General features: G+C 34.3%; 1 protein-coding gene across 1 annotated transcript; it reads left to right on the top strand.

The window, feature by feature from the left end:
* The first annotated feature begins 33,605 nt into the window (after positions 1-33,605).
* Positions 33,606-54,441, top strand: LOC129220519 (autotransporter adhesin BpaC-like). Its single transcript, XM_054854946.1, has 2 exons — positions 33,606-33,745; positions 53,405-54,441. Exons 1-2 carry the CDS (start codon positions 33,685-33,687, stop codon positions 54,229-54,231), a joined length of 888 nt encoding a protein of 295 aa, XP_054710921.1. The 5' UTR covers positions 33,606-33,684; the 3' UTR covers positions 54,232-54,441.
* Positions 54,442-64,342: the final 9,901 nt, after the last annotated feature.

The raw sequence follows: 64,342 nt of genomic DNA on the forward strand, positions 1-64,342 counted from the left end.
CCACATTTTTACAACGATATAGATGTTTTTAAACATCAAAAATTGAAAAAGAAACTGTTTCTATTATTACGCTTAAAAATAATCAGTTGATAGTACAGTTGGCTCTCTGTTTAACGACTTTCAAGGGACCACAAAAAATCGCCCTTAAGGAAAAAGCGTCCTTAAATAGAATGCTTTTAACACTATAGTGGACTATCTGGGACCGTAAAAAGCCGTCTTAAAATGGAGAATGTCGTTAAATAGAGCGTCGTTAAACAGAGAGCCAACTGTATTTTCATTATTTTTGAGTGCATAAGAACCTGTGTAATCTAACATAATTTGCACTGTGTAATGGACGAATACAATGATTTTATTATTGTGAATAATTTCCACGGCTACCAAAAATCACTTTATTTCATTTAATATTTATTCATTTTTTTTTTTGCTTTTTCAAGAGATGAAGTTGTTCAAAGTTGCATTGTCTAGTCATAATACAGTTTCCTGATTGTTTTCTTGGTTTTCTTTTAATCACTTGGCAAATGCAGTACATCCCATTCGGGCTTGAGCACTACCCTTAAAACTCTTCCCTCAAGCGTTGATCCAGATGGAGGGTTAGGGAGTCATGATCCATCTTGAATCGTGAAGAAAACTTAAAAATCGAATTTGGTGACTATAATATCAAGAAAATGCCAGAGGAGAGCCTTAGGCTAACTATAATTAGACTTATTACACCTTATAATAACATAATTAAACATATTTGGATCGGAACCCCTTTTTGAATTTGTTTACGCCTTACTTTTTGGTGTAGCCATATTTTAATGATGACTCCCTCCAAAACCAAAATCAGTTACTGGATCCGCCTTTGACACTTTGATTCAAGCATTGCAAACATCTCTTACATTTTAAGCCGAAGTGGAACGAAGCTTTTACTCTTCGTATATTCTTGCAGAATGAACGTTTGAAACTTTAGATTTTAATTATTCAAAATTTGAAACCGATATAAATTTGTAAGATGCTCTTACATAAGAATTAGTAGCTCATGCAATACCAGTACCAGTCGAAATAAATCAATCCTTCGTCAGAAAAGAAGATCTTGTTTTAGAATTTTTTTATGAAATATTTATAATACCAATTGATGGTGTTTCCTGAATTTCTCCTTCTTCGGCAGGTTTCACGTCTGTTTCTTCAAGTGGCAAAGGCAAAGGTTCCGGTTTGTGCTCTAAAAATGAGATAAAATTTTAGAACAAGACCGAAAGTTGTCTAAAATTTTAGACAAGAGACAAATTTTAGAAAAAAAAATATATTAAGGCTTTCACGTCCTGCGCGAAATGTAAAAATTAATTTTCCATATTTATAGGTCGTGATCCATCCCAAATTTTGCTGACTAACGTCTTGCATGAAATGACATTTTCAAAGCTCAATATTATGTACTGTGAAAAACTTGCGATATATTGCCGATCAAAAACCAGGGGGATTTTGGGAATACAGGAAAGCATAGCTCTTATTTCAAAAGCTGATTGCGTTGAAGAGTTATCGCTTAGTGGCAACATAATGGCACATCTCGAAATAAAAAATTAAAAAATAAATAAAATTTAAAAAAACAATTTGAATTTTGTGTTTTTTATGTTTTTCATTTTTGTTCTTGAATTCAAATTGTGTTTTCCCCAATGGCGATAGGACCCTACTTGTTAGGTTACTTGTTTCTACAAAAGGCTCTTATCGCAATCATAATTGCGAAAAATAATTTGAGTTTTACACAGAGCTGCGGAGTCGGAAGGAAAATGGCCGACTCCGACCCCGACTCCGGATTTTTTTAAATTATTTTTTATTGTATTTTTTCAACTCCCTCTCTCCCTTCAGGAAAAGGGGGAAAACCTCTAAACAGAGATTGAAATATTAATTCATTTTTATAACAATTTCGAATTTTGTTTTTTATTGTAAACCCAAGACGCATATAAGTTAAAAATTCAATTTAAAAATCAAATTTTCCAATAGTTACGAGTTAAAAAGTGAGATGACTTAAAAATTCCTTTTAAAAAAATTTGAAAAGGATTATCTGTAATTCCCTTTTAATGTTTAACAAATAGATATTGATCAAGTCGTGTGCTTTCCATTTTTGAAAGCTGTAACTTGAGAGCAAAAAAACTTTTTTTCAAAGTCCAAGTTCTTGAGAGGGAGTAATTTGCCCCGGGTGACACTCATCTAGTAGATGACACCCAAAGTTAATTTCAGAGTTTATAAAAAATATAAATACTTTAATTCTGAACATTTTCGCGAATATATTTTAAAGTATATTTCATCAATAAAATTTCAGGCACATATACGTCAGGAGCTAATTTTACACAAAATGCGGCGGTATACAAATTTGTACGAATAGCTTTTATTATACATATATTTCTTCTTCGCTAAATTTTTAATTTAAATTTTATTGGCTGCTTTAGAATTAACCTTAATATGAAGATTTTAAGATTAACTGCAATTATTGAGTGTTGTAATCAAAAAATCATTTCCACTTATTTTGTTCCATATTTTTTAGTGAGAACCAAGCTTATAGAAATGGTCTTAATAAAGAAAAAAACATTAGACTATTTCATCGGATCTTTTGGATTTCATCGGATCGTGATTTCGCGCCAGAACTTCTTTGAATTGGCCGATCACCCTTAAACGTTTCAACCTTAGCTACGGGCCTCGACTTACTAATTTGTTACGTTTCTTTTACTATTTTATAACTGAGATCGAACAAAATACTATATTTCTATTTTTATTTGAAAGTGATTACTTGAAAATGTTAGGCAACAAAACCGTTTGCTGACAGTTGCTATTAGTTAAGTTAAAAAGCTAGCAAACTAGTGGACGGCTACAGTAAGTTCAGTAAGCACTCAAGCTAGCTGATTGCCATAATGGCAGTTATTTTCTCATTAGTATCTTTTTACACATGTAATCGAACCAACTGGTAGTCAGTTTTAAAAAAATGCAAGTAGAGTCTGAAAAGGAAAGAAAAAAAGAAGCCCGGAGTCGGCGTCGGCATGTTTTCTCACAACTCCGACTTCGACTCCTTTACCCCAAAATCAGTCTGACTCCGACTCTTCGACTCTGACTCCGACTCCGACTCCACAGCCCTGGAAGCCAATATTCAAACTAATGACAGAGGATGGATACCTGACGCTATATTCCAGATGCTGGATGCTAGGTATTGCGTTCTAGATGTGTTTTTGTCTAAAGATTATTGTGTAAAAACGAGAGGTCGAGAACAAATAAAGTTGATTCCGGAGGACATGGAAGAGGACGAAACACCAGCCCGCGGAGGCCGCCAGAGCAAAAAAGATAGGATATCAACTATGGTTAAGTGAGAACAATAAGCAACTCATGGCTGCTTAAAAAAAAAAAAAAAAAAAAAAAGCATGGGAGAAAATTAAGAGTTTATGCAATATGTGCGACTTTTTACCGATTTACTCTTAAATGCTGCAATCCGCGTAAAGCATGTATGGTGGAGGCGTATGTCAATACGGGACAGATGTGAACATTATATGTTTTACTGTGATAAAATGAAGCGAATTTCTCGCAAAACTCTCCAGTGATGGCAACCAGTTCTACCTTGTCGCAAAACATTTACAGCAATATGTGCTATTATGTGCAATAAGGCTATTTATTATGAACCACAGAAGCAATTAGGCCATTATGTGCTTCTGTGGTGACAATTTCTTTGTTTTAGCAGCTGTTGTATGCTGTAGTTTCATTACCGTCTTCTTCACGTGAAAACACATTTACGTAAACTGACTACTAAGCGACAATTTACTATTGGAAGTCGATGTATATATAAACATCCAAGTAAATTTTTGTCAATGCTTAAATTTTTTAATTGAACCAAAAACTCTTTAATTTTGCAATTTTTTTCTAACGTAGCACCACTTGTCCCACTTGTGAGCATAACATCTATGGCACATTCGAACAGTTTCTATATTCTCACCATAATGACGCGTTACTCGATCATTGGCTATTATATATATGAGGATTGTTACTAAATGGTTGTCAAGAATGTAGTGCAATAGAACAGTTACAAGAATTCAAAAGACACAAAGTACTTTAAATTAATTAAAAACTTAAGTTTGAAATTGTTTTAAATACATTACCATACCCTGTATGAAGCTTAAAAGCAATATACTTTAAGAATAATCTTTACATAATACAATATTCTTCGTATTTATATAGTCTTCAGTTATGCAGTTATCAGAACATGATGCGAAACTAATTTGAACGTAAGCGTGGTTATTTATTACAGATATTTTTATATTTTTTATTAAAGCATTATTGTGCAATTTAAACTGACAAAGCATAGGTTATAAAACATTCAATGTTTCCTTCAATATCCTCCAGTCTCCAAGAGATTTTCTAGTAGCATGCAGATTTTCTTTTTTTTCAAGCAATTACGATTGCTTATTGTTTTCATATGACCGTAGCTGATGTTCCTTTGATTTTATTTTTGCTAACAATACAAACGTCTCTGGTCCACAGGCCCACACTCGTATTGTTATGTTATTTTCTTCTTCTTCACACACTTTGAGATCTTTGTTACACCCTACTCAAGTGGCTTTACCTCTATTTCTCCAAACTAACCATTCCAGAAAAACTGTTACCAAAACAAAAAACAAACAATTAAGTGAACAATTTAAAAAGACTACATTTTTAACTACATTTAAAACTACATTTAAAAAGCAGAGCGAAACCCATAACCGAACACAGAAACTATAACCGCACTTATATATAAACCGACCCTATTGTTATGTTGCGTTTTTTATGCTTTTCTATGTCATGATTGTTATGGGAGCCATTTGTAAAAGCAAGAAACCCAAAGAATAAGGTCCTAGATCGCAATTCATGAATGGGAAAAACATAATTTGATTTTAAGATGTAAAAATTCAATTTTTTGTTTCAATGTCGGCCACAATATATTTTTCATCATTTACAAAATAGACTGTTTTAACTTGATTTGTGCATCAAAGACACAAAAGGAGGAACAAGCTTTGTCGAATTCGGCTAGTAGTAAATTTAAAAATCCTACAAAAAGCGATATGAGCACTGCATCAATAACCACCATGGCTTCTACCTCTGTAAAAGAGTAATACAGTAGACCCTCTTTTTACACGGGGGTTACGTTCCAAGCAAGTGCCACGTAAATCGAAACCGCGTAAATGAAAACTTAATAGAAGTGCAAAAATAGGGGTTAGGTTCCATAGATGAAAAAAAAAAGTACTCCATTCTAGTGATGACTAATTTTATAATTAGTCATCACTTTTTTATTTTTATTTTATTATCTTAGTCATCACAACATACATAAAGGTAACAAAAATTATTTTTGTGTTTATAAAAAGTAGCTGGTTATAATAGTATTTTGGCAGCCATTAAGAATTTTTCTCTGAAGTTTTTTCCAGAGCATTAATGCATCTATGATCACTTGCGTCATTTCCATGATAGAATCTTCATTTCCTAGCAAATCAGAAAGATAATTTGCTATTGTCAACGAATCGCTCAAAATTTTCAATGTTCACGTTTTTGGTATTGTGTCCTCCTTTGTCACTCTTAAAAGCTCTTCTTCCAGTGAGCTCTGAATTGTGTGAGTTTAATAAATTTACTTCTGGGAAGAGTTCAGTAAAACCAATCGCAAAAATATCTCTTATGTCCCAGTAATCTGCAATCTCAGGAGTTTGGATTTTGAAAGAGGGGAAAATTTTAACTGTTTGCATTGCCGCATCCACGTAAAACCGAAACTCATCCGCGTAGAATAAAATACAGGTGTCAAATCTTAAACCGCGTAAAATAAACCCGCGTAAAACGAGTGTCTACATTCATTCGAACTACTAATCTAATAGTTACTTACCCACTATGAGTTTCGGCAATTCGAATTCCCCGGGTAGGCAAGGCCACGGGGCATCAAGAAATTCGTGTTCAACTATTTTTTCCGCGCTCAACCTGTCGTCCGGACAAAGACACAGCAATTTGCTGAGGTAATCGAAACAAGCGCTAAATTCTTTTTCTTTGAACAGGTAAGTCTGAAAGGTGTTTTCCAAAAGATAGTCCAAATATTCCTTATGCAGCAGCACCTAATACAGAAACAGATTTGGCAAAGATTTACAATGCTGAGCAAAACATCTTGCATTTTAATTGCGTAATTAAACAGGCCCATCCTCTTTTTGAACAAAATTCATCAAAGCGTGGGTGTGTTGATATGGGTTGTCTTAAATTTCTCATTGCCGTTAATGCAGAATCATCGCCAACATGTTAACTGAGAGTTACCCCATGCTATTTTTTTTTACATATTAAAACTGTAAATTGTTTGATCAATTATTTTATTCCTATTATTTTAAAGTTAATTAAAATATTAAGTTATTCATTCAAAGATAATTTTTTACTTTTTAGTTCATATTGCTACAAAAGCGTGTCTTTTTATTTATTTTTTCTTTAGTTTTATGCTATTAAATGGAGGATTTGACCCGGATTTGTTCAATTGTACTTATGTAACGCTTAAATAATTCGATGAAGTGATAAATTTAATTAACGAATTTGATTTAACTTACCATAGAATATCAACGCAACTCTTTATAATGTGCAAAATGTGTATATGTTAGTGGGGGGGGGATAAGTTTTAATATTGTACGTTTCTGCTTCAGGATATTTGAATTAAATGAGAAGTGGTGAAGAAGCTCAGAAAATAAACACGCCTGACCGCTGGAGAAAACTTTTTTTTCTCTAGCTGTGGCAAATCTAACCTTGCAGCATTGTGAAGTCTATGCAGATTCTAATCGTAGCATTACGGCGCTGCCAGGTTAAATTTGCTGTATCTGCAGCAACACCACTCTAGTGTGGTGCCTCTTCCTTTTTGGATTTGCATATAAGAAAGTTACTGTTGCCAATAAATGAAAGGAAACACTTTTTAACATTATTAAAATGTTTTAAAAAATAATAGTAAAATTACGAATTGAGTCAGTGAGAAGTAAAAGGATGTGATTCTGCTTTTGTAAATTTATCCTCTGTTGTGTTTTAAACTTAATATTTTTCTATTATTATTTACAATATTTATATTTCTTTGTAATTTAGCTTATATATCATCTGCGCCATCTATTTTCTTTTGTAATGGCAACGAAAAGAAAAAAAATGAGATAGAACAGTTGAAAAACTTTTTGTAAATAAAAAGTGAAGAGTTTGATTTATTTGCTGAAATGCAGAAATACATTTATGTATTAAACTCCTAAGAAGTGAAAAGGAAGAAACGGGATGTAAGTGCACTTTTTTAAGTTTAGAGTAAAACGCTTGTAAAGTTCAAACCCTTGGTAGGTTTAGGTTTTCATTTATTTTATTTTATTTTTTCTAATTCATGCTGTATAGCAGCGTCCATTAGTACCATCTCTTTCCTCAAAGTAGATGAGATTTTCTTCTAGTATTTGTATAGTCTATGATCAAATTTTTAATTTTAATACTTACGCCCCTTTGTCTCTGTGTCAATTGTACATTTACTGGGGCGTGTTCATTCTCTGGGTAGTCCACTTAAACCTCAAAACCTCCACAAGAATGATGAGCTCAAAAATATCTATTTGAAGCATATTTTTGCTTGTAGTTACATTACATTTGCTTACATTACGATAATCACTAATACATACGTCTTACTTTCTGCAAAAACGGCCATACATCATGGTGCCACATGGATAGATAAGAACTTTTGTTTCCAGTGAGTTTCAGGTCGGTGAGCAAATCCAGTGCCAGAATGCCATACTGCCACATGTCGGCTTTATCGCCGCCAAATTTGTTTGCATCCGCAATAACCTTTGGCGGTAAACCATGGCACCAGTCTGTAAATTCTGGTGGCTCGTAGAGCTCCAGAAAGTGAAATCCTTGAGGTACCTTGGTTAGAGTGGAAATTATTAGAAGATCGGTAAGAACTGGAATTTTTCATGAAAAATAGCAACATTTTAGAATTACTAAAACCAAATTAGAAACTACATGGGTTTACTTAAATCATGTAGAGTTTGGCTCCAATAAGATGAAGTCTGACCTTGAGCTAGTACCTTTTTTTGGGGAGGGGGGGGAATTCAGTGAAATAGGTAAGTGTTATTGACTCGGATTTGAATTGGCGTACCTTAGCGATTCTTTTTCGAATATGACGTAACTCAATTCAACTTTAATAACCCTTCCCTACTATTTCAGCTAACTTCCCCAAAAAGAAGTAAATACTGTCAAGGTCAGGCCATTAATTTGTAATATTGTTTTTTTCTTGTAGTTTTTATTTATTTTTTTACACATGAGGCAGTGAGAAGCAAAGGTATGCAAGTGGCAAAATTAAAAATTTGGAGATAACCTGTACAAATGGTAGGTAAACCACTTCTCTGGTCTTTTGATAAGAGCTGGTACTAGTAGCCCTGGTAGATGCTGTAATACAGCATGATTTAGAACAAATTTTCAATAAAAATCTACCTATTACCTTATCTTTAAACACGTTTTACTCAAAACTAGAAAATGTTTGCTTCTCACTGCTTCACATGTTTAATTTTTTCCTGTATGTAACACATATCAACGTCCGCATGTTTGTTTGTGTGTTTGTTTGCTCATTTATCTGTTTAAAATGCCGTGATGAACTTATAGCGTGTTGCGCTTACAGTTATGAAATTTGGCACAAAATTAGTTCGAATCGAGGAAGTGTGCTGCTGAATGTGCACTTTTTTTTAATGCATGCGTTCGCTTCCATTCAGATTCCAGAAAATGCCATATAAATACAAACGTCATCCAGGACGGCGAAATTAAGCTGACTGCAGTCAAGAGCACCTTTTAAGCTGTTTGGACGGTGTTAAGTCTGTCGAAATCGACTCATCAGCAAAAAACGAAATGGGAAAAACGCATAGGGAATTAGAAAAGAGAAGAAAAGCTAAATATAAAACTCCGAAGAAGAAAATCCCCTGAAAAAACTAGGAACGCTCGTCATCGGATGAAGAGATGGATTACAATCTCAGTTCATCAGGTCTCAACGACATGGTTTTTACTACGGAAGGCGAAGAGGAACTGGACGTTGTTGGTGGTTCCGAAGAAATCTACACAGTTGCATCTACTTCTTACTATGCCAGTAATCCCATAAAAGAAAACCTTTAGACCAAGTTGTGAAATTTCCTCCAGTAAAATGAAATAGTCTCAGGTTTCATGGGATAGCTGCTGGTGGGAGAGAAGAAGGAGCTGTTGTTGAGGACATGGAACGTAATAGCAAGTTTTGGAAATGGCCAACAATAAAGGAGTCCTTACTCTACTAGTAGTTCTATATTAATAAAATCAACTAGCCTCCAGAACTAAAGAAAAAAAAAAGGACTGTTTTCCGTCGGCAATGAGTGAAACAATAACTAGACGTACACACAACAATTAAAAAAAAAAAAATTACTTCTCTTTTCCCTTAAAAAAGTATGTGTGGCTCAAACTTAGATTTTCTTAGGAATCCAAGTTGTTTCTGCCCCTAGTTTCTTATACATTGATTTTGAATAGTTAAAACCAACTTGGGTCAAAGTATCAAAAACGCAAAAGGGAACATTGGTCCAAATGAAAAATAATAATAAAAAATAGAGAAAAAAAACTTTAAAAAGAAAGATAAATGTTCTAAAAAGAGTAGTCTAGATGTCTTAAATGGTTACCGCAGCTTAAAAATATGAAAAACTACAAAATTATTGAGAAAAGATTTTTGAAAAAAATCTCCAAAAAGTGGGCCAAAGTAGCCCGTATTCACGGTGTCAAAGATTGTATTTAAATGAATAGAGCAAGCGAATGCTAAACAGTGATTGGGAAACGATTTCTATCTTTTCTTTTAAAAAAAGGAATTAAATAACTTTTTCTTATCATGTTCTTTTCATACAAATAAACCTTTTAAACTTTGAGCTAAACATGCACCTAAAAGTGTACCACCTGTTCACAACTGCTCTTTGTTGAAGGACAAAAATATCACCCGAAAATGGTACACCCATTTGACACGTCTTGCTGAACTTGTAGCATACAACAGGCCTCATACTTAACAGCCTCTACGAAACGAAATTTTCTGAATAATACATTAGTTTCAGTTACTTCAAATCAATTTCATAATGAGAATTGTTTGTCTATTTGTCATCTTCCGATTCCGATTCCGAGTCACAACTGACTACAACTGTATTTATGTCGAGGACTGCATACTAAGTACCTTGCCTCCATTATTTTTTATACCGATAGATGGCAGCACCATCACCGGATCGAACAGTTAATGAAAATTTAGAACTAGTCCAGGAGCTAATAGCTACCTGGTGCTAGCACCCCCAGAGGTATCGTTTCACTTGGAGGACATTGAGACCACGAGCATATTTAACGTCGCCCAGTCCCCCTTAATGACGACGGTGGATCTTCGACCATCGAGGTTCGAACTCAGGACCCTCCGGCCCCGAATCCGACACTCTACCGATCGGGCTACCACAGCCCTATTTGTCATCTTAAAAAATAAATTAGAAATTAGACCTGTAAGTTTAAAACTGCTCAATTAAGTGAAAAGTTTGCTACGATAGCAAAGGCTGAATGAGGAATGTAACACGTATTTGATAACAAAAAGCTCAAGATGTTTGCCAGGCTATTCATCTTTTGTGGTAAGTTAATGACATTTTTTAGCAGATAATAAAGTTTTGCTAATTTGGCAGTTGTCATTATATCATCTAGAGTTAACTTTCAGCAACCATATTTGACAATTCACCTCGTCGAAGAATTAAATCTCACCTCATCGATATTGGAAAGCAGACTAAAATCACCGAGACAAGCAAATCCATCTTCTTTCAGAAAAACATTGTCCAGTTTCAGATCAAGATGGCAAAGGTGTTGCGAATGCAGATAGTTGAGGGCAAATGCAACATCACGTAGCCATATTCGACATAAACCAAAGCTGAGCTCTTCTTCGTAAAACCGAGGTTCAGTAACACACCTGAAGCAAGAAAAGTGAAATCCAAATTTGAGTTCTTCAACATTTGTATTTCATTTAAGTTTCCTACTATAATGGCCTAGTGGCCAGGACAGTGTTTCCCAGCCAGTGATCCGTGAACTGGTACCGGTCCAAGAGTTACAAGCCTAGTACTTCTGTAAAACTTTGTGTCTGAAGAGCAGCCCCCTAATTGTCTCGAAACAGTTTCATATTTTAACATTAGGGTGAATCAAATGAAAATGGAATCGTCGTCGTAACTTGATGTATGTATGTGAGGGTAATAAACTAGCAGAATGTGAAAGAAGTGAAATCCTGTTGAAGAATGGACTCGCCCTTAGTAAGAGTGCGCAACCTTGTGCCTTGAACTGGCAATAGGTGAGTAGTACCATCCAACAGGCAATCAATCTGCATCAGATTTACGACTAAAGACGCCATTTGTTTTTACGGATGACCTGATCACCTCTGATGCAACCAAAGCATCCGTGATGACGAGGTGAAGTAGACCAGGTCGTAGATCATCTTCCAACAATTCCCGTCTCCTACAGAAAAGCTACTCTAAGTTCTGTAGAGGAATCACTTAAAGTGAGGATTCTCCGCACATTGTTTTCATTCACCGATGCACTTCACTGACTTCAACATCTTCTGTCGCTAAAAAACAAATGCCCTTCTTTTGTAGCAAACTGATTGCTTGTCAAACGATACTCCTGGTCGACTGCCAGTTCATCAAATAAATTTGACAATGTTTGCTAGTGCTTATCAACGATAGTCTATTTCTCAAAACGGTTTCTCTTCTTTCAACTCTCGCTTTAATTTTACACCAAGTTTTGTTATTCCCACATATGTAGACCTAAAAGAAATCAGTCGCCACTTTGGCGACTAAATAAAATACTCAACTGGCGACTTTTAAAAAACCCTATTGGTCAAACATATATATTACTTCATTGATTTTTTATTGGCGAATCTTTTCTGTTTTGTCGCATTTGGCATGTGATGTAAAAACGATCACAACTTCTCACATGGTATCCACATTGTCTACGGATAAAACAATCATACGTGCAGATAATTTTTTTTAAACATAAAAATTGATTTTTTAAGCACCATTTTTCTATTTTTTATAAATACCCATATGTGTATCTTTGCAGTTAGATGCCATTGTTGGCACGATTCTGATTTATTAAGAAAGTTCTAAAGAATCTTAGAAAATATAGCCAAAGCTAATGCAGAACTGCAAGCAAACATCTAGCCCCTTATTTGCCTGAACTTTTTGCAAAACTCTAGTATCTGGAGACAATCTTTCGCTTTCTTTTGGTGCTTAATCAATCCGGACGGACAATAATGGATCTGAAAATGAAACACTTAGTAAACCGACTGATTATATTTTACCACTATTGAAATATTGTTCACAGCAGTGAAGAGTTTGCATTCATGCAACTTGTAACAATTCAGGAAACTTTTCCGAAAAGATACCTGAATTTCACAGGAAACTTATCGAAACCCGCGAAATCGCGGATTGTTGCCCGGAAATAATCTGAGATTTTTCGAAATTTTCACATATTGCTATAATTAAACTTTGCGTGTTTTACTGAAGTTTCGCTAATGTTTATTAATTGAGGCAGTGACAAACAAAGGGATGTAAGTGAACTTTTAAAAGTTCCTCAAAAAAGCGTTTTAAGTTCAGATAGTTAGGTAGGATTTTATCGATTTTTTTTTAGAAATCACGCTGTATAGCAACACCCACTAGAGCTATAAGTACCATATCTTGCCCAAAAACAGAGGAGATGTTCCCCTATTATTTGTACCGATTAGGTTCAAAAATTTAATTTTGGCATTTACATTCCTTGCCCCGCACTTCCTCAATGGAAAATTTATTTAAAAGTCTCCCTCACAGCTCACTGTATAGCATACAACTATGTGCACCAATTTTTTTAATACTGCAGAGCAGGGTTCGTTGATTCAAATCAGCTTGATTTAAATCGTGATTTAAATCATGATTTAAATCAAGTGATTTTTTTAAAAAAATGTCATTGATTTGAATCAATTGATTTGAATTAAATGATTTTTTTAACAAAATCATTAATTAGAATCATTTGATTTTACTTTTAGAAATTAATTTTGCATTTTTAGAATGTATTGCTCTAAATTTAACTACACTACATTATACTATCTTAACTTCAACAGGCAAAACTACATAGATCCCTCTTTCTGTATGTGTAACAGATTTTCACTCCATTGCTTTTACTCCAAAATTACAGTTTAGAACAAAATAAAAATTTGGAGTTTTTCTTATACACCATGACTAATATAGTTCAGAAAAGTTCAACATATTATTTTACACTAAAAACGTACATGATAATGGAAACCTTATCTTTAAGCAAAGCATAAAACAAAATCACATCTTATCTAAGCATTATAACGTATTTATAAATCTTAAAATACTATTGAATAGTTGGAGAACTTTAATTTTAAAAGGAAATTGAATGGATCATTTATTGTATTGAAATATATTATGTTTATAAATGTAAAGTAATTAATATCTACACGTTTTTGGACATTAAAAAAAAATTAAAAAAAATCTGATTTAAATAAAAAAAATCCGATTTAAATAAAAAAAAAACCGTTTTGGATTTAAAAAACAAATTAAAAAAATTACGCTGCAGAGAAAGTAACTTTACAAAGTTCTTACTTCCACAGGTCTTTCCTCATAGCTGGCATTATGAAAACCGTGCAGTTGTCCAAAGTAAGATACTCTAGGAGCGGTAGAATATTGGGATGACGTAAGCGAGGCCACCATCCTACTTCCATTTCAGTTGTATCTGTGGTACACTTAACAGCCAAAGTACGTTGAGTGCTGTCATCTCGTACCAACGAAACCCAACCGTACCCACCTTGAGCAATAAATTCTACGTATCTAAAGAAGACAAGCATGTTTCGAGTTTAAACTTAATAAATTACAGATTTATTCTCATATGAGTTTTTTATTTTTTACCACTGTAATAAAAAGAAGTTCAAAATTTTGCAAAGAAATGATAAATTTATTTTTATAGGCCTAATGTGTTGCAATGTTGCTAAATTTGGCATTTATTCCATCAATTTACATTCAAAGTTATCAATCTTTGAGCTTTACCTGTGAAACCTTACTTCTGTGAAGCTTCACCCGTTTATTGTTTTTTTTGAGCAATCACGATTGCTTATTGTTCTCATTTGACTGTTTTGAATTCCTATCATTTTATTTTCCCACCAGCACCCTCTTTCAGCACCACCGTCCCGCGTCGACCGGCCTCACGATGCTGCTCCTCTAGCGAAAAATGTCTCCTGGTTGCGTCCATATCCTACACACACACGCACACACATACGCCTACACACACACGCCTACACACACTCATGCCTGCGCACAGACACAAACACACACTCCTACACACACACACACACATACGAACGCCTACACACACGCGCGTACACACACAGCACTGCATACACAACACGCACACATTTGCATACACACACACACACCCACACACATGCGCCTACACAAACACACACGCGCATTCATACACACACGCTCGCGATTGCGAAAAACATAATTTGAATTCAAGATGCCAAAAATTCAAATTAATATATTTTTTTCCCCTCTCTCTCTGCTTTGCATCAGTTTTAACATGGAACGCTGGGGGCTTAGCGAGAAATTGGTGAGATATTGCCAACCTGATTTTATTTTCAAAAACAAAGTTTTGGCTCCAAATTTGGCACGAAATCGCCAAATGCAACCAAGTTTAGTGAAGTTTCGAACCTAAATGAAAACTCCAAGTTTTTACCTTTTAGGCAAAAGTTTTGACCTTTGTATTATCAGGCCCGTCAGTTAGGGGGGAAGGGAGAGGTCAACTCCCCCTTCCCTCGCTTTGAAAAATTCATTTTTTTAAACCTATATCTGGGAGTGGTTTTTTTTTTTTTGTTATTTTCCGATAAAATTTACATTGAGTGTGCACATCCCCGCTCCTCTTATGGAAAAATTCGAAATGACAGGCATGAGTAGTAGTAAGTAGTAAGTACAGTTGGTTCTCTGTTTAACGACGCTCTATTTAACGACTTTCTATATTTAAAAACGACTTTTCGCAGTCTCGAATGCTCCACTGTAGCACTGTAGTTCATTTTTCGAAAAAAAAATATGTTTGTTCATTTCAAGTTATTTCAAAAGAATAATGACTCTGCTGTTCATTAATTCCCAGGTTCTCCATCAGCACACTCATTTCTTTTCTTTTCTTTTTTTTATCGCTTTCTTTTACATAACTTTAAGTTTCAGCTGTATTTGACCACCTTTTCTAAATTGATAACTTCTGTTACAAAATAATAACTATTCAGAACTTTTGAACATTTCACGACCAGAAAAGAAATTTGTTATTTCTTACACAAATCATAACCACCACGTTCATCATGCTTCCATGAAAAGAAGTAAACTGACAGAGGAGAATATTCCGTAGGTGTAACATTTTTCGCCAAACTTAGCATCAACAGCTACGCACAATTTGTTCCAGCTAAATGTAGGTACACAAGGCAAGTTTCTGTAACATGGTCGAGGAGAGTTTTCAAAAATCTTGGGGGTCCTAAATGTTAAGTAAAATGTAAAATGTCCGCCAAATAAGCAAAGCTAGACCATCCAATAAAAAATATATTAATCCTCCTACTAAATTAATCATCATTAATTATAGCCCGTCCCGCCAAGCGAACCACGTTACTGTTACCCAGCCAAAATTGCAAGTATCGAAATATCTCAACAGAAGCAAATATAAAACTATTTCCGACTTTCCTGTTTACAGACAAATTTTCTTAAAAATCACGTGAAAAAAGATCAAGCATTTGCCAAATTTGGCATCACAAGAACAAAAATTAATATGACAAAAGGTAGCAAACATTTTCAATCGCGAATTAACTTACGCATCAAAATATAAAATGGCTGCCAAAAGCAGCGAGCGCACCTCCGTTGAACCGAATTTTAAACCTTGATAGCAAAAAGAAATGATTATTGTCCAAAATTTGACGGACGAACAAAAATCTCTTTGGTTGAAAAATTTCCATGAAATTCGTTAATTGAAACTAATTAAAATGCATGGGTTCATCAAGATTGAAATTAAAAATTTACTAAAAAAAAGATTAATTGCTGTTTATTTACCTATAACTTCGCTTTTTCTGTAAATAAGCCAATGCTCTTTTGGCCTCAATTGCCAGCTCTTCATCTTCTTCATTTTCTGTTGTCAAAGTAAACATTGAAAAGGGTTAAATTTAGAACTTTCCAAAAAAAAAAAAGGAAACCCGAAAAAGGATCTAATTTTAGGAGCTGAATTGCTTCTATGCACTAAATAATATTAAGAGGATTTAAACAACTATTTGCAGAAATGTAAAGAATTTGGTGGTCACAGTTATAAAATATCTAACTGATCCACTATAGTTGAGGCAAACCTAACATGGCAGCATTGTGAAGAATACGCAAATCCTAATCATATCTCTGCAACGAATAAAAGTCAACGTAACCATACTTCAACCAAATACAAATTTTAATAGTCCCTGGTTTTTCAATAAAATTCGCATACATTACATTGATATATGTAGTAACATATTGTGTAACGCTATAAATGCTTCGTTCTTAATTTTGAGTGGTTTTTCTGAAAACTGTCACTGAAGTATGGTACACACAATTTTCCCCATCGTTTTTGCACCAACTTCAAAAATTATGTTTAAAAAATTATCGATGGTGTTAAGAATAAAATTATTTTTAACTTTTTAGAGCAATTTTCAGCTGAAGTTTTGAATTCGTATTTTTTTTCTTTTCCAAAATAGATCTTTTTTGGCTGTAGCGATGTTTATTCATTTACTTGAAAGTCGCCCTTCAAGGTATGGTGGGTAAAAATTGCTTCTACTTTTCTACATTTGAACGAAGGAATTGCCTGTTTGCTGATATTTTGATAGTTGAAATTTTAACCCTAACTCCAGTGGATGAACCCTAAACTCCAGTAGATAGCGTTATTTGTTTTCGGTCTTTCATTCCCCTGAAATGACACAGTCTTACCAGTAAAACAGTTATGTTACTGGATCGAGTTCAGCCTTGTTACAATAAAGCCTTTCCCTGCATGTTGAACATTACCAAAACATATTATTAAATTATCATGCCGTTGCGTGAGTTTCATTGTTGAAACACGCGGGTTACTCGATCATCGACTATTATTTATATGAGGATACTCAAATGTTACAATATACTCAAAACATTTGCGACATGCTATGATTACTTTTTGCAATTTTGGTCTGAATTAAGAGTGAACTGTGTCCTTGACAGTGTTTACCTCTTTTGGGGCAGTTCAGTGGAAAAAGGGATGCGTTATTTGCACAGATTTGAGTTGAAATACTTTTGAAAAACTAATACGAAAATAATCCAATTCAACTCTGCGCCCCCCTCCCCCCCCCAAAAAAAAGAAGTAAACATTGTCAAGGTCATAGTTTGACCTATCAGGGTTACACTGAAAACTGAATAAAGTTATTAATATCAAACTGATTACACGATACATTTTTTTTAAATTAAACGCACAATTAAAATTTTAGTAAGTCATAGCAAAAAATGTATATGAAAAATAACTGCAAGATTTATACATGCCTTAAAAATTGAAGTAATTAATTCTTTTAATGAAACTAAAGGCCGCCTAGGTAACTTGGAGCCAAGACACCTTGGGGCCTTAAGAATCCCTGCCCCCTCAAGATACGTAAGCCGTAGAAATATTTATATTTACTAACACCCGATCTAAGCATTTCTCTGAAATGGTTGTTATTCTCAGTCTTTTAGAATAACGCCCCCTTAATAAAAAATGCCAATCGCCTTTACCTCAAAAAGTAAACTGCCCATTCCGTAAAATCTGTAAAGTTGATCAGCAGTCTAAATTGACCGCTTTTTCAGGGGAAAAGAATTAATCTAAAATCTTACTAGCAAACATACCCAGCATTGCCTGGGTCAATAATAATATTAAGAAACAATTTATACTTCCCTTTATTTATTTTTAGCTGTGCCCCGCGGTTTCACCCGCGTTAATAAAACAAAATGTATTAGAAAACTGTTTTAAGAACATCACGCTATGATATATATATATGATACACATACATAGTAAAAAATTACACACCCTTATCCACATCGATGTTTTCCGTTAAAGGACAAAATTGAACAAAAAAAAAAAAAAATTAATTTGAATTTTTGGCATCTTGAATTCAAATTATGTTTTTCGCAATCACGAGCGTGTGTGTTTGTGTAGGCGCATGTGTGTGGGTGCGTAAGTGTATGTATGCATGTGTGTGAGTGATTGTTGTGTACGTGCGTGTGCGTGTAGATGTTCGTGTGTGTGTGTGTGTGTGTGTAGGCGTTCGTGTGTGTGTCTGTGTAGGCGTTCGTGTGTGTGTGTAGGCGTTCGTGTGTGTGTGTAGGCGTTCGTGTGTGTGTGTGTAGGTGTTCGTGTGTGTGTGTAGGCGTTCGTGTGTGTGTGTAGGCGTTCGTGTGTGTTTGTGTAGGCGTTCGTGTGTGTGTGTGTAGGCGTTCGTGTGTGTGTGTGTGTGTGTGTGTGTGTGTAGGCGTTCGTGTGTGTGGGACATGGACGCCACCGCCCTGTAAAAGTGGATTTCGGGGGACAGTGCTCAGGACCAGCCGCGCCGCCGCCGGTGGACGGTGGTGCTGCAGGCCTGGTCCAAGCTGAAAAAGGCACGGACGCCAAAAATGGTCAAGTGAGAACAATAAGCAATCGTGATTGCTCAAAAAAAAAATAGAGAAAAATAATTGAAAAACTTTGATTTATGAATTAATTAATTCTTAAATGAGTCGGGTAATAAATGCTGAAAATCTTCCCGCCCGTAGCAGGATCCGAGCCAGAGACCCTAGGGTTTACTGACTGCGTTGTTCGGGCAACAAAAGTTCAACCAAGAGCCGCTATATAAACAGGTCGACGCATCAGCTTGTTTGGTCATCTTGGATCGGATTTTTCATTGTTGCGCTGCTAGGGTTAACACAGCAAAGTTTCGGGTTTCCACAAATTTGCCGAAAATAATACTTTATTTAATAAACAATTCACGTGCCACTAATAATTGCTCCCAGTGAACAATCACGAAACGCGATTACTCGCCAGAAAAGACAACCACTCAAACACGCGCTCCGATACAAAAGGGCTAATCCTAAGTTGATGCGTCGGCTCGTATATAGAGGAGCCTTAGTTCAACCAATTGATGCAACAAAAAATGCAACATGATTATTATTGATTTAATGTCAATTTATTGCTGCACCACTTCTATTAGTCATAGCATGATGTTATATAGCCTATAATAGCCTTCCTCAATGAATGGACTATTCAACACAAAAAGAATTCTCCAATTCCAACCAGTGGTTTCTGAGATCAGCGCGTTCAAACAAACAAACTCTTTAGCTTTATATTATTAGCGCGTTCAAACAAACAAACTCTTTAGCTTTATATTATTAGCGCAACAATGAAAATAAAGTACAGATAAATCAACCTCTTAAGTTCAATCTCTAAAGTTTCTAAAGTATTGCCCCTCAAGTGGTCAACTTACACAGAATTCACTGTATATGTTAATAGTTCGGTAAAAAGCGCCACCCAGCGGATATCTAACGGTGGTGTTGCCATTGTGATGGATGAAAATCATTAAAATTAAATTCTTAATTGATTACTTTCTAAATTCTCCATTATTCATTTCTAATATCTCCAATAGATGGCAGTATTAACTGGTATTTCTGTTATTTTCTGATAAATGCTCTCTAAAAAACGATAATAAAAACAACAATGAAGAAAAAACTTCTATTGCGTAATATTTTGACTTCCTTTTTAGATGAAATTATAAATAAGTGCGAGGAAGTACCTGAAATTAATTGTACTCGTGTTTGTAAACTTTGTACTTTCTCCGCGTAAATTACCCATAATTCATTAGTGAGTTTTCAATTTTAAGTTTATCGACGTCATGATGAAACTCTTATTGTTTTACCTTATCTAAATGATTATCACGACGAAAAAGAGCATGCCGTTAATAATTTTCTTAGGAACAATTCCCAGAGGTGTTGTTAATATCGGAATGATAAAGTAATAAAATAACAATTGATAGATAAAATTTGAAAGAGATTTTGCTCAAACTGTTTTGATGATTCAAGGTCAAAAAATGTTTTAGGAAAAACGCGAGTTTTCTAATTTATTTTTACATTTAGTTCATTTCATTTACTTTCAGCTAATTAATTATTTTTGAGCAAAATATGTTCATATTGACTTGTTTTTTCATGATGGCAAAAAATAAATAAATAAATAAATAAATAAAAAATAAATTAATTTGAATTCTGAAATTTTGAATTTAAATTATGTTTTTCGCAATCACAAGTTGCGACAGGACCCTACTCATTGGTTACTACTCTACTCACTTGTTTCTAGAACACGGCTCCTGTCCCTCCAAGCCTACCTCTCCTCTTGAACGGAGACGTGTGTACTAGTTGTGTATGTGTAGGCTTTTGTGTGTGCGTAGACCTGTGTGTATGAACGTTGGCGTGTGTATGTGTGCAAAGGCGCATGTGTGTATGTGTGCAAAGGCGTATGTGAGCGAGTGCGTATGTGTATGAGCGTGCATGTGTGTGGGACATGGACGCTACAGACCAGGAGCAGCTACCGGAGGACCGAGTCGCGCCTGCAGGTGACGGTGGGGGGAAAAAGGCACGGACACCAAAGACGGTCAAATGAAAACAATAAGCAATCGTGATTGCTCAATAAATAAATAAATAAATAAATAAATAAAAATTTTAAAAAGTTCAAATTCCTTCAAAAAATATTGTCAAAAACGAAAACAACTTCATTTTCTTCTTTTGACTTAAATAATTTGCTATTAATCGAACAAAATAACTTATGAAAATGCTCTATAATATTTTACAGTGTCGAAAGACCAACGTTACATACTCATCATAAAAAGAGATTTAAGATGTTGATGTAAATAGAAAGAAAATCAGAAAAAAATTGTGAACATGAAATAAATATTTTCCATACTTTCATTTTCAAAAATAAGAAAGTTATAAATCCGCGAAAAATCTTTCATTTAAAGTTCAACTTAAATTTCCATTTCACTCCCGCCCGCCTCAAATGAAAGTTGAATAGTTTTTTTCCAGGACTACGGAATCAGAGTCGGGAGTCGGAGGTTGAAAATTCCAAGAGTCGGAGTCAGTCATTTTCCACAACTCTGGCAGTATACTTGCGGAGTCGGAGTCGGACTGATTTTGGGGTAAGTTTAACGCCAATGAATTAAGATCACCAATTTCCCAATTATCGAATAGCAGAATTTTGTAATATAGATTGCATGAATGGTTATACACACGAGCTTAGTTATTATTCTGCCATGGGTAGGTAAAGCAAAGTAATTGCAAAATTCTTATTTTTCATTTTTTTTTACCATTTTTGTCGTCTATTGTAGGTCAGCTTTATTGTACAAGCATGCTTATTTAGTTTCCGCTATATAAAATTAAAAAAAAAAAAAAGCGCGAAAAAAAAAAACGTCTAATTCCAACATAACCCCATTGTTAGCATTGAATTCAAAATGCGTTTCTTCAAATATCTCGAAAAGTACTGCTGCGTATTAAAATAAAGTACTGCTGCGAAAAGTATAGCCCCACCCACGCTATTATTTATCTTTAATGCCTTAACAGCCAGTTTTTAAAAGAACCGGACAGAAATGGGATGTTCGGATACACACCATTTTTGATTTTGCTCAAATTTTTATGGAGGATTCTTTTAAAGATTTTAGAAAACACGTAGTTTTTCTTTTCCTCCAAAAAAAATTTAGGAACCTGTAAAATTTCGTGAAGCGTAGCCCGACGTAGCGGTTTTTTCAAATCATCGTTTTTTAAAATGCGATTATCTCTGTGTATTAAGCATCAGCCAAAACAATTCTTGTGTTGACAATATGACATTTAGTACCTAAATATATCGTAATCTAAATTGAAATACATTGTAAATTTTGTGGCTGACCTTCAGTGCAGTCTTTCAGGGGTCGTCAAACTTCGTCGAAAAAAATTAAAAAGTGCCATGTTTGAGGTCCTCTGGTTCTCTGTATTGAGGATCAACCATGGTTTTTGTACGTAATTTGTGTAAGAATATGTATAAATTATTCAATACCCTCATTAGTTGCATGGTTCAGCCTCAGCGCTGCCAAAAAAAATGGCAGTTTTTGTAACGAAAAATGCTAAAAAGTACAGTTTTCATAATTATTTATCTCAGTGCACTGAGGGTCAGTGTAGAACTGGATGCCTGCATTTACAACTAGAGTATGTGTATTTTCACAAACAAGTGACAGAACTATGGGCAAATTCTTTTCAAGAACATAATACGTATTTCAAAACAGTAAAATGAAAATGCTCAGTTTTCAATTCAGTCAACATATCCGGGTTTAAACTTTCTTCCAGGGACTTCCAGATACTATTAAAAAACTAGTATTATCAAAAACTTGCAATTAAATAGTTATAAACTTGCAAAAAGACTGATTATGCTTACTCGCATACATTATAATATGATGACTAGAAGCAAAGTGAAAGAAAAACATCAAAATATGATAAAAAATGTACTTTTCAGGGACTCGTATCTCAGTGCACTGTGGGTTAATATAGAACTTGATAACCTACATTTCAAACTAGAGTGTGTGTCTTTTCACAAACAAGTGACATAACTATGGGCAATGGTTCTGCAGGCTCATAAAATGCACTTCAAGATGAGGAAATTGCTTAAGAGTTAACGACGCATCCAATCAGTCGTACTCAAGCTGCAATGCTTTTCCTTGCATTTTGTTATTGTCTTACTAGTTAGTTAGACAACTATACCCTTGTTTTATAATGTCATAGTATTGCTTTTACCATAAGTAATAAAATATGACTTAGTAATTGTTTCCTATCATGGTAGTTTAGTGCAGAGAAAATAATTTTTGTCACTAAAATGTACAGCCTAAACGGATGTCAACGAACTATAATGTGCAAACGCGAAAAAAAGTTTTCTTTTTTAAATAATTAAAAATATACCTAAACACCTTCAAAAAAGTGTTACAAATAACTTACGTTTTTACCGCAATAATAACCTTTTTTTTTACTTTGCTTCCAGTTATCTGTATATATAAAATAGCTTGTCCTGACTGACAATCAACGCACAGCCAAAACTACTAAGGCTAAAAAACTGAAATTTGGAACATAAGCTAATTTTATAACGTACGCACTTGCTAAGAAAGGATTTTTCGAAATTTCATTTTTAAGGGTGTTAAACGGGATGGGGAACGTTGCGCACTTATATGCGAAATTCTCAAGAACGGGCTCGAGCTCAGGATCGAACCAGGTATTAAAAAAAATCGAAATTTTACGACGGTCACGAATGTCCCAGCCTCAACCACGTCGGACAATAATTAATGGAGACATTAATTAAAAACTCAATTTTACGTCCACTTGCAAATACGTCTATGCCAAGATATGGTCCGATTATTTCGGTTTTTGTACCGTTGGAAAGCCCATAAAAAATAATCATTTCAAAAATATCGGCAAGGACTAAAGCTGCTGACATCGAAAAATGACTACAAAAAAAGTTATAAGCGTTTGAAGTAAAAATTAATTTGTTTCAAAAAGAAATTTCTTCTTCCATTTTTTGCACGAGATTAATTTTAGCTTGAAGAAAAGCTGAACAATATTATTTGTTGCCATTTCTTGCTTGAGTATCTAGAAGTAAAATTTCTTGCAATCGGTTTTTAATGCATTGAGGCTTTGTCTGTTTGTGTGTGTGTGTGTGTGTAGCAGGGCATTTAAAATATATTCCCTTTTCATTAGGTTTTTTCAAGTCAATGTTTTTTCATGTACGGTGTCGATGTTTTCATGTCATTTTAATGGATGCGTAGTCTTTTTAAAAAAATCTGACTTTTACTGGTTTTGTTAACGTTATTTTTAATGGTGAATGATACGTTTATTTTAATAGCGATATTGAGGAATATTTCTCTTATTTCAAAAGGTGTTTTTTTATTATTAAACCCATTCCAATGAATAATTTCAAAACTATTCCAGACGAGGATTTTAAAAGAGGGCGGTCGATGCTCTTTAAAAACTGTTACCTTTATTATATCGGAGATATGGTATTTTTCCGTTATAGATATGTTACGGCACATTAATCTTGGCAATTGTTTTTGTTTAGCTTATTGTTAGAATGATTGATTAAACTTCCGTAAAAACTACTTATTTGGCAAAACCATGCATTATGTTGTCACTGTACTTTTTTTTTTTGAACAAGAAACAAGACTTGAAACAAGACAAAGAAGTAATTTTCCAAATAATTAAACCAAGTCATTAAAAGTAAAAAAAAAATCCGATAAATGAAAAACCCAATTCAAGTAATTCTCCAAATAGACTTTAAATGATCCATTAACGTGTAAAATCATTTGCTAAATGGATATATCGAGTCATAAATAAATGCAAACGCTCCATTAAAATAGAAAGTAGAAAAGACGGAGCAAACATGACGATGTAAGCATATTTTTTAAATTTTCTTACATGTCTAACATTTTAAGGGGAACGGGATTTCCTTTTGCCTTACATGTACCGTGTTTTTAAATAGAGAAATTTCGTTTAAGCGTTTTCGTTAGAAAGATTGGATCGCTAATCGGTCAAGGTTCGCTTCGCTCGCTTATTGGGTGGGTTACTGTAGCGCGGTTGCTTGGCGAGTTTGACGATACACAATAGAGTTGCGGAATTATTTGACATTTGTAAGATGCTATTTGATGTCGTTCTTGTTTATTTAGTGAAGCATTTTAAATTATAGAAAAACACCGCTTTAATCGCTAAAGGGCAGGGTTATGGTAGCGTGGTTGTTGGCACGTTAAGCGATGAACTATACAGTTGGAGGATTATTTCATGTTTTAAAGCAGTAGTAAATCTAATTTAATGTTTTGACGAGTAATTTTAAATTCCAAAGAAACTTTAATATGTTTTTTTTTTTTTTTTTTTGAAAAGATGTGTACGCATTTTAGTTTTAAAAAAATGATCATTTCACAACAGTGGGAGGGAGGGGCATGGATTTTTTTTTTTTTAATTCAATGGACCGTCTTTAAATTCCTAGCACGTGCATCGCCGTGCGGATACTGCTAGTCAAATAATAAAGTATGCGAATAAGCATAATCAGACTATTTGCAAGTCTATAACTCTTTTATGGTAAGTTTTTGATCATACTAGTTTTTTAAATAGTATCTGGAAATCCCTGGAGGGAAGTTTAAACCCAGATATGTTGACTGAATTCAAAACTAAATAGTTCATTTTACTGTTCTGAAATACGTATTGTGTTCTTGAAAAGAATTTGCCCATAGTTGTGTCACTTGATTGTGAAAGTACGCATACTCTAGTTTGAAATGCTGGCAGTAAGTTCTATACTGACCCTCAGTGCACTGAGATACAAGCCCCTAAAAAGTACACTTTTCGTCATATTTTGATGAAAAAACTTTCACAGCAGTGAGCATTAACCATGCATTTAATGAGCCTATTTAATAATTTGTGTATATCCCTGCACAAATTGCTCGCAAAAGCTATGGTTTAGCCTCAGAGCATGGAACCAGGATGCCTCAAATATGACACATTTTCACTTTCTTCGGCACAGTTTAGCCGCCCCTGCCAGGGTCCAATGAAGGTCAGCCATAAAATTTACGATACATTTCACTTGAGGCACTAAATATCATGTTGTAATCACAAAGATTACTTTTGCTGATGCTCAATGCGCAGAGATAATTGTATATTAAAAAATGTTGATTTGGGAAAAACCGTAAGTCGGACCAATTTTCGGAGTTTTTGTGAGTCACAAAAATTTTTTTTTGGAAGAAAAGAAAAAATATTTGTTTTCTAAAACCATTCAAAGAAAGCACTGTAAAATTTTTAGCGAAATAAAAAATGGCATGTATCTGACCTGCCTGACTCTTAAAAAAACTGTCTCTTAATACTTGAAATTATATCTAGTACGCTCTTTCGGTACCGTTTTCTCCTCCATTTTCTTCGCCGTTTTTTTTTTTTTTTTTTAATTTTTTTTCATTCAGAAGCTACTGCCGAGTTTTAGTGTTATCAATAAATATTTTGGAAAACATACGCCAATTAATTGAGAGATTGATTAAAATCACATTTTCGCTCTAAATGGATCTTTCTACACGATTCAATGGATGATCCAATTTTTTCGAGTTTGATACGGTTGGAAACGACTTAAAAAAATATTCTAAACGAAAGTTCTCACAAAGCGACGAAGGTGCAATAAACTAATTGCATTGGGAAATAATAACAGATTTTTTTAAAAAAAATACTAAGCACTTTTCATAATGCACTCAAAAGGACAAAATAACTTTTCTGGGTCAGAAAGGACAATTTAAGTGTATTACTGTAGTTTTCAATTATTCCACAAAAAGGCTTCACAAACGAAGAAAAGTGCGGCGCAAGTCATGTAGAGAATGTTTTATCATTATCTAGCTTTCAATCATAAATTTGAGTGTTGAAACATGCATATTTTTCTTAATGGGAAAGTTTGGTTTGAAATCACTTGAGCGCAATTTTCTACGTTAGTGAAGTCTTTCTCTTGGAATAATTGAAAACTACAGGAATACTTTGGTTGTCGTTTCTGACCGAGAAAAGTTCTTTTGTCCTTTTGAGTGCATTATGAAAAGAACTTAGTTTTTTTTTTTAAAAAATTGTTATTTTAAAATTTTTTTGTTTTTAAATCAACTTTTCATAAATCCTTCAGTGAAATTCCGAAGTCTCTAAGTGGTCTACTTGCTGAGACGTAAGCAAAAGAATGGATTACAACGTACAAGTTACTTGTGATAAAAATCCTAATATGTCTCTTTACTTAGCCCTAAGGCCCCTATATATACGAGCCGACGCATAAGATCAGCCTTTTTCGATCGGAGCGCGTGTTTGAGTGGTTGTCTTTTCTGGCGAGTTATCGCGTTGGTGATTGTTCACTGTAAGCAATTATTAGCGGCACGTGAATTGTTTATAAAATAAAATATTATTTTCTGCAAATTTGGCGAAATCCGAAACTTTGCTGTGGTAACCCAAGAATTGCAACAATGAAAAATCCGATCCAAAATGGCTAAACTTAAGCTGATGCGTCGGCCTGTTTATATAGCGGCTCTACTTAGCCCCGTTATCAATTATTGGCATAGATGAGAATAAAAACCCTAGGAAAGCAACGGACAGTGAATGCATTTCATTCTTGCTCCAGAGAAGCTTTGATTCAAGATTTTCATTATGGTTACTATTAACACTGCAAGGCAACAAAACAACTGTTGCAAGGCAACAAAATTTGTAAGAATGGGTTTTATATTTAAACATTTAAAGGGGAAATTATATGAAATTTGCTGTTTTCCATTCTAACCGAAATGATAATTTTATTTTAGAATTTTAATTTTTCAGCGTTGAGTTGTACCTTAAGATTCAGCAAATCATTTACTGAAATCCTGAAGTCTCGAAGTGGTTCAGTTGCTGAGATGTAAGCGAAAGCATGCCTCAGATTTTTCCGTGACAATCAGGCCAAGTATAATAATAGTGCTTAAAAAAAGAATATAATTTGAACTGGCGTTTTTTTTTTTTTTTGATACATGGCTTATTACTATCTTTAAAAATATTCGTCATAATCAACTCTTTCAGGTACATCCAAAACGTGTGTGATTGTTAACGTCCTGACAACAATGAATAAATTATCTCTCGAACTTGAGATAATAGGCGAAAATATCAGATATTGCTCGGAATGTTCGATTCCAGAAACAAATTGGGAGCGCATGCTGAATAGAATCTGTAGGCAATTACAGACTGGTGCGATTTAGTTAGCCACACAAACGCAATTGTTACACAACCTATTATGCAAAGGAAAATGCGGTTGGGAAAAAGATAACATTCCAACCTTGTTTCTGGCAGTGGCGCAGCCAAAAAAAAAAAAAAATCTGACAGGGGTTTTCAAAATCGAAAATTGTTGCTTTCTTTCTCGTTCATTTCTAATGCACAAAATATTATTCAACTAAGGGACTCAACTCAAATGAAACTAAGGGACTCAACTAGGTCGCCAGCCCGCGTTCGCCAACTGCGGTGGCTCAATGTCGTCTGCAGCAGGTGACAATTGAGGATTTTAATGTTTTTTTACCCCTGGACGTCCGGTCCCTTAAAATTTGAAGGGGTGAGATAGAGCAAGATGGCTTCTCTTGAATGTCTTACATCCAACGGTACCAGTATTTGCCTGGTAGACATTACACTTGTCCGGATTAGATAGGGTTACAGACACAGACAGACACGCACAGAAATTAGTACAGTCAAACCCGTTTATAACGAGCCCTGATTGAATGAGGACCCGGATTTAGCGAGGAAGTTGGGAAGATTTGGTTGAATGTTAAATCTATGGGAGCATAACTCGCTTTTAACGAGAAAACTCCGCTAAAACGAGCAATATTTTTGTGATTCATAAAATTTTTATTGATACGACTTCCAGCTCAACTTATCCTTTCTTAGAAAAATTCTTTTGCCACTCTGAAGTGAACTAAAAGTTAGTGATGAGTCATACATTCTGAGAAAAATTGCTGACGCTCCTTTATTATTTTTATTATTTGTGGAGTAGAGAATCATTTGAAAGTTAAATATTTGTTGAGGCAAATATGTTATTACTTCTGAGGTGTACTTCCGAGGATATTGCAGCTTAAATTCAAACAAATGCAGATGAAAAATATAATGAAAGCGGCGACAATAATGATAAATGTGAAGAATTTGAAACTGAACCACCTTCAAGGTCAATGGCTTTTGATGTGCAGAAAAACGTCAATCTTTTTGTTAAGCATAGGTGCAAGCAGGGGCGGCAAATAGGGGGGTCAAGAGGGGGCGGTTGCACCTCCAAATTTTTTGAGCAGAATGATAGAAAATGGGTGAATTCAATTATGTAAGTCGGAAATCAATGTTCATTAAAGGAAATCTCGTTTAGAAATTCATGAAGTAGTTTTGGCTTTTTCAGAACATAGAAAACTGATAGAGAACCATGGTTAATTTTAACTGAAGAAGACATTACCTCATATAGGATAAATATTTCACACTTGTGTGCCCAGTGTAACGATGGTATGTCCAATATGAGAGGCTCGTGAAAAGTGGTGTGGCAGCATGATTTTCACAAGAAAATTCCTTGATATTTTACATTTTTTTACGCTCATTTTTTAAGTGGATATTTATTTAATGAGTGTTCATCGCTTTCTTCTGCTAGAAACACGTTTTAGCTGCTCAATACATTATAATGCTTTCATAGAAACTTCTTAAAAATGCACATTTGATTATTGAATAAAAAAAGACATATTAATCAAATACCTTTTATGGGGCTCTAAAATTATGCAATCGTGGAGTGACACAAGATAATCTTCAAAAGTTAAAACGACAAAAGCATTTCTCTATAACTTCAAAGCAATGATTTGATGACTGGAAGTATTATTGCAAAACGATTCTTTCAATGGTGAAAAAGCTCATGCCCTTTAGCATGTATGACTTCGTTTGAATTTTTATCCAATTTGCTTGCATCGGGAAAAGGTTTTTGAAAAATGCTTTACTCTATCAAAACCTATATCTTCAATCCACTACTCGACTATTCAAACCACAGTTCAATCTACAATTGATCTGTGCACCATACTACCACAGTTGAATCTACAATTGAAACTGAAAATAGATTTTTTTATAGATGTATATTTCAATCAATCGTGAAATTCTTGAAAAAAGTTCTTCCTCCGAGCCAATTTTAAAGAGGCGCAAAAAAAAAAAAAAAAAAAAAGTGACAAAAATCCACATGATGATGTGAAGTTAAACATTGATTTTTGAATATTTTGTATGAAGTAATAGCTTCAGTTTCGATTGAAATTAACACAAGATGTGATGATAATTATTTTTCTGTATGGTTGGCTGGGATTATGCTTATTTGGATTGGATTTTGAAACGAAAAATAAAATGTTTCAACTGTGAGTAAAATTTTTAGCATGAGGCAAGAAAAATTACAAGCAATATACCGACAGAATGGTTTTCACATCCAGAGACTGCAGTTTCGTCTTTGTTATGGACTCATCAGTCTGGAACAGTGAATAACAGAACTGGTGGCAGATGATATCTCATTGAAGCTGAGAGAGCCGACATGACTAGATTATTCAATGATAAAAAGTTTAAGCCATTCACATTTTTTGAAGTAGCCTGGGTGATTTTGAAGAGCAAGCTATAAAAAGTGTTTTCATACATAACTTTGTGTTACTTCAATTATTTTTAACTATTACAATCAGTTCAGCTAGTTGAGAAAGATTTTTTTTTATGTCTCAGGAGGTTAGAGAAATATTTTCGAAGCACAAAGGGGAAAAAAAATGCCTTTTCCATTTAGCTAAACTGGCAAAACAGCACGACATTGGGCACGGATAGATTAGTAACACGATTCCCTGTTCTTCCGAATTCCAAAAATCATGCATTATAACTTTTCCAAAAGGTATAAAAACTTTAGTAGCGAGATGTTTTGTATGATAACTTTTTAGTCAATGAATCAAAATTTTAATTGTTTCTAAACACTAATTTTATTCATACTAAACCGATTTTATGACAACTTCTTGTTAGCTAATGTGTGTTTGGTTTCGCTTTGGGGTTATACATATTTAAGAAACTCGACCCCCCAAATGAAATGGTGAAATGCCGCCCCTGGGTGCAAGTGTCGATATTTTCGGGTGCATAAGGAAGATACAATCAGAAAATAAGGCAGTTCAAAGCAAATTTACCAGAAATAATAACAATAATAATAATATTTAAGTGTGTATGAGTTTTTGTGAATTTTTCAGAAACTCGATTTTTTACGAACACTCGGTTACAACGAGCAAATATCGCAGTCCCTTCGCGCTCGTTATAAGCTAGTTCGACTGTAGTATAGATATGAAAAATCAAACACTTTCCATGGTCTTCATTTATATCACTTGCTTTAAAATAATTAATCGTTCGTATTGATATTATGTTGACGTAGGATGAGCTAATACATTTATCGTTAGTTTTATTTTAATTTCGTATCCATTTCGCGTTATTTTTTCCGCGAAATCAATTAACACCCTTTCTTGAGGTACATCAATGTCTTTATGAGTAAGAACTAGGCCATTTAATTGTTCTTCCGAAATCGTTGCATAGAAGTCCTAAATCGAAGAGAAGAATGTCATAAGACTTAAGGAGAAGCATTTATTTTAAAACTAGAAATTCGCCCGTCAAGGTATGACGGGTGGAAATTGCTTCTACATTTGAACGAAGCATTTGCGTGTTTGGTGATATTTTGATAGTTGACATTTTAACACAAACTCCAGTGATTTAACCCCGAACTCCAGTCGATAGCGTTAACTGTTGACCGCTTTTTCGTTGACCATTTCTTCATTCTCCTAAAATGACAGTCTTACCAGTAAAACAGTTAAGTGACCGGATCCAGTTCGGCCTTGTCAAAATAAAGCCTTTCCCTGCATGTCAAACATTACCAAAACATATTATCAAATTATCATGTCGTGGCACGAGTTTCATTGTTGATGACGGCAGCGTTACTCGATCATTGGCTATTATGTATATGAGGATAGCTATTTAAAACTCTCATTATTAAAACAAGAGAAAAATCGCAAAATTAGAACAAGAGATAAAAATTCATGTAGTTCTTGAGTATAGAATCGAAAATCATAAAATTAATTAACAAGTTCTTGTAGAGAAAAAAAAAGTTGCAGTGCGACTCTGATAGGTTGAAGCCTGAACTTGACATTGTTAACATTTTTTTAGAAAGTTCAGTGAAAAAGGGGCGCGTTATTGCTGCGTGGATTTGAGTGGAAACATGTTTGCGAAACTTCAATAAAAGCAACTTAACTCAATTCGGTGACAATCACCCTTATCTATTGCACCAAAAGAGAATAAACATTATTAAGGTTAAACTTCAACTTATCAGAGACACATTATACATGAAAATAAAACCTGTACTTGATATGACATTGATGTATATTTAAAGTTGTGCTCTTTTGTTTCGGTTCAGGTTTTAATTAAATGCATATGTTTCCACATTTGATTTTGTATCTAAAGCAAATTTAACCATAACTTTTTGTGGTATCCTAGGTTGTTTTACTTTAAATGCAGATTTAAATAGAAAAAATAAATCCGCATATTTTTCTAAGTCGAACTTATACTTTCATTGAAAAATACAATGATACAGGTATTTACTATTTTTACGTTAGGTTGCATTATGATTCATAAAACTAACGTGAAATTCACTTATACATTTATTATTGGTTGTATTTATTTATTTTCAAGATTTATACCGTGAGAAATTAATCTTTCTTTTTCTAGAAAAACGCAATAATGTATCGTAAAGGAAATTATGCTGACAACAATTTTATGTATTAAACATATGAAAGATCAGTGAATTTTCATTTTGTCCAGTTTCGTCCATTTCGTCCAATTTCGTCCATTTTTTCCAATTTCTTCCGGTGTCCTGGACGTTTTACAAACGAGCTGATGTGTGCATCACGTGACTTCCTTTTACTCCAATTTAATGTCATTTCCCCATTACTGGCAATTTTAATGTGATTCAATAGTCTACTCTCTAAATATCACCAACAGTGGCCCAATTGAAACAGATTTAAAATAAAAAAAAAATCGTCAAGTTTATCGCCAAGTTGGCGACCAAAAGACTAGCGATATATCGGCAAGTGTCCGCCAAATTATAACACCACTTGAGTTTACATCGAAATTAACAATGATTTCCCCCCCAAAAAGGGGCAAAAGACCCCTTTAGAAACACCCGAATGCAACCAAAAGAGAAGGTGCACAACTAGACCCCACTAGGAGTCTACGTACCCAATTTCAACTTTCTAGGACATTCCGTTCTTGAGTTACGCAACATACATACGCACATACATACATACAGACGTCACGAGAAAATTCGTTGTAATTGACTCGGGAATCGTCATTATGGATATTTCGCGTGTCTGTACGTTCTTAGGCACTTATCCACGGCTGGTCGAGTCGGAAAAAAAAAAAAAACTCAATATTCATTTGGGGGTGAGTAAAATGGAAATTAAGGTCGATTTTTGAGTGAAATTTTCTTTGCGAATACAACACTTCCTTTTTTGTAAAAGGAAGTAAAAATTGGACAAAATATCAACCCTGCTTATGAGTCGAACTTGCCTCAAAGATTGTGAGCCCCTAATGTAAAGCAACACATGTCAGAAAATGAAGGAAATAAATAATTTTATCTGCAATAATTTTGTAACAAAATCAATATTGTACTGGCTTATCTAAAACAATTACGCCGGGCAATCGGTATTATGCTTGTATATTGTTATTTATCGTTATAGCTATTTCAAACAAGACACGGAACTTCAGTTCCATTAGAATCGAAATCGCGAACGCATAAAAAACCGCATTGGTTATTTTCAGAACTGATTATGCTTTTATATCTCAGCGCAGCATGTGATGCATTAAATACGATGAAACGCCTCTTTTTTCTCTAACGGACGCAATACTAGAAATTAAAATGTTATCGAAAAGTTCACATAGCATCTACCAATTATCAGTTATTGATGAAGATCACGGCAACTATCTTTCTTTCAGATAATAATCCTTTATAATTGCTTTGAATTCAAAACATAGCCTTTTCATTTGTATTTTGTGTTTCAAAAGTACGTTTTAGTAGCACATTTCGGTCATGAATTTGGGAGACTTTTTCACGTATTTGGGGCATGTTCTTGGACTTATTGGCAACAATGGTAAGACAAATTACGTATCTCATTGAACTTGACTATCAAAGTTCTGAGTTTCTTTGAATCGTGACCCAAAGAAATAATTGATATTACTTACACGCCCTCATTAATTGCAATTAAACATCGAATGCTTGTTCGTTAATTATTCTACATGCCATGTTGGAATACAAATTTCGATTTTTGATTAAAATTTCACTAAAATCGGAAGATATGTTCACAATAGAGCATAAACTACTGACAATGTGTGAATTGCCGAGTGTTGTATTTTTTTTGGGGGGGGGGGGGGGGCACGAGGAGGATGGTCGCCGTTCTCCGAAATATTTTTTCTTTTTTTTGTAAATATAATGCAAATTGGTTTCAAACCACCTTTTTCTTTTCGTGAGTTTTACACAAAGTCTTTTCCTCCAACTACAGCACTAGCCGGCATTTTATAAATTCCAAAGCAAGAATAGCCTAATTTCTTAGGTATTCTGTTCTAGGTTGAAGGTAGTTTATTTATTGCTCATAACGAACAGGATAATTATTTTGGCATTCAAACTTCAATGCGTAGCGCAAAGGCCAAAACAGAAAAAAAAAAAAAAAACTCTGAATTCCTTAAACAAGCCTGCATTTGAGGTGGGAGGGGGGATCTTGCCCCCTCCGATGGTTTGAAGAAACATTGTTGGACTTGAAGAAACATTTACATATTTTTGTATATAATTGAATATTTTTTCCTATGCTATGTAATGCTACATTACGTAATTTCCTGTAGTATTTTCTTATGGTATGAATATTTTCGCCTCACCAATAGAATCTTTAAATGACAGACCAGACTTTATCAACACTAAATTAAATCTAAGTGTTTTTTCGATCTCTCAAAATACAATTGGACATTGGAGTTCTTCTTAACGAGGTGCCACTGTTGAGTTTATTATTTATATGCCACAATGCACCAGGTATGTAAACTAATCTTTGTGCCAGTATTGCAAGAAGGAAGAGCAAGATTTTATTTTATTTATTTATTTATTTATTGAAATTTTTGTGATATGCACCATTGTCGCCGTTGAACGATAACGATGGATTTATCAACATCGAATAGTTTAACTTGAATGGTATTTGCAAGAACTAATTCTGCAAGTCAAAATACTTTACGAAATCATTTGCATTAATGTCAGATGTCTTTTCATCCATAAGTTCACTTCTTTTGCATCGTCAAAGGGGTTACCGGGAACCCCGAAAGACGTGTCCGCAGTTTTCTTCGAATTTGTACATTTTAATTAGTGATTTCAATACTTTTATGCCGGCTGATTTGCAATTTCGAAATACCGGTATTTGCTGAGGTAAAATACCGGTATTTTCGGTATCAGCTGAAAGTAGTTACAAGTTTTGAATCAAGGAGATTTCAATTTAACTTATTAGATATCAACTGCTTCTTAAAATGTGCATCAAATGTATTCTTCCTCGAAGAGACGGTAGCGAAATCAATCTATTAATTTAAAAAAAATAGATTTCAAAAGCAAGAACTAATAGAATATCAGTAAATAAAAATAGTACCATGTTCTTATTTTTTTCTCTTTTTTGATCACTCACTTCCCTTTTAGTGAAATCTAATTTCAGGTATAATTGCATATGTATTTATGCTATGAATAATTTATTCCAACCGTCAATTTCAGCAGTACTTGAAAAATATTTATCTCAACTGCCTTAAATATTTGTTAACTAAGGTCAACTTTCAATGGTCAATTACCATTTTATACTAACAAAAAAAAAAAAAAAAAAAAAAACATAGTATAGTGTTGTCATTATATTGGTGTGCTGTATTGTCTCGCTATTTAGTTGTTTATTTGGCGGGATACTTAGCATCTACATTCTACATAGTGTGAATAAAATATACTACCATAAATTTAAAATAAGATCTATTTATAAAAGCAAATTTTTCACCTGATATTATTATAGCTGTCTACATTTAATTTTATTTTTAACAAATTACATAACTATAAAGAATTTTGAAAAGAATTAAAGAAACTAACATGATCAAATCAAAGTTTTCATCGCAAATTTCTAGCCATAGGCTTTATAAAAAGTACACAAACCTATCCAGGTCAGGGGATTTTGTTTAAGCTGATGTTAATATTGGAAAAGAGCCATCTCTCGAAGAGAAATTACAGCTGGCTACAAATTATATAAAAATACCAAACTCAATACAAAAGAAACACACGCACACACACTAGATGAATCCAAAACCAGCCCGCAAGAGACTGAATTATTTGAAGATGAAGGACTACCAATGCAATTAGACAGGGCCTGATTACCACACAAGTCTACTAGGCCTGGGCCTGGGGCCCCCTCTTCCTAAGGGGCCCCAAATTACTTAAAGAATTATGCATAGCCATTACAACTATAAAAAAAAATACATTTTTAAAATAATAAGCCTTCAGGGGGCTTCAAAACTTTTTATGAGAACATTTGCTCGCAATAAATTTTTATAACTTTATCTTTATACATAAAGGGCTAATCTCTGTCCGGATGTCCGGGGTAAACTTCAAAACTACTGGAGGGATTTTAACCATTTTTTCACCATAGATAGCTACATAATCGGGGAACAACTTAGGCTATAATTTATCGCTAAGAAACTTAGTCTAAGAAGGTCGTGATCGAAAACAGTAAATGTCATGTAATTTCCACATCAAACGATTAAAGATTAAACCCATTGTTTCGAAAATTCGTTGCCTAACAACAACAATATCAAAAGTAATCATTATGTAAATTTTGAATCAAGGCCTGTCTGGAGAAAGCATTACATTGCTTTCTTAGGAATTGCATCCTCAACTTTATACATAAAGGGCTACTTCTGTCCGGATGTCCGGGGTAAACTTCAAAACTACTGGAGGGATTTTAACCATTTTTTCATCATAGATAGCTACATAATCGGGGAACAACTTAGGCTATAATTTCTCGCTAAAAAACTTTGTCTAAGAAGGTCGTGATCGAAAACAGTAAATGTCATGTAATTTCCACATCAAATGATTAAAGATTAAACCCATTGTTTCGAAAATTCGTTGCCTAACAACAGCAATATTAAAAGTAATCATAATGTAAATTTTGAAACAAGGCCTGTCTGGAGCAAGCATGACATTGCTTTCTTAGGAATTGCATCCTCATCTTTATACATAAAGGGCTAATCTCTGTCCGGATGTCCGGGGTAAAATTCAAAACTACTGGAGGGATTTTAACCATTTTTTCACCATAGATAGCTACATAATCGGGGAACAACTTAGGCTATAATTTATTGCTAAAAAACTTAGTCTAAAAACGTCGTGATCGAAAACAGTAAATTTCATGTAATTTCCACATCAAATGATTAAAGATTAAACTCATTGTTTCGAAAATTCGTTGCCTAACAACAGCAATATTAAAAGTAATCATAATGTAAATTTTGAAACAAGGCCTCTCTGTAGCAAGCGTGACATTGCTTTCTTAGGAATTGCATCCTCATCTTTATACGTAAAGGGCTAATCTCTGTCCGGATGTCCGGGGTAAACTTCAAAACTACTGGACGGATTTTAACCATTTTTTCACCATAGATAGATACATTATGAGGAATCATCTTAGGCTGTAATTTATTCCTTAAAAACTTAGTTGTAAAAAGTTATGGTGGATAACAGTAAATTTCATATCATTTCCCCATTAAATAATTAAATTCGCAACTCCAATAAATTATAGGGGGCGCAGAAGCCACTGTCTAATGGCGGATGAAAAAAGATGAAACAAACAAATGCCATAACTTATAACTTGCGTTGACGTTTAGTGAATGACAGTACTTTTTCATCGTATTTGTGCGAAGCTTTCTTTTTTATTCTTCTGAAATTACATTACACCACAAACATAGTTTGAAGCCGGAAATTTACCCCAAAGAAAACTCGTGGAATGGAATGTTTTACCTTTTTCTTTAGTATTGGTAATCACCGCAAGGTGGCGGATTCGAGCTTTGAAGTTGCGAATGTAAAACCCATTGTTACAAAAATTCGTTGCCTAACAACAGCAATAATATAAGTAATCATAATGAAATTTTTGAATCAAGGCTTCTCCGGAGCAGACATGAGTTTAAAGTCGTTTAAACATTGGAAACTCTACTTTTTGCATCGTTAAAGAAACATAGTAGAGAGCTTTTATTTTCTTTTGAGTGTGTACTGTTATTATATTTTGAGTGTGTTTTATTTTGAGTGTGTACTATTTATTAAATAAAGCGCACGGTTTTCTCAGTGATCTTTGTTTTTGTTAGTTCACATTTTGGAAATTCTTCAAATTTTTATATGCTCAAATTCGTGCTTTCGTTTCTAAATGAATATTCGTTCGTTCTTTATACTTATTGCTATTTTACTTTAATGGGTAAGGAAGAAGCTCGATTTTTAATCACGTCAAAGTGATATGTTTTGAGTTCTTTCAGTTAAAACAGAAAACGAAAGGAAGTAGCGATTGTTTCTTACATTTATTTCTGACCCAGGCAACGCCGGGTATTTTTGCTGGTTTTATTTATAAAGTTAAGAATAATGACAAGAAAATAATGTGTTTTTGATAATATTTTGAGAATTTTCGAACACCGGTATTCCGGTGTCATGTTTTAAAAATACCGAATACCGGTACCGCGTTTTTGGACCGGTAATCCCTAATTTTAATGTTGTATCATTACCATTCACTTTTTAGCAGGATTCGTGATTTTTTAGATTTTTGAAAAAAATAAAAAAAATTCGGATTTTTTAAAATTTAATTCGGATTTTTTTGATTTAAATCAGATTTTTTTAAATTTTTTTAAAAGCTTCAAATATTTGTAGATATTACTTACTTTACATTAATAAACATAACATAATTCATACAATAGATGAATCCATTCAGCTTACTTTTAAAATTAAGATAAGTTCTCTAACTATTCAGTACATTTTTAAAAATTTATAAATGCGTTATAATGCTTAGATAAGATGTGGTTTTGTTTGATGTTTAGCTTAAGGGGACACTGGACGTTCAAAGAGAAGACATTTTTGTCAAATTTTTGTAATTTTTATTTTTTGAATTTATTTAAATATGAGGACAATTTTGTGAGTTTTGTTTTATTTATTATAGTATAGAGAATGACTTAAAATAAGTTTCAGTGTTGTGAAATCAGATTAATTACGCAAGGGACTTTTCAAAGTTTTGTTAATTATCGTTAAGGTAATTTACATTTTTTTAAATAATTGGTCTTCTAATTAAATTTTTTTAATGAAATTTTATAATTAAGCTTGTACTAGTGTTTAAAGTATATGGTTAAAATTTCATGCAAATCCATCAATAATTTAAAAAGTTTGTTTTCAAGGTCCAGTGTCCCCTTAAGGATAGGGTTTCCATCATCATGTACGTTTTTAGTGTAAAATACTGTGTTGAACAATTATTTTTCTTAACTATATTAGTCATGGTGTATAAGAAAAACTTCAAATTTTTATTTTGTTCTTAACTGTAATTTTGGAATAAAAGTAGTATTGCAAAAGCGAAAATCTGTTAGATACACAGAAAAAGGGATCTTTGTAGTTTTGCCCGTTGAAGTTTGGTATAATGCAGTGTGATATTTAAAGCAATACATTCTAAAAATGCAAAATTAATTTATAAAAATAAAATTAACTTATTTTAATTAATGATTTTTTTAAAAAATAACTTGATTAAAACGACTTGAACGTATTTCTGACAGAACATGAAAAAGATAAAATTTAAATTCATATACTTTGGTAGTGAAAACAAAAAATATACCTAAATCTTTCCGAAAATGTTTCACAACCGCATTTGCAAATCCATTGAGAATTTAAAACAAGCTCACGAAGTCTAATCATTGGTGCTTATAAACTAGATTATGACACGTGTCACATCTTAAAATTCAATTTCTAGTAAACTTAGTGGTTCTGGATTATAAAGCGTGAAAGTTGCCCTCTTCCTCTTGCTTAGCGCAACAACATTTTTCAAGGACTTCACACTATAATAAAAATTTCAGGAAAACCAGACGAAAATTTTGGAGTACAGATTTAAAGTGAACATAAAAAGTCGTCATATAGATCTTATAGATCAGTACAGGTCATATAGATCAGTTTGCGGTTGAGCCCCCTCCTCGAACCCTTCGTGTTGACACACATTGCCGAACCTAATATGGTAGTTTGTGTGTATGTATATAATTGAATACATAATAAGAAGTCAAATAGTTTACATTAAAGCCCCTATATATACAGTATATATATAGACTCGTATATATAGCGGCTCTAGTTTGCACAATTTTTCTTTCATGTGAATATATTTAAATTTGTACATTGTTCATCAATTTCCACCAAGCGAGAGGAATTGTTATCTCAGTATGATTTATTCATTATTTTTCCATTTTGTGCAACGCTTCATAGTCATTATATGCTATCTTATTACACGTAAAACCACCATACAGAGATAAATAAAATACATATTTATAGGCAGGACACCGTTTTCCGGGTTCTGTTTGTATATATACTGTATAATGGCGAGTCTCGATAACTCGAAGTCTTATAACTCGAATATTCATTTATCTCGAAGTTTTCATTGGGTCCAAAACTCTTGAGAAGGCTACGGGAACTTCTTATAACTCAAACTACCAATAACTCGAAGGTTTTAACCGGTCCCTTGGGCCTTCGAGTTATTGAGAGTTGACTGACACCAAGGAGAAAATTTCTGGCTAGTCACAGAGCTGTTCGATTTTAGCCTGGCGAAAAAAGGCCGGTCGGCTTTTTTTGGTTTAAACCGCTTAAAAAAAGTCGGCTTTTATTAGAAAAAGCTGCTTTTTTAAGAAAAATAATTTTTTGGTGGGTTTTTATTGTAATTTAATCAAAATGAAAATTATCTTTGTATTCTTAATGCAATATTTACTGTATTAAATCAAATTCCATGAAACAAGAATAAAAATTTGATATATTTGTTAAATAATATCGTTCAGTACAAAAAAAAAACCTGCCCTATTATGAAATTAGTCTAGTTCAATGGAACTTAAATGATTATAAATAAATTTTAGTAAAATGCAAAAGATCACATGACACTGCTGCTGTTATACCAATCATTTGGTTCAGTCTTTAAATAACAATGCACTTATACCTTTTCTCTTAATCATCAAAACTGTTTCTTATTTTCTGAAGGAAAGTGAAAAAACATTTTTAGAAAAATACTTTCTTATATAAGAATGTATATGAAAACCAACAAGACTATATTGGTGAATGAATTTAAATTCTGCCGGAATATAATAGGTCTGCAATAGTTAATAGGTGCATAACATATTACTTAATTGCCTCTGTGCCAAAAAACTGAGCCATATGATCACTGCAATAAGTAAAAAAAAATTTTACTTTTAGCAGTATATTAGCGGAAACTGGTCATTTAATATTTTTTGGGCTTTGAAATGAAACAAGTCTGTCTGATTTTAACTTGGAGAAAAAACTAGATGGAATTTTCTTTCTTTTTTTTTTTTTTTTTTTGGTTTAAACCACTTATTATATAATTTAGTTTTCATTTTCACATATATTAAGGTGCTAATCTACAACAGCAGAAATCTAAAATATGATTAGTAAAACAAAACTACATTCTGCATACAGAATGTAGTTTTGTTTTACTAATACACATCAAGATTAATAAAAAGAAACATTGATAAGGCATAAAAAGTGGTAAATGATTGCATACAAGTGTTTTTAAGGTTACATATTTTCAAGACATCAGCTTAGGTGGAGGATCATCCGACAAAAGCGTCAAGGTTTTGTTAGAAATGATTTAGTTTTTGTGTATATATTCCTTTTATCATTTTTCTTTCAGGAAATGTATTGTTTTTTTACTTAAATTGACATTTGTTAGCTCATTAAAATGTATAGAGATGGATATAGTACATGATTTATAAAAGCCAAAAAAGACCGGCTTTTTTTTCAAAAAAGACTGGACTTTTTAATAAAAACCGGCCGGCCTGACCTTTTTTTGGAAAAGGCCAGCTTTTTTACAGCCCTGGATAGTCATGCTCTGTAACAGTATGATGGACACATTAAGTTTGGTTGTCTGTGGGATCAGGAGGTTTGTGTTACTCAATGTGATTTCCTCAACAAAAATTATCGATTTCCGGGAGAATCCAGTGGGAATCGTTAGACCAATTGACATGGAATCACACTATAGTAGTTATAGTAATAGGAATATTTTGATAATACAAAAATAACAATCCTATTTCCGTTTCTCTGTTTTTTTTTTATTGAGAATGGGGTAAAATAGTTCAGATTGTTTCAAGCACTGAAGCAAGAAAAGGGAAATTGATAATATTAGCAATTGTCGGTCTGGAAAAGAAAGACGAATCGATTTGAAATTTTGTTAATGACAACATACCATTGTCTTACAAAAATGTATAGTAGTAATGTCGCCAAAAGATCTAGAGTACTGCGTTCGAAATCAATGTTCAGGTTATCAGCAAGGAACTTTGAACCTATTGTTTAAGGCAGGGAGTTAATGTTTTCCTTATCATTGAGTAACTAATAACAATGACTGAGAAAGAATACCTTTGTTTTCGAAAGTACGAACTGAACTAATTAAATTGAAATAATTAAAGTTCTGTCACATTATTTTTTGCATCTTTATTTTATTTTATTTATTTATTTTTTACTTTACATTATGTTGCCTAGCGATAATTTTCAAATATTCAAGTAATGTTACATAATGTTTTCATTTTTGCTGATACAATAAATTAGAAATACTGCAGTAGGAGTATCAGTTAGGTGAAATGAAAAACAACATTTTATAGGTATCATACGAGCTGGAAAAATCTTTTTTATCGTTATGTTATGATATCTTTACCATAAATAATAAAATGGCATGTTGTAGCCATCAAAAAACTTTTTTCATAAAAAATAATTAAAACCCGTTCTTACTGAGATCCATCTGTATACGAGCATGCGTTTCATTCTTTCAGTTTGGGTAAAGTCACCCAGTATTGCAGTACCTGTTTTTTTTTCGTACATGCATTCAGGGGCGAGTCATGGGGCTCATAACCCCCCCCCCCCCCCCAAAACCGTCTACAATTGTACCCGTTCACATTATGTTCAAACACTGTATAAATAAAATGTAATAGATTTCAGCAGTCTTTCAATTCATTAATTATTTTTGGAAGTAAATTTTAAATACTAATCCTTTTCATTGCTTCATTAATGTGTAACATTTATACCTATTTGGGACCTTATTCCTGGCCGATGTGGCGCTTTTTATTGACATTCAAGGAGTTTCAGAAATTTTTCATACCCAAAACCTTAGGTTTGTTCAAGAGGGCGGAGGGCATTCTTCAGCATGACCTCCCCTCAAACGGTTGTCTGTATCTGCCACTGGGTAGTACTCCATTTTACCTAAATCCAAAAACTCCTTTGAGATTAGCTTGTCAGTCAAACTGCTGAGGAGTTGCCTCCCTTCTAAGCCCTCGGTATCAAAAATGCCGCAAACAGGCTCATATAGATAACCGAAAAAAAAAAATTTTTAACAAAAAAATTGATTATTGGAACGCAAACACCTATTTTATAGTGTTATTTTTGTTGTTGCTCTGTGCCGGCTAGACAGGCAATTTGGGGTGCGCTGCTTCACTTTCCCAACTGTACTGTGATTTGGGGTGAAGTTCGACTTCCACAGTACACACCTGCCATAAGGACCCGTTTATAGGGTAGGTAACCATTCAGAGGACATTCACACAACGAAAGGACAAGGACATAGAGAAAGTACATCCATGCCCGAGCCGGGATTCGAACCCGGGTCCATCGCAGTCATACTCCTCTGACCACTAGACAGGGCAGGCGGCTGTTCTTTTTGTGATACTCGATTATGGGAGACATCCCGTGTAAACGAACCTTTTCCCGATGTTATTAAAAATGGCACTCCGGGACAACTTTTGGTGAAAAAAATTAAAAACCAAGCATGGTCATTGCCATTGTTTGCACAAAGTGAGATTATCGATGCACTTAAAGCTCTGCCAGTTAATTTAAGTTTAGTTAATTTAAGTTAGTAGTTGCAGTTTTTTTTTTTTTTGAAACGAGGCAGTGTACGAGTTAAGATCTGTTCATAAGCTTTTTTATTATTATTACTTAATTTTTTTTTTAAATAGACGACTTGAGTGGTTCGGAACTCATCTAAAATTTTATCGTGCTAATTATGAAGAAAATCTTCGAAAAGTATTTCTTCGCCTAATTCAGTTAAAAGTAGTAAAAGCTTTCTTTTTCATGTCTGATCATTCCATCTAAATTTATGTAATTCGTGACAATAAGGGTAAAGAAAAGCTATCAATGGAAAACCTTACACCTCAGTTTATACTATTAGCAGAGCGATAAAATTGTTAATTAAGTTACAAATGCATTAATGATCTGTTGCTTGCGCCTCGTATTTTTAACTTCAAAGCTTACGAGCAAAAGCGCGCATATGGGAGTAAGGGGGGCTCGAGCCCCCCCCCCACACACACACCCTTTAAAATTAGAACTTCCTTGCTTTTAGTACTTTTTTCTTTGCAAAAATGTAAATATATTTCTTCTCCAGCATCAAATGAATAAGTTATTAAAAATGTCATTTTTTTAATAACTCTAATCTGTACTGAAATCGGTTTCAATGGGGAAAATATCCTGCAAAACCATGGGGAAAATGTCTGAGCCCCCCCCCCCCCTTAAAATTTTGCATATGGGCGCCCTTGCCTACGAGTAGTTTGATAGCTATTGACAACTCACAATCACAAATTTTCGAGACAATCTGTAAGAAATTCTGTGAGGGGCTTTAAGTTTACACGAAGCTTAGAGAAATTAATTCATCATTGGGGAACCAAAACGGGGCCGCAAGCTAGGTTCGAGTAGATTAAAATGCTACTTTGCGACATTTCTACGTCACAACCGATCACGTGAGCGAAAATCTCGATCTCGCAAGTTGACGAGCTTGGAATGACCGCCCGGTTCTAATTAAATTAGCACACAAATAAATCTCAGAGAAGAACAAGGATTAGTTTTTAGTCCTAATTGCATAAATTTTATACCACTTACTAGTTTTTTTCTTTTAAGGGGTCTAAGGACCTTTAAACTTCAAAATTTTCGATTTTCTGGAAAAAATATATGTTATGCACAGTTTAATTCTGAACAATTTGATACCTTATTTATTACTATACGCCAAAAACTTTTCGAGTTATTGTAAAAATGCCTAAACTTTCCCCGTAGAGATTTATGTTAACAGTATCTGTTTAAGCCTCTTTTTCTCAGGAGCCGGTTTCTTCGGTTTTCTCGTTTTGCGCGCATGATATCTCAGAAAGTTTCTTATATATGTCCGTAAAACTTTCAATGTATGTTAATCTGGTTTATATTTATGACCTAAACCTAAATTTATTTATTTTTTGAAAATTATTTATTTATTTTTTTGAAATTTGGTAACTTAATATCGAAAATTTCCAAAATTTTGGGTAAAAAATATTTATTTTTAAATATTAACTTTAATTTTTTAGTTGAAATTTAGGTTCAGATCGTTAAAATGTATCAGACAAACATGCATGAAAAGTTTTACGGAAATATATTAAAAACTTTCTGAAATATCATGCGCGCAAAACGAGAAAACCGAAGAAATCGGCACCTGAGAAAAAGAGGCTTAAACAGCTGCTGTTAACATAAATCTCTACGGGGAAAGTTTACGCATTTTTACAATAACTCAAAAAGTTTTTGGCGTATGGTAATAAATAAGGTATCAAATTGTTCAAAATAAAATTATGCATAACATATGTTTTTTCCAGAACAACTCAATAACTCAAAGACGCTTGGACCCATTTGAAAAATTCTTTTTTTGTTTGAAGGGGTATACTCTTCCCAGGTGCAGGACCGGATTTAGCTTTTGAACCTTTCCGTGCAAAAGTGAAAAATTGCTCCCCTTTTGAACTGCTAAAGAACTCCCCCCCCCCAATAAATAAATAAATACATGCTCTTTTTTGCATTTTTCAGCAAATGCACAAAATGTGTCAAAGTAAATTGATAATAATTAATGTAAATATTAATAATTTTCATTAAAAGTACTTCATTTTGTAAAACGGTTTACAGATTTAATTCTATTGATTTCAAAAATAGCTAAACAGTTACAGAGTTAATTCTCCGTTCATAAGGCAGCGAACTGAGAAAGCGCGGATATAGCGTCTGGTTTAAGGGGGAGTCCTTGTCAGAGCATGAGCACACAAATGAGGAGACTTGTGTTATCTATGTGAAATCTGGAATTAGTATAGAATTATGCTTATGTGTTGCATGCATATTACTAATCTTCTTTCTATGCGAAAAAAATCAATTGAAAGATAAAATAGTTTACATTTTGAGATCTTGAAATCAGTTATGTTTTTTGCGTTCCACGAATTGCGATAGGACCCTACTCGTTAGGTTTCTTTTTTTTTTTACTAATGGCTTTTATCGCAACTATAATTTGAATTCAATACATTAAAATTTAAATGAATGCCAAGGGCCGGATGCTGGATGTTATATGTACTGTGTGTTGGATACTGTTTTCGCATAAAAAAAGATTAGGTAAAGTCGAGAAGGTCGTTAAAAAATAATTTGATTCCTAGGCACGTGGACGCCGGCATTATAATCATTGAAAAATAAAATCAAAGGACGGACGTCGTTCAATTGTCAATAAGCAGTTCGTGATAATTTACGTAATTTGTACGAATGTTCAATATTCTTCAAAATACATTCCTCCTGCATCAATACACTTGCGGAGACGTGTTTGCTACGCCTGAAAGGCACCCTGAAACTCCTCGAAGGGAATGCCTCTCAGGAGCGTTGTAACATTGTGTTGGATGTTTTCCACGGTTTCACAATGTTTTCCTTTCATCTTTCTCTGTCTTGATTCGCGGAAACAAAAAGAAGTCACATAGAGCTAAGTCGGGATTGCAAGGAGGTGAGGGATCACCGGGGTGTTGCTCCGGGTCAGGAAGTCGGTAATGATGAAGGCTGTGTTGCTGGTTGCATTGTGCCACTTCCCAGACTGTGATCTTGAAATGCAATCGTCCTTGAAGGCTTCTTGCAGCATCTGGAATGTTTTGGTTGCATTTTTTCCAAGCCTCACGCAAAACGTTATGGCGTATCGTTGTTCAAGCGAACGCTCCATTGCGTTATGTTACAAAAGTTGAAAACATACTTCAAGCGGAGGCACTTATCTCCGCTCACACTGCTCGAAAGCAACTGACGACTGGATGCATTGAAAGAGCATACCCCCACCACATTTCCCAGCCGGTTTTACTGCTTTGCCATCTATCGTCGCGTCACAATAACACTATGCTCATTACTTTCATAATGGACCCTGTATATATATAAAGAGTAATATAAACATTGCGTTATGGGTAAATTTGGAGCATAAATAGGGGGTCCAGGGGTTACACCCTGGAAAATGTCCTAAATTGTAATTCTAAAAACGCTATTTTAGATTTGATGATATTTGGAAGAGAAGGAATGTTAAGGGGAATTTACTTCAGATTTTTTTGAAATTGAAGGCTCAAAACGAAATTTTAAACAAGAAATTTTAAATCTTTAAACGAAATTTAAAAAAGGAAAAGGAAGAAAGGGTTGTCCAAGGGTCTGGACAGGAAAATGTTCCAAAATAATAATAATAATAATAAATAAATAAATAAAAATGAATAAATAAATAAATAAAACTTGCCGTTGTTACTTTGTTACTTGTTAGCAATCTTTGTCTTTTTTTATTCTGTTCTAATGGGGCTGTGTTAGAGAATGTACCTTTTCTAGGCCTAGTGCAATATCCCAATAAAGCATCCATTCTTTCATGTGGCACCACTATCGGCAAATCCCATTGCCACAAGAATATCGACGCCCAGTTTCCTTATCAGGAGGAGGTTCCTGGGCTCTTACGATGTGAAACTGAGCTAGGAATTTAATTTTTCCATCAGTAATTCAAGCCAAATGAATAATCAAGGGATCTTTTACGTGCCTCATAATCATAGGACCATGGCGCTGTCCAGTTTCTGCATCTTGAAAATTCACCGACTGGAGCCAGGTTTGAACCTGCGTCGTCTGGCGTTAGATGACAACGCATAACCACTACACCACTCGGTCGGCAGTCAGTGTTTGTAGAAGTAAGGGAATGTGATGGAGTCTGGAATCATTCCCCATACATTTTTCGTCCAAAATACGTAATTGTTTGTAGGTCATCTTTGTTTACCTCAAGAGAAACGAATGGATTGGAGAATTCTCTACAGAAATTATCAGAAGTTTAATTTCCAAAATTGCAATTTTAGACGAGCTTCGAGATGTAAGGATGAGGTAAGTTAAGTGGCTCTCCCCCCGGGAATTTTTCGAATCTGAAATCGTTTCAACAAAATTCGATCTTTAATGATGAGGTGGGAAGGTTCGGAAGAGCTTCCGCGGAAACTTTTCAAAATTGAAATCATGACTATACAATTGTAAGCAATCTTTTGGTGACGTTTTGGGAAGGGGTGATATTTAGGAAATCTCACCATCTCGGAAAATTTTCAAAATTTAAGTTTTGAAAACGCAATTGTAGCCAATCTTCGAAGATGTTATAAAGATCATGTTTTTACGGCTTTCCCGTGGAACTCTTTCGAAATTGGAGCACTAAAAATGCAAATATTAAAATTTTCACCCTTACCTTGTTAACATGTTTGAATTCAAACGCCTAAAGCCCCAGTCAAATATTTCAATGTTTTGGACTGAGGTGTTTTTATTTATTTGTTATTTTATTTTATTTTTGACTTTTGTGTGATAACTACAGTCATTTTTTCCTCTTTATTTTATTTTAAATATCATGCCTCTTGAATCTTCTGCAGAATTTTTGTTTAAACCTTCTTTTGTTTCCCTTCAAACCATTTTACAAAATCATATTTCGGCGGCTCATACATTTTCCACCATTTAGTTATGAATTTTCATTTCAAGGAAAATAATGAAAGTAAGAAAAACAGAAACAAAAAAACATTTTGCAACCCCAGAAGCAATCTTGTTTATTTATAAATTAATCCATTTTTTAGTCTCAAGTTTGCCATGAGTTTCTGTAATTCACCGATTTAAGCACTTATCTTTATCTTTACTAATAATAAAGCTGAAAGTCTCTCTGTCTGGATGTCCGGAGGATGTCTGTAGGATGTCTGGATCTCTGTGACGCGCATAGCGCCTCGACAATTTTCATGAAATTTGGCACAAAGTTAGTTTGTAGCATGGGGGTATGCACCTCGAAGCGATTTTTCGAAAATTCGATGTGGTTCTTTTTCTATTCCAATTTTAAGAACAAAATGATCATAAGATGGACGAGTAAATTACGAAATTATCATAACGTGGAACCGTAACATGGGCACAAGCCAATTGGCGAGATATGAAATTATCATAACGTGGAACTATAACATGGGTACAACCCTATCGGCGAGAAAATTCACCATACATTATTTGTAAATATACAGGCGAACCAAAAGATCTTTTCAATTTTTCTATTACGGGCAAAGACGTGCGGGTACCACTATAAAAGATAAAATCCGTTAATTTTCGCAACCCCATCGAAATCGCGAAAATTTAAACCTCGCGAAATATCTTTTCTTCGTCGGATTTTGCAACTTTCGGTGCATTTAAAATTCGCAAAAATTTCAGCTCGCAAAATAACCGTTATCTTCATTTTCGCGAAAATTAATCCTTTTGCAGTTGCGTTTTTTTCCTGTTTAAAATGTTCATCTCAGCGGCTTTTAGTTTGTTTTTTAGATGTTTTGTGATGTATTACTAAACATATATATATATATTTTTTTTAATTTGCATTTTCTTCTGAAATTTGTACTGATTTTTTTTTTTTTTTTTTTTATAATCTTTAACGCCACGAAGGGTTTTCCTTCGTTACATTACTTAAATCAAATTTGTGGTTCGTTTTCTGAAAAACTGAGATGTTTATTCCGCTCTCTTCCCACCTCCAGGACGGGGGGCACCCCGATGAGAGATCACTGCAATCTCCAAAAAAAATAAAATAAAAATAAATAATAATAATAAAAAAAATCATGATTCGGAAAAGTTTGTCTGACGGTTTTTTAAATTTGGAGACATAATTGAAATATTTAAATGCCTAAATGTAACTATTTATTAGACATAAGTACATATGTGTGGAAATCCGTATTTTATCATTCGACAAAATTTGGAGCCCTGTTTGGCTAATTGAGAATTTCTACCTTCCTAAAAATTTTAAGCTGGAGGGCGCCCCTTCTGGTGGTAATCCTCCTACTGATGATTCTCCTTCGTTTAAAATGATTTTAAAGTCTCGGTAATTAGTTAAAGTTAGAAAAGAACTAACACCTTAACATTTTTAACGTGTGCAGACTACGAGTCCCGAATAGAGAAGGGGCTTATCTATTATAAGGGGTTAGAATAGACAAGGGGAATCTGCGACAGCAGATCGCCCTCTTCATTTGTAGATGGCTCCAGAATTTTTTCCAGAGAACTTAGTTTAATTTTTCAGCCTCTTGGTCGCAATATTTCTCTCATTTTGATTTTAGCAATCTTGTGCCCCTCAAATTTTTTACTCTATGCAGGGGCACGACTGACGGAGAGTATTAGTCCGGCCCTGCCAGTTGGTACCATGGTCATCAGGTCAGGATCTGGTGATGGAATCCTAAAGAAATAGGGGAAACTCTTCAAATTTTATGGACACACTTAAAGCGATTTTCAAAGGTTTTTTTAGTGATTCGTGCATTTGCTTTCGGAAAGCATAATTTGATAATGTTGATGATGAAGACAATTTACTTTGTACGTAAAAACACATTTGAAAAACCCTTTCTTCACGGTCTTCGGAAGACTCTTCAAGACGCTGTGCTTTACTTCTTCTTCCATTGTGCTCATCTTTGTCGTTTTCAAACTCTTATGTTTGACGCTTTCTTATTCAATATGCACGTAAGGAAGGCTTCCCCATCATGTACCACATATGCTGTTCTACGTATCTATTTCATATTTACATCACTAAAAAGCAAAGAAATAAATCATTCTAAAGTATAAAAAACCGCCTTCGAAAAACACCCAGGGACTACAAAGTAAAAAATAATTCGTCTCATTTTCATACTACCCACCCAAATCTATAAATCAAATTTATTTTACACATTTTTCAATGCTCCTTTTCTCTCAAAATTAAAATAATAGCTATAAAGCTGTCGAGAACAGAAAAAAAAATAAATAAATAAAATAAAAATAAAAATTAATTTGAATTTTGACATCTTGAATTCAAATTATGTTTTTCGCAATCGCGAGCGTTTGTACGTAGGGAAGAGTGTCTGTTTGTGTCTGCAGGCATGAGTGTGTGTGTGTGGTTATGTGTGTAGGTGTAGGTATGTGTGTAGGTGTAGGTATGTGTATGTATACGTGTGTGTTTGTGTCTGTGTGCAGGCATGAGTGTGTGGGTAGTTGTATGTTTGTGTGTGTAGGGGGGGGGGTATGTGTATGTAGGCATGTGTGTTTGTGTCTGTATGCAGGCATGAGTGGGTGGGTAGTTGTGTATATGTGTGTGTATGTGCTTGTGCGTAGGTGTTTGTGTGTGTATGTGCATGTATGTAGGCGTGTGTATGTAGGATATTTACGCGACCTGGAGCCGGTTTTCGCTAGAGGAGCAGCATCGTGAGGCCGGCCGACGGTGGTGCTGCAGAGGGTGCTGGCGGGAAAATAAAATGATAGGACGCCAAAATAGTCAAGTGAGAACAATAAGCAATCGTGATTGTTCAAAAATAGGTCAGTGTCAACTTACAGTGGTGGGTGATGAGAGTTTGGATTCAACGCGTTTTTTTCCATAAGAATCAGCACGAATGGTGTTGAAAGCATGTTGAGACTTTTTTTTTTTTTTTTTGCTGTGCAGTGTGAAAAAGGAAATACTTCTTATTACAGCACGCCGCACAGTGGGGCGAAAACGTCAAAAAGTGCTTATAAATGTTTTTTTTTCCCTACACTAAACCAATTGAGGATTAATAAATTTGCACAAGCCTCCTCTTAGGCAATCAGAACTGGAATTTTAGAGCCCTTCGTCCGCTACAAAGCTGAAGGGAGCCGTTAGAAAGCTGAAGAACCATAAGTGCGGGAATTTACAAAAATTGCTTTTAAGCAGTCTATAATTTTTATTTCCTATTAAAGGCGGGTATATTTAATTTCTCTCGTGTCCAACAAAAGTAATAAGACAAAAAAAAAAAATAAAAAAAAAATGAGTAATCGAATTCTCAAACCAAAAATCGGTTTTGATCAGCACCAAAAACTTCGGAATTCAAGGTTATTTTTTTTCAAAACACTCTACAAAAAAATGTCCTCTCAGAAATTAATATTAATTAGTCATAAATGCTCTATAGAGAGACCTTGAAAAAGAATTAGCTGCGTAAACCTGCGAACTTTGCACCCTGAGCTCAAGCAAATCGAGAAAAATCCATTATAACACGCCTGTGTAAACAAACAAGCGAGAGAGGTTTAAAAACAGTTTTAAGCGCTTTTTGGCGTTTTCGCCCCACTGTGCGTCGGTAATAAATGAGTCGACGCGGGGTTCTTGTTGCCGCAGGGCACTGGGCGGCTGCCCAACCCTGAAGCCGCCCCTACCAATAGCAGAAACAGCGTGAGGCTGCGACGTGCTTCGCAGATTCTTGAGAAAAACTCTGCAAACTATTTTTTCGTAAAGTTTTTAAAGAGAAAATATCGTGAATTTTAGCGAATGAAGATTTGCTCCGTACTTTCGGGTATATAATCCACAGGTAGTATGTACTTGTAGTTTTTAAATTTACTAGCTTTGTAAGGACATTTATTGGGGCCGATTTAAATTTTGCGATTAAACCAGGCCCGTCTTTTACGGGAGTCAGGAGGAGGGGTCAACTGCCCCTCCCGGCTTAGAAAAATTAATGTTTTCACAATATAGGTGGGAGTGGTTTTTGTTGTTTTCCAATGGAATTTACTATGAGTGTACACCCTTTGCCCCTCCCCCCCCCCCTTCACTTTCTGGAGAAATTCGAAACGACGGACCTGAATTAAACTTGGGTCGGATTGTCCCTCAGACTAATTTCGGATTTTTAATTTATTGTATACAAAACTGGGGGGTACTATCGTATATAAAACACGGCCACCCCCTAATATTGATTCACAGTACTAGGGCAGCCTAGCAGTACGTTTGTGTCATACTTCAATCACACTCACGGTGGGCTCCCAGGAGTCATTGTGTTACAGGACAATATTCGGTCACACAGAGCAAGGATGTCAGAGGTTTCCCTCTTCCACATTATAACCTTCTCTGGTCTACTCGATCCCCTGATTTATCACAGGTCGGACATATATGGTATCACTTGAGTAAATTGGACAGCCTATGAGTTTGATCGAATTAGTGGTGCGTTTACAGTAACAGTAAAACGAGATGAAGTAGGACAAGTCTCAATGCTCGACAGTATCGCTTCGTACATTCACACTAGAGGTGGCTCAGCATGGTATTTAAACCCCTATTTATTTGTGACTTTTCCAGTAATAAATGATCATTTTGCTCTCATTTTAAAATCACTTTCTAATATCAATGTTGCCATCACGTGGGTAAAATTTCGTTTCATTCTGATTACTCCTTCTTGGTGCATTGATTGTTTTTTAATAGAGTGTAACACGCATGTAATATGCAGTAATAAATTTATTTTTAATTTTTCAGGCACCACTACGGGCCTATCAACCACCACTTTTGCTGAAAGTTCAACGCCCATCATCCTAGACACATCATCATTTAAAGAGTACAGAAGCTCTCAGTTTCCTTCCTCAGTTCCTCCAAAAATTTTATCTAGTCTTTTCAGTGAAACAACCTATGAGACAACAACAGAAAATGCAAGCTCAGGAACCGTTAGACAAACAACTGAAGATGTAGCAAATTCAACCCATATGGGAGTTAACGTCACTGAAACCGACCACGCAGGAGATTTAAATGGAACAACTGACGGTGGATTTAACATCACTGGCACAGGAGATTTCAATGGAACAACGGACAGCGAATTTAACGTCACTGGCACAGGAGATTTTAATGGAACAACGGAGGACAGCGGATTCAACGTCACCACTGATCTAACAGGAGATTTCAATGAAACAACTGAGGGCGGATTTAACTTCACCACTGATCTGACAGGAGATTTCAATGGAACAACTGAAAGTGGATCAAACGTTACAACAACGGAAGATTCAGACACAACAATACTCAATCCCAGCACACCTGATGAATCGAACTCTACAACTAATGGTACAACTTCAACTGAAGGTCCTAGTTCCAATAGCACAACTGATGCTCCTGGCTCAACTGCAAGCGACCAAACTGGAGGAACTGTCACTGGATCAACTGAAGTTCCTCCAACCGATAAGCCTAAGCTTAGTAAAGGTGCAGTAGCAGGCATCGTTATTGGCTGCTTATTAGCAGTAGCGCTAGTAACAGCAGCTGTGGTTTTTGTCGTTAAGCAGAGGGGCAGCCCAGAAAGGCGCAGATTAAATCCATGAGGAAACTAAGCGCGGGAGTTTTTAAATCTTCGAAGCATTTCATCCTGGCTACTTGGTCTGCCTAAGTTCCATTTCTCATTTTAAGATGTTTTAAGATGTGTATGCATATCAGGACACCATTGTAGCCCTTTTTGTTGGCAGCTCATGTTATTAAGAAGAAAAGTCCTGCTTCTTGTATTAACGTTGTTTTGTATAAAGTGTTGAACAACATCTTGAGTTTTTCTTTCATTTGTGAATCATACCACAAACACAACATTGCACTTTAATTTTGTTTCGTTTTATAATAGTTGAACATAATCTTTCCGACAGCTCTTTTCCAGACATAACTTTCGATTCAAAAATTAGTTTTGAATTTGGACGTATACCCCTGAAGATACATCTATGGGAAACTAAAGCTGGGAGATTCCCTTTGTTTCTGGATACTTTCTTAGCTGTTGACACTTGAGGAATTCTAAGTACGTGAATCCTTTAAAGCACTTCAACTTCTGACCCTGCTAAACTTAATTGTTATTTTTCTTCGCTGGGTTTGTAGCTCTTGATAGACCTTAGCATACAGGGCAAGGATTTTGTCAACCCGGTGTCTGACATTCACCTTTCACTTGGAAAAGTTCATAATTTTTAAGTCATTCGGAACCTAAAAGCAAGTCATAAGAGTTTTCAAACATCTTTTCTTCCCCGGAACTTCCTTTCTTTCACTGCCTCGCCCGCATAGCACTAATATTTCTTAAATGTTTAGTGCACTTCGTGGATGCTTTAATAAAAAAAAATAGTGGTCCTAAAACTGTGCTGTGCCAGAAAGCGTACAAGACTCGAATTTTAAGCAAACATCACATGCTCTATAGGCATCGTTTCGATGGCCGTGGAGCAATTGGATATTGGAGACATCAGGGAGATCCAAGACGGTGAGTTCGAACGCAATATTCACTTAAAATCAATGCATTAGTTCCGAATTTTTTTCCAGCAAGGACATATAAACCTTTCTTATCCGTAACGTCAAAGATCGTCTAAAATTACATTTTTAGGGCTACAATTTCGATAATTTTCAGAGGGAAAGTCCCCATAACCTGATTTTGCGCTAATAGTACTTTACGTCGAAGTTCACTCTGCTAAATTCTTCTTCTTCGGGTATATAACGTGACGCAACAATTCTTCTGATTTGTATGTTCATATTCTAATAATGACACCCTCCTAAATTAGAAGCTGGATCTGCCCCGTCTTACTTCCTGTATATATACTTAAAAAAACAGGGGTCATCTAAGGTGAAATTCTTCCTTTTAAAAAATGTTTCTGGAAGACTCCCTACCACTTAAACTAAGCGTCCTACCTTCATCACTGCCTAGTTACGGCTCTGGATTGTGTGGTAACTGGCAACTAAGAAAAAAAAAGTTGAACAACTTGCATGTGCAATTCATCTAAAAAGGAGTCCATGTTTCTCTACAACATATATCTTGCTTCTCTGAATAAATTCACTAGAAACTTCTCTGGATTGTTGGTCTTCTGCAAGAAATCTGTTTAAAGATATAAATGAAAAAATTCTTCAAGTTTGACGACTTGCTTTAGCAGAGGCAAACTGATATCTTGATTCTTAAAAATCAATTGTTATTTGCTGTTTCATTTTGGTAGGAATTAATCCGAATTAAAAATAAAGAAGAATTAAGTCTTCATCATTCTTAAGAAGAATGAGCCAAGAAAGACTTAATTTTTACGGCTTAAGTCTTTATTCCAAGAAAGAATTAAGTCTTTCTTGAGTGATAGTCGACATCAAATAGGTTTTAATTTACTTTTAAAACAGATACTAGGATAGTTTTAAAAAATCCCAATCTTAACCACAGGTTAGTAAAAACATCTTTCTTTGTGAACAAACGTTAAAAGATTAATCAAACTAGGGGAAAAGAGTGCAAATTAAATTGCTTTTGAATAGTACCTTTTTATAGGTGGATTTTCAAGATGCAGAAAATCATCAGCGCCCATGTCGTATGATTATGCGGCATGTAAAAGATCCCTTGGGTATTCGTTTGGCTTAGAATATCTCTCGGCTAAATTAAATTCCTAGTGCAATTTCGCATCAAGAGAGTCCAGCACCATTATACAGCACCATTGGAAACAAAAAAATAGTACCTTTTTAGGATAGCTTGCTTCAAAAAGATCAAGTATTGTTAATTTTATTCCTAACAGTTTAAATTAATTGTTGTTGCTCCTAAGTATTGTAGTCGTCTCTTTTGGCAGAATGCATTTGTACGTTAATAATACGCATTTCGGCTTCTAATAATATAACATAAAATTGTCAAACAGCATTTGAGAGATACTTTCATTTTTTTAAAGTCTATTAGAAAAGAAGAAAATACCACTCTTGTGAGAGAAGTCGGCAGAAAGAATCTGATATAATGCAAAAAAAAAAAAAAAGATAAATCGAAACATTATTTCAAAAAAAAAAAAAAAATCTTCCGCTCCTTTGAAAAGTTTAAATCATGAATTAATGCAAAGTAAATTAGAGAATGTCTAGTTAACGGATCGCTTGGTTGTATTTTTAACCGACTTCAAAAAGGAGGCGGTTATCAATTCATACCGTATGTATGTTTTTTTTTTTTTTTTTGTTTGTCCACTCATAGCGTCTCACCTAGTGAACCAATTTTGATGATTCTTTTTTTAATGGATAGGGGATGGCTCAACTTAGGTCCCATTACTTTGTTTGACCATATTTGTTCTTTAGAAAAAAAAAGTTATGGGCAAAAAACAGTAAATTTTATGCAATTTCCCTATTAAATGATTTTGTAGCGAAGTTCGCACTTTTCATCCGTGGATAACGGTGGCTCAGTGGTAGAATTCTCGCCTCCCACACGAGCGACCCAGGTTCAAATCCCGACTAGGACAAAGTGAATTTTACTAAAATTTCGTTTCTACTGTTTCCCGTATTTTCTCGAATCTTCTATTAATTTTTGTATCTTTCCAAGTCTGGAAAGTTCCAGCACTTTCTCAAGTTGTATATAAGGAGATGAAACGTTCATTCGTGGTTCGGAATAAAGATCTCGAGTTGAGACTAACGAGTATTTGCTTCATTTGGCTTTCACGTTGTCTTCTCTATCTTCATCTACGCGACAATAGGAAACTCATTGTTATAAAACTTTGGTGCCCTATAACAGTAACATTAATAGTAATTGTAATGATAATTTTGAATGAAGGCTTCTCTGAAGCAAGCATCAAATTTCTTCAAGGGATATTTCGATAATGGGGAATCTGGCGCTGTCGTCTCATTTTTGGCGTAAATAATTTTATTTTAGTAACCCTGCTGATTTATAGTAACCCTATGTGAATTATCAAAATTTTCCTTTCTTCAGTGCTATTGCTCCATAGTAGGAGTAAACCTAACCTGGAAGCGAGGTGATGCAGTGATTAGGATTTGCTTAGCCTTCACAATGCTACCATTAGGTTTGACTCAACTACTCTGTAGTATTTTTATCGTTATCATCTATGCCGATAACAGATGATCGGGGCTAAGTAAGAAAATACAGGATTGCATCATGAGCAACTTAGATGCTGTGGAATGTAAATTAGTTAGGAAAAACGTAATACTTAAATGGTTATAATTAAATTAACTACGCATGATTTCCAAAGAGGAACAAAGATAAGTTTTTAGTGCCAATCGCTTAAAGTTTAACGCGTGTCAATAGTTTTTTTTTTAGTATGGAGCATTTTTAAGAAAAAAATGTTAAGTTTCGTGATGGTAACTTCTTATTATTTCTGAAATACCTACATTTACACTAAAAAGAATGAAATAAAAAAATTTTGAAAAAAAAAATAGAACCGACTTCAAAATTGCTCTAAAAAGTGAAAAATAATTTTATTCTTTAAACACCATCGATAATGCTTTTAAACATAATTTTTGAAGTTGGCGCAAAAACGATAGATAAAATCATTCACAGCCATAACTCAAATACAACTATAAATTTAACCATTACCAGTTTCTTCACTATCACATACATTATGCATTCATGACAGCATATTTGAATAGCGATATAAATGTTTCGTTCGTAACTTTGGATGCTTTTCTGAAAAAAAAAATATGAACAAAGCATGGTTACACTGGATTTTACGTTTTGTTTTTGCGCCAACTTCAAAAATTATGTTTAAAAGCATTATCGATGGTGTTTAAAGAATAAAATTATTTTTCACTTTTTAGAGCAATTTTGAAGTCGGTTCTATTTTTTTTTTCAAAATTTTTTTTTGGGTAAGATATCAACTTTTGGAGAGTTTTCGCTGTGAGCAATTATTAACAGAACAAGCGCTGTAGTTAAAATACTTATTTGACGAAGCTTGTCCCCCAATTGCCCAATTTCGCCGATAGGCGATTCAGTACTGGATGAAATTTGTGCACGATAATGCTTCCGGGTTATGCATGGGGCAGGCAGGCGCTATACGATTTTTGGCGCAGTTGTCCCACCCTTGCCAGCGGAGGTCCGTGGACCAGGGGAATTAGCGTTAGAATCAGAGCAATAAGCAATTCGTTAACCCCCCCCCTCCCGCAAAATAAATAAATAAATAAATAAAAAGCAAGATTGAAAAGATTTTTTTCTGCAACAAGACAATGGAAAAAGCTTTATTTTCTCTAAATTCATATAAAATTTCAAGAATCACTATGGTGGAGTTCATTTTACTTATTTTTTATTGTACAAGAAAGTTTTACTAAGCACACTAAGTGTGTTTGGTGCAGCTCTACTAGTTATGCCACCCCCTCCCCCATTGAATAGTAATACAGAGGTGGCCAAAATTATAAAGACAAAAGCCTCTCCCCCCCAATCTTGACTGCATTTGGTAGGAAAGTCACGCAAATTTTATGACTGGAAACTAATGGTAAAAGAAACATTTTTAATTACTTTTATTGGAAATACGTAGGAATTTCGTATTCATTAAATGAAGTTTAAATTTAGACATCCCTGTAATATGTACATTTATATTTGTATGGTTTAAAAAGCAAAATTCGCTTGTATTTTGTTCTGCACACTGCACTTAATAACGATATAAATGCTTAGTCAGCGATTGGGGACGTCATGTTCTATTTCTACTGTCATGACGTTGGGTACTAAACTTAAAGAATTTGAGAAAAGAAAGTGGTTGATTGAAAAACTTCACGACTTTGTACACATCAAATAACAACAAATCTGACTAGACAGAGATTGGCCATTTGGAGTTTTCTCAAAAATCTCGGCAAATAAGGACCACAAAGACGAACAGGTAGGAAATCTTCTGTTTCTGTTCGTGTGAAACATATGACACGTGAATAAGAGGAGTTTGCTCCAAAAAACGAACATCATGAGATATTAGATGGGAATTCAAGTTAAAAGGCAGTTCTCGAACTGTTCAACATGTATTACAAAAAGAGAAAAAGTTCAATGATGTGAAACTAATATCATGCCCAACTCTTAAAAAAGTTCTTAAGAGACCAAGGGTTGAGCGTGCCGAAAATACGTTGCTTTGGATAAAAAATGGGCTAATGTAATGTTTTCTGATGAGAAAAGATTTAATTAGGACGGACTAGATGGTTTTTGCTACTTCTGGTAGGCTCTCTGAAGGAAAAAAAAAAAAAACAATTTCGAAGCGTACATTTGGAGGCGGCTCAGTAATGGCCTGGGAAAGTTTGGCAACAGACGTAAAACTGTACCAATACATTTTGTGCACGGCAGAATAAACTGTAAGAGTAATGTTGATGCAATGAGCAAAATTTTTTTAAAACAAAAAACATCGTTAATTACGATTAACAATATAATGCATTCAGACTTTTATGCTTTAACGCAGTGACACATTATGAAGTCGAAATATATACTAAAATCTATGTCCAATTGCTTCTTTACTTGCCTTGTTGTTGTTTTATCAATGTGAATTACAAAATCAAAGAATGATAAAGAAATATCCTTAATAATGAGGGATTTAAAGTAGGGTGCAAGTCAAAAATTTATTATGTACTTCACTTTTGTCAGATCATTTGATACTTTTTGGGGCCATTCCACCGTCACGTGCGGGACAAAAATACGCTTAAATTTCATTAACATTTCGTCATATCTCTAAATATTTTAATGAAACAGGGGTAAGCAATTTTTTTAATCTTTACATTTGATACAAAGATACTCCTGACACAATTATATTTTTATTAAACAATTTTGTTATGTAAAAAAAAATATTTACATGTGTCACGTGCGGGACATCCAAAGTCAACCTCTAAAATTTTTCTCATACAGCAATGACGAAACAAATTGTAGATTTTGAAAGCTATGGTTCCAACGTAAAGGAAACATATATCATTAGTTTAGAAATAATTATTTAAGTCATTGAAAAAAAAAAATATGTATATGCCCATTCCATTGAAAACGGTCATTTTGTCCGCACGTGACGGTTCCCATATTTCATAAAAAAGAAATAATTTTTGAAGAAAGCTTTTGCTTAAGAAGTCATTCATACGTTTTTGTGATTTCTTAAGCAACAAAATTTTGTTCATCAACCTTTTAAATTATTTTTTTTTTTTTTTGTGAAATATATGAAGCGTCACGTTGCGGGACAAAATTACCGTTTTCCGTGGAATGGCTTTTTGCCATCTCAGAATCATCAAAAATATCCCTGTGAATTAGATAAATCATTTAAAGATGCAAAGGAATAATTGCTTTTTGCGGCAACTAAAACTTACCTCCGCTTCCAAAATTTTATCTTGGAGTGAATTTGGCACAAAAGCATTCATTGGAGTGCAGCATTCATTGGAGTGCTTCATCACAACCAATTTGTTTTCAGTAGAAGATGAAGAACATGGAATTTAAAATACAGCTTTATTTTTCAAGTTACTTGCAACCTCTTATGTCATCAGTATGGGACAGTACCTGTGAAAATCCCTGATTATCAACACTGGAAAGATAATGTACAAACAGAATAAAACGCTTTAAATTCCATCCTTTTCTGCACGGCACCATGTGCTGATCTTGCATCCATTTTTGTCTGCTTTTTTCAACCACAAGGAAGAGAATTTCGTTTTCCGTGGCATCTTAGTAAAACAAATTACTTATTTACATTTTTAAAGCAAAAAGTTAGTGACTGAATTTAAAAATTATATGTGCAAAAATTATCCAACTTCGCTGAACAGAAACAAAAAGCGAAATGTCTCTTTGTACTTAATCTTTCAATGAAATAGCAGTTTTATTAAATTGCCACCTTCATACTGAACAGATACAGATTTTAAGAAATAATGTTTAATAACTAAATACTCCTCAATCAGTCTATCATATATAGGCCCAAGAGTGAACCACCTTGTTTCAACACTACGTAAAAAGACATAACGAAACTTCAAGCAATTCAATTTCCAAGGAATGAAAATCTTCCCTCCTTGTTGGTGATAATTTAAACCATTGAAGAATGTCTAATGCAAAATTATCTATGTTGAGCACAAGTTTTCAACTTCCTTGCGTATAGCATTATGAACAATATGCAAATAATAAGTTCCTATGTTAACCGGATTAGGAAGTGACATTTCAGCTAACATGGTTTACGTATTTTTCATTTATTTTCACAAGGGGAGAAAAATCAAAAGTATGAAATCTTATTCCCCTCCCTTAACTATTTTTCTACAACGCCTACTGCGCAGTTTTTTTTCCTTTATTATTTTATTTCTATATATTTTTTCAGAAGAAAAATAACTGCAAGAGGTTTTAAGTATAGATATAACAAACAGCTTTATATTGAGCATAGGTTATGGATAAATGCACCCCCCCCCCCTCTCCAGAGAAATGGTAGCCGCACCATAGGTTTTTCTTTCTTTTTTAGAAAGAATTTCTTATGGTCTAGCAAGTTCATTATCCAAAAAAATATTAAAAGTTTCATTTTTAGGTTGAATGTTCTTTTTCTGCGCAATTATGGAATAAAATGATGAACATTTTAGGAATTTTGGGACAACTCCTACCTTTGGTAACAGCATCAAATCAACAAGCCCAGTGCCTAACCGATCGGACAACCATATGCTCCCTCTGCGTACATACTTCCGCATGAAACGTGTCGTACGAAACCCTGTGGCACGACAGCTCGTGAGGGCTAAGGCCTACTGTGCCCAACTCAGTTTTCCTGACCAGGGGCTCTGGGGTGCAAGGCAGATGATCGACCCAGAGTCATCCATGCCCAACTTTGGAATAGAAACCTGTAGCGTGAAGTGCTACCAATGAGCATCAATGTTGTAACAATATTAACATCAATTTATCTAATGACATTATTTTATGTACATCAGTAAACAGCAATACTTTAAATAGAGGTAACACAATGATATATTAATTTATGTTTTATTGGCCACTGTAGAATTACCCTAAATATTAAGATCAACAGCAATCTTTTTGTGTTCTAAACAAGAACTCATATAGGGTAACGGCACCAGTAACTGACATCGCTCTCAGGTTTACTCAATTTTCTGAGCCTTAAATTTTGAAACTATTTTTCCGTCATGCAACTACATATCATCTAACGTTTGGTTGGTTTTAGATCCCCTGAATTAGTTCATTCTATTTTTATTTGCTCAATTTTAAAAAAAGGGTCCGACCCCAGTAACAGACACCGAACATTCTGATCATACCCAGTAATAGATAGGATGAGCAAATGGACAAAATTACCTTTTTATGTTCAAAATGTGCAAAAGTTCTTTATTTTTAGATCTAAAACCTTATGAAATTCAAATGAACATGAAACACCGGCAGGCCTTCACAGCAACATCAGTTTTACCCGCCTAAAATTATTATTTATATCCAAACTTATGACTACTGGACCCTTGTCAGTTACTGGTGTAGTTACCCTACTTATTTTATATCACTTTTTAATGCAAACCAAGCTTGCAGAAATAATCTGTAGAATTTTAGTTTTGAAATAGTAACTGAAATCAAGAAATGGATATTCGCCACTTGCACTGAGCTTTCCAGTCGAAGCATATGCGACCGTTCTTGCGTGGGCAAGAGAGCGTATTGGCAGCTAATATTTTACTGTATTTCTTGTTTTTGCTAATTTGTTCTAAGTCACTTTTTCTTACTGCCAGCCATTGGAAATACATACCTTTATTAAAAAAAAAAAGATGCCCACATGACTTTAATATAAATGTATAGCGCATAAAAAATATAATAGCTTATATTCACCATTTTCTTTTTCAATACGGATGGCTTGTCTTGTATGTCGGAATTTAAAAGCAATTCTGAACAATTATAGTGGAAAAAAAAAAAGCTTTTAAAAACGCCTACTAATATAAGTTCAGCCTTGAAATTCTTTTGTTAAATTTATTAACTGTTTATTCATTTTTCATTGCTTTTGGCAACAATTTAAAAGCGGTAATATTTTAACTTTATAATTACCATTATTTTTCATTGTTTCTGGCAACAATTAAATACCAGAAGCAAAACTGAAGGGACTATGACAGATAATGTAAGCAAAGAAATAAAATTTAATCCATAAGCAGTAATAGTGAGCTCCATACTAACGTGGAGTTACAGGTAAGCCGTCTAATTCTACAGTATGTCACAACTGATAACTGTCTCACTTAATGTTTTCCACTGAACTCAAACCTTATTGTAACAAAGCCAGCAATACCAATTTTTTAAACATTTTTCCAACTTTTTAAACATTCCGGTCCGACTAATACAACTATAAAAACTAAGATTACTGATAAATTTGTTGTAAACGAAGGTAATTGTTAGGGATGCACCAGATAGAGATTTCGCCGGATACCGGATATCCGATGCCCCCTTACCTGCCGGATTCGGATATCTGGAATTTCGATTGCATTGCATGTTCGCATATTTTTCTACAACGCCGTTTCAAAACAATAAATCAAACTTGTTCCACATATCATTTCAAGTACATTCAAATGTACTTTTTTAGAGCCTCTATATTTTAATTTAGGAATTGTGCTATAGATAAAATGAAACATTAAAATATTGTTTTATTTCGACAGATTTTTTCGAAAGAGACAAACTTTCGGCAAAAATTAATTCTGTATGTAATGTACACATGGTTTAAACTTTTAATTATTCATAGTTGAAATCTTAAAGGTCGTATAATGAGTCGTATTTGTTATTAGATTTGCATGACGTGTAGATATTTTTTAAAACTT

Source organism: Uloborus diversus, chromosome 4 (genome assembly GCF_026930045.1).
Source record: "Uloborus diversus isolate 005 chromosome 4, Udiv.v.3.1, whole genome shotgun sequence".
In the NCBI taxonomy this organism is placed as follows: domain Eukaryota; kingdom Metazoa; phylum Arthropoda; class Arachnida; order Araneae; family Uloboridae; genus Uloborus; species Uloborus diversus.

Bases quoted from the DNA above. Each gene is read 5' to 3' on its own strand.
- LOC129220519 (XM_054854946.1), top strand. From the start codon at position 33,685: ATGAATTTGGGAGACTTTTTCACGTATTTGGGGCATGTTCTTGGACTT. The intron at 33,746-53,404 runs GTAAGACAAATT...TTAATTTTTCAG, and splicing joins TGGACTTATTGGCAACAATG to GCACCACTACGGGCCTATCA.